General features: G+C 49.9%; 2 protein-coding genes and 1 pseudogene across 3 annotated transcripts; 1 reads left to right on the top strand and 2 right to left on the bottom strand.

The window, feature by feature from the left end:
- Positions 1–11,027: 11,027 nt before the first annotated feature.
- On the bottom strand, positions 11,028–11,954 carry LOC311202191 (olfactory receptor 14A16-like; the record flags this gene model as incomplete). The annotated part of the gene is made up of 1 exon (XM_084276728.1): positions 11,028–11,954. One exon carries the CDS (start codon positions 11,952–11,954, stop codon positions 11,028–11,030), a length of 927 nt encoding a protein of 308 aa, XP_084132854.1.
- A 20,846-nt stretch (positions 11,955–32,800) lies between these two features.
- Positions 32,801–37,760, top strand: LOC311202189 (olfactory receptor 14A16-like; annotated as a pseudogene). The gene is made up of 2 exons: positions 32,801–33,222; positions 37,244–37,760. The product of its transcript is annotated as an olfactory receptor 14A16-like (transcript).
- A 7,798-nt stretch (positions 37,761–45,558) lies between these two features.
- On the bottom strand, positions 45,559–46,485 carry LOC311202265 (olfactory receptor 14C36-like; the record flags this gene model as incomplete). The annotated part of the gene is made up of 1 exon (XM_084276816.1): positions 45,559–46,485. One exon carries the CDS (start codon positions 46,483–46,485, stop codon positions 45,559–45,561), a length of 927 nt encoding a protein of 308 aa, XP_084132942.1.
- Between the last annotated feature and the right edge of the window lie 24,770 nt (positions 46,486–71,255).

Raw genomic sequence — 71,255 nt, 5'->3', positions numbered from 1 at the left:
TCAATGGGCATCAGGCTAACAAGGAGAAGACTCATCTTGAAACCCTGAAACTCTGGCTGCAGAGTCTGTTCTTGGTGGCAGAAACCTGGTGGTTGCTGTGGGAAAGTGTCTGCAGTGTGAGGGATGTCAGGGAGGTCTCAAATCCCCACTGCCAGGGCATTTCTGGGAGCAGTTCCTTCTCCCTCCCTGACAATGTCTCTGCTGCCTGGAGCTGTCCATTCATCTGTTTCTCTTTTCCCATCTCACCTCCTGCTCTGTGCTCACAGAACTCATCCAACCTGCCCTGTGCTCAGCTCTGCTCTGCAGACCCCTCCTGGTATCAGGGCACTGCCCCAGGGAACCTCTGTGTGTGCAGGGTTCAGCCCAGGCTCCAACATCTTCATGAGAATCAAGTTTTCACTGCATATTCTCAAGGGTAGAAATAAGTTCTCATCTACCACACTCAGCACAGCCCACAGGAGAGGAAAAGTCAAAGCAAAGACTCTGCCTTTGGAGAAATATTCTCTTTGGCATTTCTCAAGGATCAGCTCTGGCTGGGAGCAAAGCTGACCCAGGCAGCACTTTCTGACAGCAGAAGGACCTTCCCCTGCCCTTCCCTGGGTCACTGCTTCAACCCAGAGGTGCTGTCTATATCCCTGTGGAAAGTTCACCAGGCAGGCTGAGTGCTGACTCTGGCAGCAGCAGAGTCCCTGCCCCAGCACACAGACCCCGGGTCACAGGGACCCTGCTCACAAGGACAGCCCTGGGCAGCCCTCAGCCATGCCCAGGAGAAGACAGCTGTCCTGCCCTGTCCCTCTCATGGGGCACAAGGGCATCACTTCCATGCAGCACCTTCTGGTCCTATAGAGAATCCATCTTCCTGACAGACCCCACACACTGTCCCATGTCCCAGCTTTAGGAGATCCCTCCAGGAACAGAACCTGCATTGCCCTGCACCCACAGACATATCAGGCTGTGGATTTTTCTCCTCCAGAGAGCTCTCAGCATCCATCAGCTGTCTCAGCCACACAGGTCTCCCCTTGTTGCCTACAGGCAGTGTCCCCAGCCCTGTGTGCTTGGCAGAGGAGCTGGTCCTTGGCAGAGCTGTGTCTCTGCAGTGCTGCTGGGTTGCCATGAGCTCCCTCCATCCCAGGAGCCTGGCCCAGCTCAGCAGGAGAACACCAGTTCTTCTAGGCTCCCTCCTGGTGCCTCAGGCCCCATGGGGATATTTCTTTGATCTCATCTCTGATGTTCCCTCCATCAGCTGGGGAGAAATCCTTCTGTCCAGCAGAGTCCTTTCTCCTGATCAAACACGAGCTAGGCAGGAGAATCACATATCCTTGTCTCCCCATGAGAAAGGACCCCCAGGCCTTGTACAAGCAGGGAGGGATCTCTTTCCCCTTATGAAAGGAAGAGTTTTAGATGAGCATTTGGGCATTTCTTGGTGTTTCACAGGGACAAAATCAGGAAAAACAAATCTACAAAGCTCTGTACTTGGAAGATTAGGAAACAACCAACTAGAAATGATCCTAGATATCAAAAAAGACAGACCTTCTGTTGCAAGGACAAACTGACACCTGAAGAGCTCCCATCAGAGCCCCATACAAACAGCAGGCAATGCACCTCCCAAAAAAAACCCTTTCCCATATCTAATAGAACAGGGAGAGGCAGTCCTTGGGTCTGCAATGAGAACATTTTGCTCAGGGAAGAGTGCCCCAAGTTCTCACTGCCTTGTTCTCCTTGCACAGGGCTTCACGCAAAGAGGCAGAGAATGTGCCATGGCAGCTTCATTCCCCACTTCCTCCTCCTGCCCTTGGCAGACACACGGGAGCTGCAGTGGGTTTCTCCACGCTGTGGTGCTCACAACCAAGACATGTTCCCTCCCCCTCTGCAAGGGCAATGCTGGTGACCAGTTCTGCTGTGAAATCCCCCAGATCCTCAGCCCTGCATGCTCAGATGCCTACCCCAGGGAGATTGGTCTTCTATTCAGTACCTGTTCAGGTTTGTGGTGTTTTGAGGGGTACCCAGGGAGGTTTCAGGCCAGGAACGTCTCTGGGCCTGCGCACCTTTTGTTTGGAGCTATTGTTGGGCATTCAGCAGTTTCCCAGATGGACTTTGGTAGAGCCCGAAAATGACATCAGGCCCCATGGTTATTGGGGCTTCTAGTGAGCTGCCTGGTTAAATTTCAGGTCAGGAACAGCTTTCAATCTTTGCACCCTTTTTTGGGGAGATATGGCTGGACAATGAGTATGTGGTAGATCCGGAACATGACGTCAGGCGCAGTTAGGACCGTTCCCTTGGAATAGACAGTCCTGACCTCCAGGGTTACCAGGGCTGCGTGTGGGCTCCTTGGGGAGGTTTCAGGCCAGGAACATCATTCAGGCTTCATAGATTTTTTAGGGAACCATTGATGTATGTTTAGAATTTCTGAAGGGGGACACTAGTAGAGTCACCAAATGACATCAGGGAAACTTCAGACCGTTGTCTTGGCTGGGAAAGCCCTGAGCCCCAAGGTTACTGGGGCTGCTCATGGGCTACCTAGGAGGGTTTCTGACTAGGAAACGTTCTCAGCCCCTGCAAATTTCTTTTTGTGACCTCCATTAAAGGTGGTAGATTCTCCCTGTACCTCCTTTTCTTAATAATTCTATAAATACATGAATAACAATGTGACTAATATTAATACTAGGTCTATGAATATTAAGTAGTATTAATAATATTAATATTAAATGTTATTGATAATTAACAATACTTATATAAATATATTAATGACAAAAGGAGGGACAGGGAGAATCTCCCAACCTTTTTCAACTCTGGGGGAACCCCTGTGACAGAGTGTGAAGAAAAGGCTGAGGTACTTAATACATGTTTCCCTCAGTCCTTAGCAGTAAGATCAGTTGTCTCCTCCTGATACCCAGACCCCTGAGTGGAAAAATGGAGATGTGAAAGTGACCAATGTCCCCATAATCCTGAGGGAATTGGTTACTGACCTGCTCAGCCGCCTTGATCTGCACAAGTCCATGGGTCCAGATGGGATACACCCGAGGGCACTGAGGGAGCTGGCAGAAGTGCTCCCCAAGCCACTTCCCCTTATTTACCAGCTGTGCTGGCTGACCAGGGTGGTTCCACCTGACTGGAAGCTGGCACATGTGACACCCATCTACAAGAAGGGCCAGAGGGAGGACCCAGGGAACTACAGGCCTGTCAGCCTGACCTCAGTGCTGGGGAAGGGGATGGAACTAATCATCCCGAGTACCATCATGCAGCACATGCAGGACACTCAGGCGATCAGGCCCAGTCAGCATGGGTTTAGGAAAGGCAGAGTGTGCTTCACCAACATGACCTCCTTCTATGACAAGGTGACCTGCTTAGTGGATGAGGGGAAGGCTCTGGATGTCATCTACCTGGACTTCAGTAAAGCCTTCATCAATGTCTCCCACAGCATCCTGCTGGAGAGACTACCTGCTCGTGGATTAGATGGGGATACTCTGTGCTGGGTTAGAAACTGGCTGAAGGTCGGGCCCAAACAGTTGTGAATGGAGTTAAATCCAGCTGGCAGCAGGTCACAAGTGGTGTTCCCCAGGGCTCAGCACTGGGGCCAGTTTCTTTAACAACTTTATTAATGATCTGGATGAGGGGATCAATTGGACCCCCAGTAAAATTGCAGATGACACCGAAGTGTGTGAGTGTTGATCTGCTGGAAGGCAGAAAGGTTCTACAGAGTGACCTGGACAGGCTGAAAAAATGTCCTCCATGGGAAATCCCTTTGAAATCTTCATCACTAAGGACCCAACTAAACTCCGAGTAGTTACAGTCTTGAGTTCTTTAATGAAAATGAGTTAAAGAGCCATGCTTGTAAGGGCTTTCTGGATGTTAATGAACCCCACGGTGTCTTTTCTTCTGAGCCCAGAGACCTCAGGTACCAAGAGGAGAGTGATAAAACCTCTCCAGAAGTTCAAGTCAGGAGTAATGCCCAAAGTACCTTGAAGCACTAACAGGCCCCACTGGGAGCCATTCCTGACAAAGCCTCCCCAGGGGCTCGTTAGAGCAGACAACTGGAGGCCATGAGGACAAACCCAGGCAAAGCACAGGCAGCTCTGATGCTGAGGACACCCTGGCTTGGTCTGATGAAGCAGCAATGCCAAGTGCTGACCCCCAGCCCCTGGGCAGGGAGATCCTGACCCCCACCTGTGTCTCAGGGCTCTTCCTTGGATGTGGGGTGGTAACACAAGGGGACGGACAGGGGTGTGACACATGGTGGCCTCCCCTGGGGCAGGTGCAAGGAGGCAACGATGCTCCATGGCTGTGAGAACAATGTGTCTTCCCTGAGGCCTCTATGGCAGAGACATCAGCAATAGCCAAGGGGGCAAAGACCTCGTTTCTATCAGGCCCTTTCAGCCTGGCTGGCACCTTGGCCATCTGCACCACAGCCCATCCCACACTGCCCCACACCTGTGCCAGTTTCCTTGTAGGCTGCAGGCACCCAACACTCTTCTCCACCTTGTTCCCACCCCATGATGTCCCTGCCTGTTCTGCTGTGTCTCCCTTCTCACCAGCTGTTCCCACAAACACAAAACCACCACCTCATCCACACTTGCTCCCAGTGATTTCTTGCAGCACAGCACTACCCTGAGAGTGACATTTCTTTGTCCTGATGTCCACTCCGACTTTCAGAGATGCCGTTTCATGTGGTGCACCAGAATTCAAGGTGGACAATAAGTGTTATTGTCTGTGCAGCCACACTCCTCCCAGTGCAGCCCAGTGTGCTCATGGCCAGATCCCTGTTCAGCACCTCTGGCTGCTATGGCATCCCCTGCAATGCCCAAATTCTTCTCCTTGTGGCTGGTTCTCCACCCATCATGTCTGAGCTGCCTTGTTGTGCTGGAACCTCTTGTCCTGGTATCAGCCCAGTCGAGAGCCGAGCACCACACAGACGCTCCCTCTCTAAGAGGGGGTATGTGTAGGGGGGGATTGGGGAAGGGGGGAAGGGAGGGAGAAGGAAACCAAAGAAACCCTAAATCTCACAGTCTGGGATAAGGAAGGTTTACTGGGACTGCAGAGAGAGAAACAGGAACAACAGTAGGACTTTGTACACACAACAGGTGATGCACAATGCAGTTTCTCTCTGAACCCCACAGCTCTGGCCGCACAGCTCACAGCCATCCTGAAAACACATGTGTCCTGGAGCTGAGTTCAACTGCCCCCACCAGATTCCCTTTATGCTGATCATGGTGTAACCTGAATGGAATATGCTTCTTGGGCAGTTTGGGTCACTTGTCCTTGCTGTGTCCTCTCCCAACTCCCTGGGTGCCCCCCACCTTCTCAACAGCAGTGGAGTATGAACAGAAAAGTCTTTGATTGCTTGGACACAACTAAAGCCTCCCTGCTACTAGCACTGCTCTCATCCTAACACCCAAACACGGCACCACATGGGCTGCTAGAAAGAAAATCAACTGTATTCCTGCCAAAACCAGGCCACCTTTGTAGACAACAAGGGCAACACAATGGTGGGCTCACTCTCACTCCTGTAGTCATACAGTATGGATACTCCCCTTGGTCAGTTATGGTCAGCTGGGCCTTTCCTGTCCCCTTCCAGGCACTTGTGCACTCCCAGTTGACTCATTTCTGGAGCAGAATTAGAAAAAAGGCTTCGATGCTGTGCAAGCACTGCTCAGCAGGGAACAAAAGTTTATTCAGACTTTTGCTTACAAATACAAACCACTGAACTATGGGGCCGCCAACATGAAAATTAAATCTCAAGAGGAGGAGATCTCTTCTGGTTGGAAATCTTCTTGATGTTCCTGTTCCTCAAATCCCAGAGTTTCTCAAGGTCTGTTTGAAAGAAAGCTCCCTTTTGTTAGCAGTTCATGTGTGCTTGCAGATGGCTCTCCGACTTCTGGTGCCTCTAACAAAATGGAAGCAGTAAAAAGGTTAGAAATAAGACATAAACTCTATTAAAGAAGGTTAGGAATAAGAAATAAAGCCAATAGATCCTTTCTAAATGACATTGCAGTGGGCCACTGGAAGAAGCCTCATGTTCTCACAGCCTGCTCCCACTAATCTGGGAAAAGATCCGCAGTTGTAGCTGCCTGAGGGCGAAAACAGGAGGGCTCAACCACTCTAGAAGTCTTCTGGAGGACAGTGATGATATTAATAGAATCTCACAGTCATGGACTACCAGGTAGGAAGGGAACTCAAGGATCATTTGGTCCAACCATTTCTGGCAAGTGCTCAGTCTCCAGAAAAGCACCACACAGACCAGCTGGCCCTGCACCCTATCCCACTGAATCTTATAAACCTCTGATGTTGGGGAATCCATCACTTCCCATGGGAGATTATGCCAATGGATGCTTGTTCTCAGGGTAAAAGATTTTCCCTGTGTCCCATGGGAATGTCTCCAGGAGGAACTTGCACTTGTTATTCCTCAGCTATTTCATGTGACTTCTAAAACCAGGAGTCTCTCCCTTCTTTGTAGACAGCCTTTCAGGACTGGGACCTGTGGATGAGGTCTCCTTCTTTTTGAAGGCTGAACAAAACCATCTCCCTCAGCCTTTCCTCAGATGGCAGGCTGCCCAGGCCTTGGGTCATCTTTCTGGCTCCTCTCTGGACCTTCTCCAGATTGGCCAGGAACTTTTTTTAGAGCAGTGACCAAAACTACACCCAGTATCCCAGGCGTGGCCTGACAAGTGCTGAGTAGAGTGGGACAGCGACTTCTTTATCTCTGCTGGTCATACCCATGCTGATGCACCTCGTTTGCCTCAGCATTTCTCTGTTTATTGCTAGTGAGCTGCTGATTCATAAGAAGCCCCAGGTCCCTTTCCACAGAGCTCTTCTCCAGCCAGGTGGATCCCAGTCGGTGCTGTGCTCCTGGATTATACTTTCCCAGCTCCTAGAGCCTACACTTCACCTTACCCATTCATCCAGCTATTCCATGTCTTCCCACCGGGTGGCAGCCCCTTCCCAAGTGTCTAATTTCCCCACTGAGTTCAGTATAACCCACAAACTTCATCAGGGTTACCTTCATTTGCATCAAACTTCAGGAAGCTTCTTCCAGCTCCCCAGTGCACGACAGCAGGGCTGGATTGTGGTTGCCTCACGACTCTTTTGTAGGTTTGGAGTTGTTCTTGGTATTACTACTTGTGGGGAGAAGTTTACTGAGATTTAACAAGGGGAAGTGTAGGGTCTTGCATCCGGAGAAGAACAAGCCCAGGTACCAGTATAGGTTGGGGACTGGCCTGTTGAGGAGCAGCTGAGGTGAGAGGGACATGGGGGCAGCATGACCATGAGCCAACAAGGTGCCCTCCCAGCTACAAGGGCCAATGGCATCCTGGGGTGCCATTACAAGGGACCAGCAAGTGTGTGATTTGTAGGTCAAGAGAGGTCCTTTACCCCCTCTCCCATGCCCTGGTGAGACTGTACCTGGAATGTTGTGTCCAGTTCTGGGCCCCTCAGTTCAAGGACAGGGAACTCTCTGAAAGAGTCCAGCACAGGGCCAGCAAGAGGGTTAAGGGAGTGGGACACCTTCCTTATGAGGAAAGGCTGAGGGAGCTGGGCCTCTTTAGCTTGGAGAAGAGGAGACTGAGGGGTGACCTTATTCATATTTATAATCATGCAAAGGGTGAGAGTCAGGAGGACAGAGCCAGGCTCTTCTCAGTGATGGCCAGCGATAGGACAAGGGGCAACAGGCACAAGCTGGAGCAGGGGAAGTTCCATGTGAATGTGAGGAGAAACTTTCTCACTGTGAGGGTGATGGAGCACTGGGACAGATGGTCCTAGAGACATTCCAACCTGCCTGGATTTGTTCCTGTGTGATTTAATCTAGGTGATCCTGCTCTGGCAGGGGAGGTTGGACTAGGTGATCTTTTGAGGTCCCTTCCAACTCCTAATGTTCTGTCATTCTATGGTTCTGTGATTCTTACCCAAGGAAACGATCCCAAAAGCTCCTGACACCATTTCCAGGCTCTACCAGCGTCCACCTTAGAAACTGCTCAATGTCCTGGTACAGCTCCAAAGCAAAAGCTTTGAGTGCTGACAGATGTTCCTGGCCTGAAACCTCCCCAGGAGGCCACTAGCGGCTGCAGTAACCTTTGTGCTCAGGGCTTTCCTTGCCTAGGGAATGGTCCTAACTATGCCTGATGTCCATATTTAAAACTGATAAAGGTCCAGCAATAGCTCCTAAAGAAGAGGTTTGAGGGTAGAAAGATGTTCCTGTCCTGAAACCCCCCAGGTAGCCCACTAGCACCCCCAGGAACCTTGGGACTCAAGACTGTCCTTACAAAGATAAGTCCTTGTCCTGGTTTGGGTAGGGATAGAGTTAACTTCATTTGTAGCAGCGGATGGAATGCTGTGTTTGGGTGTTAAAATGAAAGCAGTGCTGATAACACCCTGATGGTTTTAGTTGCTGTCAGACAGTCAAGGACTTTCTCAGCTCTTTGTATTTCTCTATTCATGAGAAAGGAGGGGCGAAGCCAGGACAGGTGACCCAAACTGGCCAAAGAGAGTATTCCAGGCCAATTACGTCCTGCCCAGGATATCGGGGGCTGATGGGAGGAAGAACAGGGGCGGCTCCAGGACGCGCGGTTCTTGGGGGACGGTCGGGTTCCGGGACGGCTCTGGGTGGCACAGCCTGAGCTGTGGGTTCGGTGAGAAACTGCATTGGGTATCAACAGCTTCATATATTTTTGCTCTAAAGTCCTGTTAGAATTGTTATATTTTATCTTTCTCTTATCTTAGTAAACTGTCCTTATCCCAACCCACGGGCCTCTTAGTTTCTTGGTTTTGGGGTTGTTATTTGCCCCTTCCTTTCCCCTTCCCTTGCCTCTCACCCCACCTCTTCCCCTGCTTTCTTCCTTTCAGGAGCAGGCAGCTGCGTGTATCTCGGCTCTCAGCCGGGGTGAAACCACAACAGTCCTAAGAGTGCCTGTTGTAATTTTCAGGCTCTACCAGCGTCCAACTTCCAAACTGCTAAACGTTCAGCAACATCTCCCAAACAAAAATTGAGAGAGCTGAAAAAAGTTCCTTGAAATGAAACCTCCCCAGGTAGCCAACTAGCTACCCCAGTAACCTTGGAGATCAGGGATTTGCTTGCTAGGAGAACAGTCCTAACAGTGCCTGATGTCATTTTCAGACTCTGCCAGCATCCACATTTGACTCAGCTCAACATCCAGCAATAGCACCCAAACAAGAATTGTGAGGGCCTAGTAATCTTCCTGGCCTGAAACCTCCCCAGGTAGCCCACTAGCAGACCCAGTAGCCTTGGGGCTCATGTCTTTCGAAGACAACACAATGGTCCTAATAGTTCCTGACATCATTTCCTAACATTAACAGCATCCAGATTCAAAACTGCTAAACCTCCAGCAGTAAATATCCCCCCTGCCCTCCCTGTACTGAAAAATTAGAGGGCTGAAAGACGTTCCTGCCCTCAAACCCCAGTAGGTAGCCCGACAGATTCGCCAGTAACCTTGAGACTCAGGTCTGTCCTTACCAAGGTAATGGTCTTAACATTGTCTATTGTTATTTTCAGGCTCTAACAGCCTCCCTCTTTGAAACTGCTAAATGTCCAGTAATGGCTTACAAATGAAAGGCTCAAAGGATGACTGATGTTCCTGGCCTGACACCTGCCTAGGTAGCCCACTAGGAGTCCCAGCACCCTTGGGGATCAGGGCTTTCCTTGCCTAAGTGAACGGCCGTAACAAGACCTGATGATATTTTCTGGCTCTAACAGCATCCACCTTCAGCAATGCTAAGCATCTAGCTATAGCTCCCAGTCAAAAGGTGCAAGGGCCTAAAGATCTTCTTCCTGGAAACCTCCCCAGAGAGGCCAAAAGATGCCCCAGTAATGCTGGGGCTTAGGGCTTTTATAGACAATGGAATGGTGATAACAGTGCTAGACATCAGTTTTCGGCTCTACCAGCTTCTAGTTTTGAAACTGCTACACATACACCACTAGCTCCCAAACAGAAGTTACGAGGGACTAGTAATCTTCCTGGCCTGAAACGTCCCAGGGTAGCCCACTAGCAGACCCAGAAACCTTAGGACCCAATAATCTTGCGTCTCAGGGCTGTCATAGGCGATGAAATCATCCTAACGGTGCCTGATGTCATTTTCAGGCTGTACTATTGACCAACTTTGACCTTGCTACACGTACAGCAACACATCCCAAACAAAAGGTGCGAGGGATGAAAGATGTTCCTGGCGTGAACCCTTCCCAAGTACTGCACTAGGAGCAACAGTAATCTTGGACCTCAGGTATTCCTAGCCACAAGAATGGTCCTAAAAATACCTGATGTCATTTTTCGCTCTACCTTCATTGACCTTCAAACATGCTGAACGTCCAGCAATAGAGTCCCAGGTTCTTTAAGACCTAGTGCTGTCATTTTTTGTTAGAGGCACTAGCAGTTGGAGAGCCATCTGCAAGCACACATGAACTATGAACAAAGTGGAGTTTCCTGCAAACATACCTTGAGAAACTCTGGGATTTGATGAACAGAAACATTTCCATCAGAAAAGATCTTCTCCTGACATTATTTTGGCTGGGGTGGAATTAATTTTCATGTTGGCGGTTCTGTGGTTTGGAACTGTAAAGCAAAAATGTCTCGGTTTTGATTGACTTTTCTCTCTATTCACGCCCACTTCTCCCCTCGAGCATAAACAAACAAGTAAAAAACTCAAGACTTCTACAACTAATTGGATTATTGTTAGGTGCTTAGTGATGAAGATGTCAAAAGAATTTGCCATGGAGGACCTTCTTTCCAGTCACAGGTATTTTCTGTCTTGGCTCAGTTGATACAAGAAGTGACAGCAGCATTCTGTGATGGGTATCTGTGTGATAAGGAGATCTGGACAGGGAGGAAAAGCAGTGTCTTGAGATCCAACCCTGTATGGAGAACCTTGCTCTTCCCCAAGCCCAGCAGTTACCTCACAGGCGTCAGATGTTATTATAGCTCAAGCAAACTGAGAGTAAAAAATCCCCAAACACTAATAAACCCACTAGATACAGACTGATCCTAACATGAGTTACCATGGCCAGCAATGTGCAGAAGATGAGCAGCTTAGAAACGCCCAGTCCTGAATTTCCACATGGCATCCTTGAGCTCCTGGTTCCTCATGCTGTAGATGAGGGGGTTCACTGCTGGTGGAAACACTGAGTAAAGAAACGTCGCTACCATGTCCAGAAATAGGGAGGAGATGGAGGGGGGCTTCAGGTGGGCAAATACAACAGTGCTGACAAAGAGGGAGACCACGGCCAGGTGAGGGAGGCAGGTGGAAAAGGCTTTGTGCTGTCCCTGCTGCGAGGGGATCCTCAGCACAGCCCTGAAGATCTGCGCATAAGACACCACAATGAACACAAAACACAGAAAGGCTAAACAGACACTGACCACAATGACTGCAATCTCCCTGAGGTAGGCATCTGAGCAGGAGAGCTTGAGGATCTGGGGGATTTCACAGAAGAACTGGTCAAGGGCATTGCCATGGCAGAGGGGGAGTGAAAATGTATTGGCTGTGTGCAGCACAGAAAGGAGAAACCCACTGCCCCAGGCAGCTGCTGCCATGTGGACACAAGCTCTGCTGCCCAGGAGGGTCCCGTAGTGCAGGGGGTGGCAGATGGCAACATAGCGGTCATAGGCCATGACAGTCAGAATATAGTACTCTGTTGCAATCAAAAAGTCAAAGAAAAGGAGTTGAGCCACACATCCTGTGTAGGAAATGGCCCTGGTGTCCCACAAGGAATTGGCCATGGCTTTGGGAACAGTGGTGGAGATGTAGGCAAGGTCAGTAAGAGAGAGGTTGAGGAGGAAGAAGTACATGGGGGTGTGGAGGTGGTGGTCACAGGCTATGGTGATGATGATGAGGCTGTTGCCTAGGAGGGCAGCCAGGTAGATGCCCAGGAAGAGCCAAAAGTGCAGGAGCTGCAGCTCCCGAGTGTCTGCAAAGGCCAGGAGGAGGAACTGGCTGGTGGAGCTGCTGCTGTTGAACATCTGCTCCTGTCAAGTGTGGAGACCTGTCCAAGGAGGATAAGGGACAGTGAGAAGTTAGGGAACCCTTCTCAAAGGAAAACCACATAATGAACACCCTCAGATTGACTCTCTGGATTCAGGAAGACATTTGTCAGGTCCCTTTCATGAGTCTGTTTTGTGCTGGCTTGAGTGTGCCACTGCTGGGAGGAGGGTTGGCTGTGGGCTCTGGAGAACTCAGTCCTGCCTTGCAGCAGTCAGTAAATAGAAGGATGGCCTGATCTCAGACTAAAGCCCCTGTGTATAGGAAGGAGCTGAGGAGTGTTTCTTCTGTCAGAACTCCCTGACATTGCTGCTGCAGTGCCAGTGAAACCTTCCCCTGAGTGCAGAGTGGGGAGAGCTGCTCTGTCCATCAGTCCTGCTCTCAGCTGCCCTGTGCTGGACGCTCTGTGATCACACCCTGCTGTTCCCCATAGAAGAAACTGGACCCCACAGAGAGCTGAGGAATCCAGTCTCACAGGGCAGAGCTCCAAAGCCCTCCTGCAGTCTCATCCTACCCAAGGAGGATCTCAGCTCCCCGCTCCCAGCCAGGGACACACAGGGCTCAGTGCAGCTGCCCACACACAGGTGATGAGTGGCATTGCCACGGCCTCTGTGCCGAGATGTCTCCTGCATGGGGCTCCTCTCTGGGGCACAAGAGTCCCTGGGAGAGTGGTGCCATTGTGGGAGGCAGCCTGCAGCCCAACAGGAGCCCCTGGAAAGTCTTTAGTCCTCAGATGTGTGTCCTGGGTCAGCTCGGTGACAGCCACACCAATGGAGATTCCCAGAACCCCAGGTGATGTTGGGACAAAGGCAGCAAGGACAGGAGGTGAAACAGCAAGAAGTGTTAGAGCCAGGGCTGGAAGGAAAGGGACAGACAGAGAGGCACACGTGTTTCTCCTCAATGGGCATCAGGCTAACAAGGAGAAGACTCATCTTGAAACCCTGAAACTCTGGCTGCAGAGTCTGTTCTTGGTGGCAGAAACCTGGTGGTTGCTGTGGGAAAGTGTCTGCAGTGTGAGGGATGTCAGGGAGGTCTCAAATCCCCACTGCATTTCTGGGAGCAGCTCCTTCTCCCTCCCTGACAATGTCTCTGCTGCCTGGAGCTGTCCATTCATCTGTTTCTCTTTTCCCATCTCACCTCCTGCTCTGTGCTCACAGAACTCATCCAACCTGCCCTATGCTCAGCTCTGCTCTGCAGACCCCTCCTGGTATCAGGGCACTGCCCTGGGAACCTCTGTGTGTGCAGGGCTCAGCCCAGGCTCCAACATCTTCATGACAATAAGGTTTTCACTGCATATTCTCAAGGGGAGGAATAAGTTCTCATCTACCACACTCAGCACAGCCCACAGGAGAGGAAAAGTCAAAGCAAAGACTCTCCTTTGGAGAAATATTCTCTTTGGCATTTCTCAAGGATCAGCTCTGGCTGGGAGCAAAGCTGACCCAGGCAGCACTTTCTGACAGCAGAAGGACCTTCCCCTGCCCTTCCCTGGGTCACTGCTTCAACCCAGAGGTGCTGTCTATATCCCTGTGGAAAGTTCACCAGGCAGGCTGAGTGCTGACCCTGGCAGCAGCAGAGTCCCTGCCCCAGCACACAGACCCCGGGTCACAGGGATCCTGCTCTCAAGGACAGCCCTGGGCACCCCTCAACCATGCCCAGGAGAAGATAGCTGTCCTGCCTTGTCCCTCTGATGGGGCAGAAGGGCATCCCTTCCAGGCAGCACCTTCTGGTCCTATACAGAACCTGTCCTCCTGACAGACCCCACACACTGTCCCATGTCCCAGCTTTAGGAGATCCCTCCAGGAAGAGAACCTGCATTGCCCTGCACCCACAGACATACCAGGGAGAGGCTGTGGATTTTTCTTCTCCAGTGAGCTCTCAGCATCCATCAGCTCTCTCAGCCTCACAGGTCTCCCCTCGGTGCCTACAGGCAGTGTGCCCAGCCCTGTGTGCTTGGCAGAGGAGCTGCTCCTGGGCAGAGCTGTCTCTCTGTAGCTCTGTCGGGTTGCCATGAGCTCCTACTGTCCCAGGAGCCTGGCCCAGCTCATCAGGAGAAGATCTATTCTTCTAGGCTCCCTCCTCTCCTCATGGGGATCATTCTGTGATCTCATCTCTGACTTGATGTCCCACGCTGTGCTGCTCACAACCAAGACATGTTCCCTCCCCCTCTGCAAGGGCAATGCTGGTGACCAGTTCTGCTGTGAAATCCCCCAGATCCTCAGCCCTGCATGCTCAGATGCCTACCCCAGGGAGACTGGTCTTCTTGTACTCAGTACCTCTTTAGTTTTGGGGTGTTTTGTGAGGTACCTGGGGAGGTTTAACGCCAGGAATATTTTTTACCCTCGCCCCTTTTGTTTGGGAGCTATTGTTGGATGTTTAGCATAGTTGAATTTTGATGCTTTTACAGCCTGAAAATAAGTCAGGCACTGTTTGTTCTGTTCCCTTGGAAGCTCTTAGCTCCAAAATTCATGGTCTTGTTTTAGTCTACATGGGGAGGTTTCAGGCCAGGAACTCTTTTCCTCCCTTGCACATTTTGTTTTGGAACTGTTAGTGCAGTTTAGCAGTTTTGAAGGTGGAGGACTGTAGAGTCATGCAATGACATCAGGCAGTATTTGGGTTGTTCCATTGGCTAGGAATGTGCTGAGTCTTAAGGTTCCTCATGCTGCTAGTGGGTTACCTAGGGAGGTTTCAGGTCAGGATTGTCTTTGGCCATCAACCCTTTTTGTATGGCAACTATTGCTGGACGTTGAGAAGTTTCAAAGTTGGAGGATTGGAGAGCTCATAAATGATGTCAGGCACTCTTAGGACATTACCTTGGTAAGGAGAAAGCTGAGCCCCAAGATTACTGGGGCGGCTAGAGTGCTAACAAGGGAGGTTTCAAGCCAGGAACCTCTTTCAGCCCTCACCCCTTTTCTTTAGGAACTATTGCTGGACATTTAGAAGTTTCAAATCTGGACGCTGGTGGAGCCTGAAAACAACATCAGGCACTGTTAGGACCATTCCCCCCACTAGGAATGCCCTGATCCTAACTGTTGCTGGGGCTGCTAGTCGACCCCTGGAGCAGGTTTCAGGGCAGAAACATCTCTAAGCTCTCACACTTTTGTTTGGGAGCTGTTGCTGGATGATTAGAGGTTTCGAAGATGGGCGCTGGTAGAGCCTGAAAATGACAACAGGCACTGTTAGGATGACACCCTTGAGCATAAAAGCCCTGAGATGAAGTGTTAATGGGGCTGTTAGTGTCTTACCTGGGTAGGTTTCAAGCCAGGAATGCTTTCAGCCCTCGCGTATTTAGTTTAGAGCTATTACTGGACATTTACCAGTTTCAAACTTGGATGCTTTTGGTTCGAGAATATTATCTCTGGTAGAGTTTGGACCAGTTCCTTGGAAGAAATGCCCTGAGCCCAATGGTATACAGGGGCTGCTAGTGGGATGTTTGAAGGGAAGCTCCATTTTCTTAACACTTCCTGTGTGCTTGCAGATGGCTGCCCAACTTGTCATCCCCCTTGTCATCCCACCTACATACACACTTGTTATACCCCCAACACTCCACAAGGGAAAGACACCCCTTCCCATCACTGCCTGGGGGTCCTGCCTCCTCAAGGAAAGGTGATTCTCCTGACCAGCTCTGCTCTGATCAGGAGAAAGAACTCTGAAAGACAGAAGGATTTCTCCCCAGCCAAGGGAGGGACTCAGTGTCTTTCCCTCTTTTCCAGAATATCCCAGGAAGATATTAGGAAAAAGAGGGGGAAATATGAGCTTTGGAAGAAGGGGCAGGATGACTATAGGAATTTGGTGAGATCATGTAGGGAGAAAGTCAGAAGGGCTAAAGCTGAACTGCAACTCAGACTGGCCAATTCTGTAAAAGAGAATAAAAAGTCCTTCTATAGGTATATTAACAGTAAAAGGAGGGGAAAGGAGAATCTCCAGCCCTTATTGGCCATAGAGGGAACATTAGTGACAAGGGATGAGGACAAGGCTGTGGTCCTTAATTCCTTCTTTACCTCAGTCTTTAATAGTCAAGATGGATATTCCTGAGTACTCATCCTCAGGAACTGGCTGACGGGGAGAAGAAGAATAACAAACTTCCCATGGTTCAGGAGGAAATGATGAGTGACCTACTTGGCCAGTTAGACACTAACAAGTCAATGGGACCTGATGGGATTCATCCCAGGGTGCTGAGGGAGCTGGCAGATGTGCTTGCCAAACCCCTTTCCACGATCTACCAGCAATCCTGGCAGACTGGGGAAGTTGCACTCGACTGGAGGCTGCAGATGTGACACACATAGACAAGAAGGGGTGGAAGGAGGACCCAGGGAACTACAGGCCTGTCAGTCTGACCTCACTCCCGGGGAAGACCATGGAGAGGGTCATCATGGAGAGGGGATCAGGCCCAGTCAACATGGGTTTAGGAAAGGCAGATCATACTTGAAGAAGCTGATCTCTTTCTATGACAAGGTGACCTGCTTAATGGACGAGGGGAATTCTGTGGATGTGTCTACCTGGACTTCAGTAAAGCCTTTGACACGGTTTCTCACGGCATTCTGACTGAGAAACTGACTGCCACTGGCCTGGACAGGGGGACCCTCAGCTGCGTTAAAAACTGGCTGGGCAGACAGAGCTAAAGGGTGGTGGTAAATGGAATTAAATCCAGCTGGAGGCCGGTCACGAGTGGCGTCCCCCAAGGCTCAGTCCTGGGTCCAGTTCTGTCCAACATCTTTATCCATGACCTGGATGAAGGCATTGAATGCTCCCTCAGTAAGTTTGCAGATGACATTAAGCTGGGAGGAAGTGTTGATCTGCCTGAGGGTGGGGAGGCTCTTCAGAGAGATCTGAACAGACTGGACTGATGGGCTGAGACCAATGGGATGAAGTTTAACAAGGCCAAGTGCAGAGTGCTGCACATGGGACATAACAACCCCCTGCAGCGCTACAGGCTGGAGGGAGACTGGCTGGAGAGCTGTCAGGCAGAGAAGGACTTGGGGGTGTTGGGTGACTGCAGGCTGAGTATGAGTCAACAGTGTGCCCAGGCAGCCAGGAAAGTCAATGGCATCTTGGCTTGTATCAGAAATAGTGTGGCCAGTACCCACCTCTGGGGAGGTGATTGTGCCCCTGAACTCGGCATTGGTGAGGCCACAACTTTAGTGCTGGGTCCAGTTCTGGGTTCCTCACCATAGGGACATTGAGGTCCTGGAGCAAGTCAGGAGAAGGGCAACCAGGCTGGGGAAGGGGCTGGAGGGCAAATCCTGTGAGGAGCGGCTGAGGGAGCTGGGGCTGTACAGCCTGGAGAAGAGAAGGCTGAAAGAGACCTTATCACCACCTACAAATACCTGAAGGGAAATTGTAGAGGAAATTTTACTGACAGAGTTGTTGGGGCCTGGAACAGGCTGCCCAGGGATGTGGTTGTGTCACCTTCCCTGGAAGTGTTTAAAAAAAGGGTTGATGAGGTACTTAGGGATCTGGTTTAGATTAGGATGGGAATGGTTGGACTTGATGATCTTCAAAGGTCTTTTAGAAATTTGTGATTCTGTGATTGAGAGGCAAGGGGACTGCAAGGCAGGGGGATGGCGTCATGGATGGACTGTGAGGCAAGGGGACTGTGTCATAGATGGACACTGAGGCCAGGGGAATGTGAGGTTAGGGGATTGTGTGGCCAGGTGATTGTGTTATAGAGGGATTGTTAGTCCAGGGGATTGCGTCATAGAGGGATTGTGAGTCCAGGGGATTGTGTGGTTAGGGGATTGTGTCATAGAGGGATTGTGGGGCCAGGGGATTGTGAGGTCAGTGTGTTTTGAGGCAATGGTATTTTGTCATAGATGGATTGAGAGTCCAGAGGATTGTGTCACAGAGTGATTGTGAGGCCAGGGGGATTGTGTCATAGAGGGATTGTGAGGGCAGGGGATAGTGAGGCCAGGGGATTGTGAGGTTAGGGGATTGTGTCATAGATGGATTATGAGGCCAGCGGAATATGTCATAGAGAGATTAATTGGCTAGGGGATTTTGTCATATAGGGATTTTGAGACCAGGGGATTGTAAGGTCAGGGTATTGTCTGGCCAGGGTTTTGTGTCCCAGATGGATTGTGAGTCCAGGGAATTGTGTCACAGAGGGATTGTGACACCAGGGGCTTGTGTCATAGATGGATTGTGATGCCAGGGGATTGTGTCATAGATGGATTGTGACGCCAGGGGATTGTGAGGCCAGAGGATTTTGTCATCGAGGGATTGTGAGGCCAGGGGATTGTGTCATAGAGGGATGTTGCGAGTTCCCATGTCCAAAATCCAGATCTTGGGCAATAATTTATATCCAGGGGCTTTGGAAATGCAGAGTGGGGCTAGGAACAGACTGCACTCCCATATGGTTAAAAGTAATCAGTTCACTTTATTCAAGCTTGTAGCTGCTTATATACATCTGAGAGTTACAGCAGTAGGGGCCAGGATAGGGGGGGGAAGGTCATCCGCACCGTACCAGGTTTCTCTCACCACAATGGAATTTCAAAGTACCATGAGATCTCGTTACAGGTTCTCATTCCCAGGCTTTTCAGCCCCTTGTTAGTGAATTCTTCAGGCTGGTTTGCAAGCGCAAGGGCTTTGTCAATCAGTTGTTTAAGTATTTGAATCAAACAAGGTACTATAATGACCATAGACAATATTATTAGTAGGATGACATATCCAGCATTAATAACATCTCTGAACCAGCCAGCAATTCCCAGGGTGTTAAACCATCTATCCAGCCAGCTACTCTCATACTTCAGCTTCACCATTTGTTGCCCCAATAAATCAGTGCTCTTGTGAATCGATTCCGAGTGGTCTGATACCCCCAAAGTCCTCACACCCATGACCGTGTGCCAAAAGGAAGAGATCAATAGCAGCTCTGTTTTGCAAAGCAGCATGTCTCACACTATCCACATCAGTAGGGAGTCCACTGAGAGCAAGAGATGTGGCATTTGTCTGTTTGCTCAACCAGCATCCCAACTTTTTTTCAGAGCAGCTGCAGAAGTGACTCCTGGGGCGAGTATTGATGCAGCAGTGATCTCTCCGGGCCCCCAAAAGGTTACCTGATCATCACATTCACTCGTCAATCGATGGACGCTCCAACAGATACGTCGTTTTGAGTGGATCATAGTGAGGTTGGGTGTGAGGACTGTGAGGTGTCCTAAGCTGCAAGGTCACCATTAAGGCGTGAGGGGATACGTCCCCAAGCACGGTCCCCACATATTCACAATACACCTGCAGGAAGGGTTACTGGAATAGAGATAGAACGTGAGATATTAGGAGAAACATAATTACACCATGCAGTGGCATTTAACAGAACAGAACAGAATCTTAGGGGTTGGAAGGGACCTTGAGAGATCATCAGGTCCAACCCCCCTGCCAAAGCAGGCTCCCTATCTCACATTACACAGATAGGCATCCAGACGAGACTTGAATATCTCCAGAGAAGGAGACTCAACCACCTCCCTGGGCAGCCTATTCCACTGCTCCATCACCCTTACTGTGAAAAAGTTCTTCCGCATGTTGGTGCGGAACTTCCTATGCTCCAGCTTACAGCCATTGCCCCTAGTCCTGTCCCCACAGACCACTGAAAACGGGCTGGCCAATTCCCCCTGCATCCCAAGTCTAAGATATTTATAAACACTAATTAGGTCCCCCCTAAGCCTTCTTTTCTCCAGGCTGAACAGACCCAGCTCACTCAGCCTTTCCTCATAGGGGAGATGTTCCAGGCCCCTAATCATCTTCGTTGCCCTTCTCTGGACTCTCTCCAGAAGGTCCCTGTCTTTTTTATACCAGGGAGCCCAGAACTGGACACAGTACTCCAGGTGGGGCCTGATCAGGGCAGAGTAGAGGGGGAGGATCACCTCCATTGACCTGCTGGCTACACTCCTCCGGATGCCCCCCAGGATCCCATTGGTTCTCTTAGCCACCAGGGCACACTGCTGGCTCATTCAACCAGGACCCCAGGTCCTTCTCCACAGAGCTCCTTTCCAGCAGGTCATCCCCCAGCCTGTACTGATACAGTCGGTTGTTCCTCCCCAGGTGCAAGACTTTACACTTGCTCTTGTTGAACTTCATTAGATTTCTCCCAGCCCAGCTCTCCAGCCTGTCCAGGTCTCGCTGGATGGCAACGCAGTGTTCCTGCGTGTCAGCCAATCCTCCCAGCTCTGTATCATCGGGTACTTGCTGAGGGTGGATGCTATTCCCTCATCAAGGTCATCAATGAAGATATTAAACAGGACTGGACCCAACACCGAGCCCTGGGGAACACCGCTAGTCACAGGCCTCCAGTCAGATTCTACTCCACTGATCACGACCCTCTGAGCCCGGTCCGACAGCCAGTTCTCAACCCACCTCACTGTCCACTCATCTATCCCTTGTTCCCTCAGCTTCTCTATCAGGATGTCGTGGGAGACAGTATCGAAAGCTTTGCTAAAGTCAAGGTAGATGACATCCACTGCTCTCCCTCCATCCACCCAGTTGGTGATGACATCATAGAAGGCTATGAGATTGGTCGAGCACGATCTCCCCTTGGTGAATCCATGCTGACTAGACTACTCCTCATGACCTTCTTCTCTTCCAGTTGTTTGGAGATGGCATCCAAAACAAGCTGTTCCATCACCTTTCCAGGGACAGAAGTGAGGCTGACTGGCCTATAGTTACTGGGATCCTCCTTCTTGCCTTTTTTAAAGACTGGAGTGACATTGGCTATCCTCCAGTCTTCAGGCACTTCTCCTGTAGTCCAGGATTTATCGAAGATGATAGGGAGCGGCTCCGCAATCACCTCCACCAGCTCTCTCAGCACACGTGGGTGTATCCCATCTGGGCCCATGGATTTGTGTGCATCCAATCCTTTGAGTCACTCCTGGACCACCCCTACCTCAACTAGAGGTGAGCCATTCGTTCCCCAACCACTCCTACTTTCGTCTGGTATCTGTGGGTCCCGAGAAGCCTTCGGAGTAAAGACCGAAGCAAAGGCAGCACTCAGTATCTCCACCTTCTCATCATCTCCCGTTACCAAGACACCCGCCTCATTCAACAAGGGACCTACATTATCCCTGGTCATCCTTTTACTATTCACATACCTGAAAAAACTCTTTTTATTATCCTTTATGTCCCTTGCCAACTTAATTTCTAAGCAGGCCTTAGCCCTCCTAGTTGCATCCCTGCAGGCCCTGGCAACATCCTTATATTCATCCCATGATCTCAGACCCTATTTCCACAGTTTATAGGTCTTCTGCTTCCCTTTGAGTTTACTCAAAAGCTCCCTGCTTATCCACGCAGGTCTTCTACCTCTCCTTCCCAATTTCTTACTCAGAGGGATGCACCTATTCTGTGCTTGGAAGAAGTGCTGTTTGAATGTTAGCCAGCTCTCGCAGGCTCCCATTCCTTCAAACAGAGCAGCCCAAGGGATAGCCCCTATTTGATTTTGGAGGAGATCAAAGTTAGCTCTTCCAAAATTCAGGGTAGCTATCCTACTTTTTGGCTTGCCTCTTCCACTCAGGATCTTGAACTCGATCATTTCATGGTGGCTTTGTCCTAAGCTGCCCCCGACCTTCACTTCCCTAACGAGCCCATCCTTGTTAGTAAAAACAAGGTCAAGCACCCGCCCTCTCCTCGTAGGTTCCTGCACCATCTCTATCAGGAAGTTGTCTTCCATATGCCACAGAAATTGCCTGGACTGCATACGACTGGCCGTATTGCTTGCCCAGCAAAGATCTGGGTAATTGAAGTCCCCCATAATGACCAGCGCCTGCGATCTTGAGGCTACTTCCAATTGCTTATAAAATGCGCTATCAATCCACTCCTCTTGATCAGGGGGCCTGTAGTACACGCCCACGACTACATCACACATACTGGCCTGCCTTTTAATTCTTACCCACAAGCTCTCGACAAGTGGTTCATCCCTACCCAGGTGGAGGTCAATACATTCTAGGTGCTCTCTAACATAAAGAGCAACTCCTCCACCTCGTCTCCCTAGCCTGTCTTTCCTAAAAATCACGTAGCCATCCATGACAGCGTGCCAGTCGTCCAGGCTGTCCCACCACGTCTCTGTGATTGCAATGAGATCGTGGCCCTGCGACCACACAAAGATCTCTAATTCTTCTTGTTTGTTCCCCATGCTACATGCATTTGTATAAAGGCATTTTAGTGGGGCAGCAGATGTAGGTAATCTCAACAGCCCACAGCGAGATTTCTGACAGGGGACTGCCAAAAGTGGCTCCACTGAGGAGTACTCAGGGCAATCCACAGAATTTTCCCTACTCTCACGTGGAAAAACGTCCCCAAGTCCACCACTGTGCTTTTGGTATTTACCTTTTTCCACCATCAACTCCCGTTGTGACTCCCGAAGCACTTGCCTAACCCCAGCAGCCTTCTTAATATCCCCTTCCCCCTTCCTAACTAGTTTAAAGCCCAATCGATGAGCCCTGCTATCTCCTGGGCAAGGATCCACTTTCCTTTATAGGACAGGTGAGTCCCATCAGCGGTCATTATGCCAGGAGCAGAATACACCATCCCTTGGTCAAAAAGCCCAAAGTTCTTGTGCCGGCACCAGCCTTTCAACCACACGTTCAACTCGAGGGTTCTCCTGTCCTGCTCTGAGCACCTCCTCCCACAAGTGGGGGATAGAGGAAAATATTATTTGGGCTCCCCGCACCCTCAACAGAGCGCCCCAGGTCCCAGAATTCCCTTTTGATAGCTCGCAGGCTACACTTTGTGATTGCTTCCCTGCCTGCTTGAACTATCAGTAATGGATAATAGTGGATCTTACCAGCCCTGGGAGCCTTCTGGTGATGTCCCTGACCCGGGCTCCAGGGAGGCAGCACATCTCCCTGCGTGTAGGGTCTGGTCTACATATAGGGCCTTCTGTCCCTCTGAGAAGGGAATCCCCTACTACAACTACCTTTCTCTCTTGCCTAACAGAGGCAGTGTTGAGGCGTGTGGATGATCGCCTCACTCTAGGCTTCCGCTTCCTCTGGGGCAGAGGGGAAAAAGCATCTAGAAGCTCTCTGCAGGCCCCAGACAGTAAACATTGCTTGATTCAAGGCCAAAGTTGCTGCTGACCAGGGCTGAGCCAATCAGCGATGGTCACAGCACATCTGTGAATCACTTATAGGAGACAGAAAAGTGCAGCCAGGTGCATTTTGCCACCGGACAACGGAGTGAGAAGATGTAACAAGCTGCATGACACCAAGACCAGGCCCAGAGGAGAAGGGGGGAAGAATGAGGCACTCCGGGTGCCGGAAAGAGAGATTCCCCTGCAGCCCGTGGAGAAGACCATGGTGGAGCGGGTGTCCCCTCACAGCCCATGGATATGGATGGGGAGCAGAGACATCTACAGCCTTTATGATTAAAGTCTGCGAAGAAGGGAGGGGTGGGGGGGGGAAGTAGAAGTGTTAAGATCTGGGCAAGGAAAGCAGCTTGTGAGGAACCGCCAGAACCCCACTCCCCATTCCCTGCCACGTTTGCAGTGGGGAAGAATGGAGTAAAATCATGAATGAAGTTTAAGTCTGCTAAGAAGGGAGGGGTGTGTGTGGGGGGAAGGTGCTTTAAGACCTGGACATGCTTCTCATTACCCAACTCTGGTTCACTTGGTGTGTAGTTGTAGTAGTAATAAATCCCTTTTCTTTCCTTTATTCTGTGTTGAGTCTGTTTTGCCCATTGCACTAATTGGAAAGTGATCCCTCTGTCCTTATCTTGAATCCTAAGCCTCCCGAGATATATGTTTTCTGCCTTTTTTTGGCTGAAAAGGGGAGTGAGTGAGTGGCTTGGTGGGCATTTGGCCTTTAAGCAGAGTCAAACCACCACAGTCCTTTTTGGCACCCAACATGGGGCTTGAGGAATTTGAGATAAGGACACTAATTGGCTGAGGGAATGGGCAGAACAGGCTGAACAGAGCTGGGTAGTGTAACAATTGTAGAGAATTTCTGTTGGGATGGGGATTTAAAGAACAATTCTCATCTATGTGTTTCGCAGAGGCCAGGGGTGGAGTGTCACAGTTTTGTGTAGCTGGGTTCTGGGAGAGAATGGGGGCTGCAGAAAATGGCTGCTGTAAGAAGCAGCCTGAAGATCTCTGCAGGCCCTGAAGAATAAACATTGGGTGATTCAAGGCCAGAGCTGCTGCTGACCAAGGCTGAGCCAATTGGCGATGGTCACAGCGTCTCTGGGAATCACATATAAGAGAAAGAAACCCACAAGCAGCTGCATTTGCCACTGGACAAGGGAGCAAAATCCTGACTAAAGTGAAGTCTGCTAGAAGGGAGGGGTGGGGAAAAGTGCTTTAAGACCTGGTCACACTTCTCATTACCCAACTCTGGTGTCACTGTGTGTGTAGTGCAGTGTCATCAATCAGAGTTTTCCTTCCTTCACTCTGTGTTGAGTCTGTTTTGCCGTGTCGTTGATTACAGGATGATCTCTCCCTGTGCTTATCTTGACTCCTGAGCCTCTCAATATATGTTTTGTACCCTGTCCAACTAAAAAGGGGAGTGATAGACCGATTTTGGTGGGCATCTGGCCTCCAGCCAGGCATAAACCACCACACATACTAATCCCACAGAACTGGGGTCTCACTGCTTCCTTGCACCCCCTCAGGATGCTGGGAGCTCTGCTACACTTGTACCACACTCTGCATCACACACCCCATGTGACAATGGCCCAGGAAGAGCCCCAAGGCAGTGCAGGGGGCAGAATCCCACTTCTGTGGGTCTGGCTCTTCTGCTTGATAAAATACATCAAGGCTTTACTCAGCATCAGATCCACCTGCACAGTGCCTTAGTCTACCTTAAATCACAGCCTCCAATTTTCTGCTCTAACCCATTCATGAGGAGAGAGGCTTTCTCAGTAATGGGCCTCAGTGGGGCCAATTAACACTCTACGGCAGTTCAGGTTTTTCTTCTGACCTTAACTCTTGGAGAGACTGCTTCAATCTCCTCACAGGATCTGCAGTTCATGGAATCAGCACCAAATACCCCATGGGGCTCATTAAAATTGAAAAAGCCCTAACGAGCTGTGTCTTTTCTTCAGGTTTTCAAGACTTGTACAGTTAATTGGAGACGTTTCAGGACTCTAATTAAAGTGGAAGATTTCAATGAGCACTTAATTTAAAAAAAAAAGAAGAGGTTTCAATATTTTCAGGCTTTTTAGTCTTTCAATTTACAGAAGTGACAGCAGCTTTCTCCAATTGATACTGAACCAGAGGATCTCCTAAGGAGGTGTGGAAAGCTCACAACAGCTGTCTCCTGAGTTCTCACACTGCTTAGATACCTTTCCTCTACACCTCCCCAACCCAACCATGTCTCCAAGGGATGCTTGGGAGTTGCTCTCTTTTCCTCCATCTGGCTTCTGCACTGAGTCTGCAGCTGAATGTTGCAGCCTCTTTGCCACAATTCCCACCCCATTTACCCTGAGGACTGGCTGGGAATAGAAACAGAATTCTTCCTCATTTTGAAAAAATTATAAAGAAAAATAAAACACATTCCCCAACTATGAGTAAAAAACTGTAAGGGGGTGGAGTAAATCCCAAAAGCAAAGGACAGGGCACATGGCCAGAGAGTCTGCTGAAAAGGGGCCTTGAGACACAGTCCATTTCCTCAGGGCAGGTGGAAATACCCAAAAGGCAAGTTTCAGTGCACAGTGTGACAGTGTTCTGACACCCCAAGGACTCAGGAGGATGTTTATTTCTTCTCCTACTTTTAATGCATATCCCCAGAGCTCCTAACTTAGTCTGATTTGGGGAAAACAAAAGTTGTTTGCTTGGAAATACTCAGTCAGTGAAAATGTGCTTGTATCTTTTTAATGTGAAGAAATTTCTCAGTCTTTTCTGGCAGAGCTCCAGCACCCACTTTGGCCTTATTCCTGGCCAAATTTCCTGCCCAGAGCCTTGTCACCAACTCATGACCCTAGTGAACTCCCTGCCCAGCCTCCTATGGTCACTTCTACTTGTGTCCCCTGACCCCAGGACCATCTTTAGAAAATGAAATTGGAGTTTTTTGGGGCAACATTTTACAGTCAAATGAAAATGTTTGTTGATGCTGAAAATATTAGTGAGTTAGGACTGAGAAAGAAATGGGGTTGTGCTGTATCCTGTGTTAGCTGACATCATCACATTAGTAAAATTCTTTCTAGAAGACAATGTCTCCTTAAAGTCCCCCTGCAACTGTACAGAAGTTGAGAGGCAAGAACAAACTGATGATAGCGGCTGCACACTGACAAGCTTCCAGGGGAAAGTCACTGAGTGTGGAGGCCCGTGGCAGGAATGAAGATTCCTGAAGGTTTAGTAGAAGCTGCTAAGGGCTGTGGGTGATGAAACTCCTTCAGAACATTGACACGTGCCTCCCTGAATGATGATTGGAGCAGGAAATCAGAGGGAACAATTTCAGGATGACAAAGTGAAAAGATACAGACGTCCCGTGTCATTGACCCCCTTGGATGTGTCCTGTCACCCCACAGGGCCCAGTGGTTGTCCAGTGCCCAGTGACATGGGGAGGCTTTTGGTCATCACTTCTCCCCCTCCTCTTTTCCTTTAAAGAGCAGGCAGCTGCTTGGATCTCGGCTCTCAGCCGGGGTAAAACCATGACACTCAGGGCTTTCCTTGGCAAGGGAATGGTCCTAACGATGCCTCTGTCATTCCGTGTGCTAACAGTGTCCATATTTCAAACTGATAAATGTCCAGCGGTAACTCCCAAACAAGAAGATTGAGGGCAGAAATATGTTCCTGTCCTGAAACCATACCAGGTAGCCCAGTAGCAGCCCCAGTAACCTTGGGACTCATGTTTGTCCCTACCAAGGGATCATTCCTAACAGTGCCTGACATCATCACCTGGGAAGGAATAACTGCTGGAATCAGCACAGGCTGGGGGTTGACTTGTTGGAGAGGAGCTCTGCAGAGAAGGACCTGGGGGTCCTGGTGGGTGACAAGTTGGCCATGAGCCAGTAGTGTGCCCTGGTGGCTAAGAGAGCCAATGGGATCCTGGGGTGCATCCGGAGGAGTATAGCCAGCAGTTCAAAGAAGGTGATTCTCCCCCTCTACTCTGCCCTGGTCAGGCCCCACCTGGAGTGTTGTGTCCAGTTCTAGGCTCCCCAGGACGAAAAAGCCAGGGATCTCCTGGAGAGAGTCCAGGAAAGGGCTAAAAAGATGATTAAAGGCCTGGAGCATCTCCCCTGTGAGGAAAGGCTGAGTGAGCTGGGACTATTCAGCCTTGAGAAAAAAAGGTTAAGAGGGGATCTTATTAATGTTTATAAGTATCTGAAGTGTTGGACACAGGGTGAAATGGCCAGCCTCTTATCAATGGTCTACGGGGACAGAACAAGGGGCAATGGTTTCAGGTTGGAGCACAGGAAGTTCCGTACCAACATGCAGAAAGACTTTTTCACAGTGAGGGTGACAGAGCCCTGGGACAGGCTGCCCAGGGGGGTTGTGAAGTGTCCCTCTCTGGAGATATTCAAGACCCCTCTGGAAACTGACCTGTGCGACCTGTCCTAGGGAACCTATTTTGGCTGGGGGTTGGACCCTATGGTCTCTTGAGGTCCCTTCCAACCCCTATGATTCTGTGACTCTGTGACTGATAGAGAGATTGTGAGGCAAGGGGATTGGCTGATACATTGAAAGATGAGGTAAGGGGATTGACTGATAGATAGATGTGAGGTAAAGAGATTGACTGATAGATGTGAGGTAAAGATTATTACTGATAGATTGTGAGGTAAGGGGATTGACTGATATATAGATTGTGAGGTAAGGGGATTGATAGAGAGATTGTGACATAAAGGGATTGTGAGGTAAGGAGATTGTGATGTAAGGTGATTGACTGATAGATTGTGAGGTAAGAACATGGACTGATAGACAGATGTGAGGTAATGAGATTGATTGATAGATTATGAGGTAAGGGGATTGTGTGGTAAAGGGATTGTGAGGTATGATGATTGTGAGTTAAGGGGATTACGAAGTAACAGAATTGATTGACAGATAGATTGTGAGGTAAGGGGATTGACTGAGGTAGATATTGTGGTAAGGAGAGTAACTAATAGATTGTGAGGTAAAGGGATTGTGAGGTAAGGGGATTGTGAGGTAAGGGGATTGTGAAGTAAAGGGATTTTGAGGTAAAGGGATTGTGAGGTAAGGGGATTGTGAGGTAAAGGGATTGTGAGGTAAAAAGATTGTGAGGTAATGGGATTGACTGATAGAGAGATATAAGGTACGTAGATTGATGGATATATTGGCTGTGAGGTAAGGAGATTGATACATAGATTATGAGGTAAGGGGATTGTGAGGAAAGCGGATTTTGAGGTAAGGAGTTTGTGAGGTAAGGAGATGGATTCATAGACAGACTGTCAGGTAAAGAGATTGACTGAGAAACAGATTGTGAGGTAAAGAGATTGACTGATAGATAGTTTGTGAGGTAAGGAATTTGACAGATTGTGAGTTAAGTGGATTGTGAGTTAAGGATTTTGTGAGTGTCGCGGTTTTGTGTAGCTGGGTGCTGGGAGAGAACTGGGGCTGGAGCAAATGTCTGGTGTAAGGAACAGCTAGAGCTCTCTGCAGGTCCTGAAGAGTAAACATCAGCCAATTCAAGGCCATAGGTGCTGCTGACCAGGGCCAAGCGAATCGGCAATGGTCATAGAGCCTCTGGGAATCACATATAGGAGAAAAAAACCACAAGCAGCTGCAACGCCCATCCTGAAGAGTGGCCAGAGGGAGGTCCCAGGGAACTGCAGACCTGTCAGCCTGACCTCGGTGCTGGGGAATGTGATAGACCAAATCATCGTGAGTCCCATCATGCAGCACACTCAGGTGATCAGGCCCAGTCAGCATGGGTTTAGGAAAGGCAGATGGTTCTTGACCAATCCAATCTCCTTCTATGACAAGGTGACCTGCTGCTTAGTAGATGAGGGGAAGGCTGTAGATGTGGTCTATCTAGATTTCAGTGAAGGCTTCATCACTGTCTCCCAAAGCATTTCCCCCGCTGGAAACTCAGTTCACTACAGCCCAAAGGGTTGTAGTGAACTGAGTTAAATCCAGCTGGCGGCAGGTCACAAGGTATATTCTCCAGGACTCAGTGCTGGGACCTGTCCTCTTTAACATCTTTATTCATGATCTGGACACCCTCAGTAAGTTTGCAGATGACACCAAATTGTGTGGGAGTATTAATTTTCTGGACGACATGTAGGCTCTGAAGAGTGATCTGGACAGGGTGGATCGATGGGCAGAGGCCAATTGTATGAGGTTCTTGGGTTATTGTGGCCAAGTGCCAGGCCCTGCATTTTGATCAGAATAACCCCAGGCAGCACTACAGGCCTGGGTCAGAGTGGTTGGAGAGCTCCCCGGAGGAAAAGGATCTGGGGGTGTCCATGGATACTTTGGCTGGACATGAGCCAGCGCTGTGCCCAGGAGGCCAAGAAGGCCAACAGCATCCTGGCCTGGATCAGGAATAGTGTGACTGCCAGGAGTAGGGAAGTGATTGTTCCATTATCCTCAGCTCTGATGAGGCTGCACCTCGAGTACTGTGTCCGGTTTTGGGCCCCTCACTACAAGAAGGACACTGAGATGCTGGAGTGTGTCCAGAAAAGGGCAACAAAGCTGATGGATTTGAAGCACAGGTCCTGTGAGGAGCAGCTGAGGCAACTGGGGCATTTTAGCCTTGAGAAAAGGAGGCTGAGGGGGAGACCTTGGTGCTCTCTACAGCTACCTGCAAGGAGGAATGTAGAGAGGCGAGAGCCAGTGTCTTCTCTCAGGTAACATGTGATAAGACGAGAGGGAATGGTTTTAAATTGCACCAGAGGAGATTTAGGTTGGATATCAGGAAGAATCTCATTACTGAAACATTAGTCAAGTATTGGAACAGGCTGCCCAGGAAAGTGGTGGAGTCACCATCCCTGGAGGGATTTAAAAGGTTCCTATAGATGTTGTGCTTGAGGACATGGCTTAGTGGTGGACAAGGCAGGGGTAGGCTTTGCTTGGACTCAATGATCGTAAAGGCCTCTTCCAATCTAAGTGATTCTATGATTCTGTGGTTCAGTTCCAGGAAATTCCTGTTCTGTCATGGTGGGAAAGCATTGTCATTCAGAAACATAGTTGAGTGGTTCTGCTGTTGGAAATGTGCTTGTAAAATTTTTATAAATGTCAGAGGGGAAAACAAGGAAGAAAAAGTTGTGCCCCTTTCCAGGCAGACCTGATGGAAAGAGAGCCCAACCCATCATTACGCAGTGTCTGGGTCACACAAGACCAGGAGATACTGCATTAGCAATGGGATGAAGCTGGTCCGTGTTATTAAAGCTGAGACAAACTAGGAGGGGAAAAAAAACCCCAAACCCAACAGCTAAAAACCCTACTAAATACAGACTGGTCCTAACATGAGTTACATGGCCAGTGATACGCAGAGTGAGCAGTTTGTTGCTGCTTAGAGACATCCAGTCATCACTTTCCAAACGGCATCATTGAGCTCCTGGTTCCTCATGCTGTAGATGAGGAATTTCACTTCTGAAGGAACCACTGAACAAAAATTGTCACTACCAGGTGCAAATGATGGAGGGGAGCTTCAGGCAGGTGAACACAGCAGTGATGAGGAACAGGGAGACCATGGCCAGGTGAGGGAGGCAGGTGGAAAAGGCTTTGTGCTGTCCCTGCTGCGTAGGGATCCTCAGCACAGCCCTGAAGATCTGCACATAGGACACCACAATGAACACAAAACACCCAAAAGCTAGACATGCTCTGATTACAATTTCACTGAGGTAGGACCATGAGAGAGAGAGCTTGAGGATCTGGGAGATTTCTCAGAAGAACTGGTCACAGGCATTGCCCTTGCAGAGGGGCAGTGACAGTGTATTCACCGTGGGGAGCAGAGCACTGTGAACCACAACGCTGTGACAGTATTTTTAAGAAGGGAAATAAAAACCATCAGCTCGTTTTTGCCACCAGAGAAAGGAGTGAGAAAGTATAAGGGACTTTGCAGAGAACAAGGTCCGTGAAGTTGGGGGAGAAGATCCTCCAAGCCTCATTGCAGAGATTCCCCTGCAACCCGTGGAGAAGCCCATGGTGAATGAGGCTGTTCCCACACAGCCCATGCTGGATGATGTGGAACAGTGATTCTACCTGCAGCCTGTAGAAGTCCCCAATGTTGAGCATGTGAGGACACTGAAGGAGGCTGTGACCTCATAGGAAGCCTCTGCTGGAGCAGGTTTGCTGAGAGGGCGATGGAGGACCCATGCTGGGGCAGTCTGTTGCTGAAGGACAGCACCCCACTAAAGTGACCCACCCTGGAGCAGCTGGTGATGATATGAAGTTATGTGGGAAGGACTCACGTTGGAGGGGTTCATGGAGGACTGTGGGTGGGACCCAATGCTGGAGCAAGGGAAGACAGTGAGAAGCCCTCCCCATGACCAGGAAGGAGCAGCTGAGACCATGTGTGATAAACTGACCCCAACCTCCATTCCCTGTCCCCCAGTGCCACTCAGTCGGAGACAGTAGAGAGTTAGAGTGTGAAGTGGCCCCTGGGATAAGAAGGGAGGGTCATAGGTGGGTGTTTAAAATTTCATTTCTTTAGGTTTTGTTCTCATTCCTCTGCTCTCTTTGGATTCAGTAATGAATTAGATTGATTTTATTGTTGGTGTCAAGTCTGTATTGCCAGTGAGAGCAACAGCTGCATGACCTCCCCCTGTGCTTTCTCCCTGCATGATTTCTTCCTGTCCTGATCATTCTGCTCCCAGGCAGAATGATCTGAGAGATGAGATCATAGAAAGATCCCCATGAGGCCTGAGGCACCAGGACGGAGCCTAGAAGAACTGGTCTTCTGCTGAGCTGGGCCAGGCTCCAGGGATGGAAAGAGCTCATGGCAACCCAGCGGTGCTTCAGAGAGACAGCTCTGCCCAGGAGCAGCTCCTCTGCCAAGCACACAGGGCTGGGGACACTGCCTGTAGGCACCGAGGGGAGACCTGTGAGGCTGAGAGAGCTGATGGATGCTGAGAGTTCACTGGAGGAGAAAGGTAAAGAGAGTTTGCTTTGAGTTTTCTGCTCCTGGTGACTGGGCGGGAAGTGGGAGCTGAGCTTTTCTCGATAACTTTGCAGCAGGCAGTGCAAACTCATTAGGACTTGTCAGAGCATCTCCTGAGCCCTGCACACACAGAGGTTCCCAGGGCAGTGCCCTGATGCCAGGAGGGGTCTGCAAAGCGGAGCAGAGCACAGGGCAGGTTGGATGAGGTCTGTGAGCACAGAGCAGGAGGTGAGATGTGCAAAGAGACGCAGCTGCAGGGACAGCTCCAGGCAGCAGAGACATTGTCAGGGAGGGAGAAGGAGCTGCTCCCACCAATGCCTTGACAGTGGGGGTTTGGTACCTCCCTGACATCCCCCACAGTGCAGACCCTTTCCTTCACCAACCCCCTGGTTTCTGCCACCCAGCACAGACTCTGCACACAGAGTTCCAGGGTTTCAGGCTGAGTCTTCTCCTTGGCAGCCCAACCCACAGAGAGGAAAAAACCCTGAGTGCCTGTCTGTCTGTCCCTGTACTTCCTGCCTGGGCTGGAGCATTTCTCCGTGTTTCCTCTCCTGTCCTTGCTGCCTTTGTCTCCTGGTTACCTGGGGCTCTGGGCACATCCATTGGTGGGGCTGACCTTGAGATGACCCTCACTTCAGGACCCCATTCTCTAGGACATCCCTCTTTCCAGCAGTGGTAGACTCAAGCCAGCACAAAGCAGACCTCCCAAAACAGACCTGCCAAAATTCTCCCTGAATACAGAGAGTCAACCTCAGGGCATTCCATAAGTAGTGGAAGAGATTTTCCTCAAGGAATGATTCCCTAATTTCTCACTGCCTTTTCCTCCTTGGACAGGTCTCCACACTTGACAGGAGCAGATGTCCAACAGCAGCTCCATCAGCCAGTTCCTCCTCCTGGCCTTTGCAGACACACGGGAGCTGCAGCTCCTGCACTTCTGCCTCTTCCTGGGCGTCTACCTGGCTGCTCTCCTGGGCAATGGCCTCATCATCATCACCATAGCCTGTGACCACCGCCTCCACACCCCCATGTACTTCTTCCTCCTTAACCTCTCTGTTATTGACCTTGCCTACATCTCTACCACAGTTCCCAAATCCATGGCCAATTCCTTGTGGGACACCAGGGCCATTTCCTATACAGGATGTGTGGCTCAACAATTTTTCTTTTTATTTTTGGTCTCCACAGAGCTCTGTCTTCTCACTGTCATGGCCTATGACCGCTACGTTGCCATCTGCCACCCCCTGCACTACGGGACCCTCCTGGGCACAAACACAGGAATCTAGTAAACGTGTCCAATGCCATGTACCCCGTGGAATCAAAATGGACAACAGCCCAGGATGTATAGCACAAACAATACAAACCTCTTTCCAATTGTGGGACATTACCTATGTTACAGGGACACCACATTGGCCTGCAGGTCAGGCCATGGTGGAATGTATGAATCAAACTCTCAAGTGCTTTTGCTTCACAAACAAAAAGGGGGAGAGAAGGACATCTCTCCAGCTGATCGATTAAACAAAGCTCTGTATGTTTTGAATTGTTTATGTCTGCCACAGAACAGCTTGGTAACTCCAATGGTGAAATATGCAGGAGGTTTAAAAGGAGGTTTGAAAAAAGAAAAAAAAAATGAAAAGAAAAAAAGTCAATGTCAAGTGTTAGTAAAAAATTAAATTACAGGTCCTAACTTGGGGAAAGGAGATCTGGCTGTGTCATTACAGATGCCATGGATCCAGAAAAAAGCAAGCCTGTGTGAACCAGGTGGAGATCCTGATCCCAGTAACTTATGTCAAGTGTTCCAACTGCAGCCACAATGGACTATGAGTTTTGCTGCGGGACATATTGAACTAACTAACAGTCTTTGAAATATGGATGTATTTGTGGTAAATGAAAATTAGGGAAATGGTGATTTCTGCACAGCCTAAGAACACAGACTGCAATGGGTGGTGCCTGCACGAAAACGTGAGGCTGATGTTACCTGACTCCTGAAACTGTCAAGAGACTCAGCTACAGGTGTGGATTGTGTAAGACTACAGAATCAAGCAGCACTGATTTTTGTTGCTGGCTCACAGACATGGTTGTGAAAATTTTGAAAGGCATGTGCTGCATGAATGTGTCCACTCTCAGTCGATTCCTGCGAGCATTCAGAAATTAATAGATCAAACACAAAAGATACAAGAAAATGGATTCTTTGGACTGGACAATTGGTTTCATGAGTGGGGAATTTCAGGATGGGTATTGTCAATGGTCAAATTTGGATTACATAGTCCCTGACAACATCCTTGAATTTCCTATGAAACAGCAAAGTTATTCATACTGAGAAGTATTTGGTGATCACATCTTCAAAACACTACGGCCTTGAAGGCAGAGGTATGGACTGCCTTAAACCAAGGAGGAGTTGTAGGAAGGTATTTGGAAGGTAGTGAACATGTCACTATTATCCATAATAAATGGTCAACACAGAAGGTGTGCAGATAACTTTTAGACATGAAAGATAAATTAACAATGCAAACAGTGTGTGTAGCCAATTAGTAGATATTAGCTTGCTACATTTTACAGTGTGGTTTTTCGTTTATGGGATGTTTTTTAGATTTAGTTAAATAAGGACTTAGGGGTTTTTTGTAGTTATTTTTGCCTTAGTGTTATTTTTGACAAGTCTTGCAAAAGAAAATATCACGCTCAGTGAAGGAGGTTCTTTTTGCTAAACAGGAAGGGGGAGATGTGGCATGGGGCTTGAGAAACAAAGCCTCAAGCACTGCCAGGTTAACAGATAATGGGATGGAGCCTTTAGGCCATGAACCTCGGGGAAACTAAACAAGGTGGCAGCATCGTTGCCGGCCCCCTGCTGGGACAGGCTCCAGGAAAGAGTGTCCTCTATTGTTAAGGTCTATCTGCTGTCTGACCAGGTTTTAGAAGTTCTATTAGCATGATAAGATAGAGATGCTGTTTTGACAGCAAAATGTTGACCAATCAGATGTAGCCCAGGAACAGGGTGTGTTTGAAAGAAAGCAGCTGTCTGCAGAGCACATAAACAGGAATGGTTCTTTGCAATAAACCGACTCTTGCTGCATCAAGCTGTCCCCCGTCTCTCTCCGTCGCGTCACTTTCTGGATGTTAATGAGCCTCATGGTGTCTTTTCTTCTGAATCCCCAGACTTCAGATACCAAGACGAGAGTGAAGAAACCTCTCAAGAAGTTCAAGCCAGGAGTAATGCCCAAAGTACCTTGAAGCACTAACAGGCCCCACTGGGAGCCATTACTGACAAAGCCTCCCCATGGGCTCGTTAGAGCAGACAACTGGAGGCCATGAGGACAAACCCAGGCAAAGCACAGGCAGCTCTGATGCTGAGGACACCCTGGCTTGGTCTGATGAAGCAGCAATGCCAGTGCTGACCCCCAGCCCCTGGGCAGGGAGATCCTGAGAATGTCAGAGATGAGATCATGGAACAATCCCCATGAAATCTGAGACACCAGGAGGGAGCCTAGAAGAGCTGGTCTTCAGCTGAGCTGGGCTCCTGTGGTGGAGGGAGCTCATGGCAACCCGGCAGCACTGCAGAGAGACATCTGTGCCCATGAGCAGCTCCTCTGCCAAGCACACAGGGCTGGGGACACTGCCTGTACGCAACAAGGAGAGACCTGTGAGGCTGAGAGAGCTGATGGATGCTGAGAGCTCACTGGAAGAGAAATCTGCACAGCCTCTCCCTGGTATATCTGTGGGTGCAGGGCAATGCAGGTTCTGTTCCTGGAGGGATCTCCTAAAGCTGGGATATGGGGCATTGTGTGGGGTCTGTCAGGAAGATAGATTCTCTCTAGGACCAGAAGGTGCTGCCTGGAAGGGATGCCCTTCTGCCCCATCAGAGGGACAGGGCAGGACAGCTGTCTTCTCCTGGGCATGGCTGCATTGGCACTGTGGAAAGAAGCGGTGGATGTAAAGTCTGACAACATAGAAGTATGGTGCAGGGTCCTTCTCTCAGAGAGGAGAAACCTCTGAGTGCCTGTCCTTCCAGCCTTCTGGGGAATGTTTCTTGCTGTTTCCCCTCCTGTTCTTGTTGCCTTTGTCCCACCATTACCTGGGGCTTTGAGCACGTCCATTGGTGGGGCTGGCACTGAGTGACACTCACTTCAGGACCCCCATCTTTAGGACTGAGGTTTTCCAGGCAGCTCCTGCTGGGCTTTAGCTGCCTCCCACAATGGCACCACTCTCCCAGGGACTCTTGTGCCCAGAGAGGAGCCCCATGCAGGAGACATCTCGGCACTGAGACCATGGCAATGCCACTCACCACCTGTGTGTGGGCAGCTGCACTGAGCCCTGTGTGTCCCTGGCTGGGAGTGGGGATCTGAGAACCTCCTTGGGTAGGATGAGACTGCAGGAGGGCTTTGGAGCTCTGCCCTGTGAGACTGGATTCCTCAGCTCTCTGTGGGGTCCAGTTTCTTCTGTGGGGAACAGCAGGGTGTCATCACAGAGCGTCCAGCACAGGGCAGCTGAGAGCAGGGCTGATGGACAGAGCAGCTGTCACCACTCTGCACTCAGGGGAAGGTTTCACTGGCACTGCAGCAGCAATGTCAGGGAGTCCTGACAGAAGACACACTCCTTAGCTCATTGCTATCCACGAGGTTTTATTCTGAGATCACACCATCCTTCTATTTACTGACTGCTGCCAGGCAAGACTGAGTTCTCCAGAGCCCACAGCCAACCCTTCTCTCAGCAGTGGGACACTCAAGCCAGCACAAAGCAGACCTCCCAAAAAAGGGACCTGCCAAAAGGCTTCCTGAATACAAAGAGTCAATCTGAGTGTGTTCCATTAGAATTGGAAGAGGTTTTTGTCAAAAAAGAGTTCCCTAACTTCTCGCTTTGCCTTTTCATCCTTGGACAGGTCTCCACACTTGACAGCAGCAGATGTTCAACAGCAGCAGCTCCATCAGCCAGTTCCTCCTTCTGGCCTTTGCCAACACACGGGAGCTGCACCTTCTGCACTTCTGCATCTTCCTGGGCATCTACCTGGCTGGTCTCCTGGGCAACAGCCTCATCATCATCACCATAGCCTGTGACCACCACCTCCACACCCCCATGTACTTCTTCCTCCTCAATCTCTCTATTCTAGACCTTGGCTACATCTCCACCACAGTTCCCAAATCCATGGTCAATTCCTTGTGGGACACCAGGGCCATTTCCTACACAGGATGTGTGGCTCAACTCTTTTTCTTTTCCTTTTTTATCTCCACAGAGTTCTGTCTTCTCACTATCATGGCCTATGACCGCTACGTTGCCATCTGCCACCCCCTGCACTACGGGACCCTCCTGGGCAGCAGAGCTTGTGTCCACATGGCAGCAGCTGCCTGAGGCAGTGGGTTTCTCAATGCTGTGCTGCACACAGCCAACACATTTTCCCTTTCCCTCTGCCATGGCAATGCCCTTGACCAGTTCTTCTGTGAAATCCCCCAGATCCTCAAGCTCTCCTGCTCAGATGACTACCTCAAGGAAACTGGAGTCCTTGTGGTCAGTGTCTGTTTAGGTTTTGGGTGTTTTGTGTTCATTGTGGTGTCCTATGTGCAGATCTTCAGGGCTGTGCTGAGGATGCCCTCGCAGCAGGGACGGCACAAAGCCTTTTCCACCTGCCTCCCTCACCTGGCTGTGGTCTCCCTGTTTGTCAGCACTTCCTTCTTTGCCTACCTGAAGCCCCCCTCCATCTCCTCCCCATTTCTGGATGTTCTAGTGGCATTTCTTTACTCGGTGTTTCCACCAGCAGTGAACCCCCTCATCTACAGCATGAGGAACCAGGAGCTCAAGGATGCCATGTGGAAACTGAGGACTGGATGTTTCTAAGCAACAACGAACTGCTCATCTTCTGCTTATCACTGACCTGTCTCTATTTAGTATGGGGTTTAGTTCCTGTTCCTTTGTTTGCCTCTAGTTTATTTAAACTGGAATATGATGGTCCACAGTCATCCCATTGCTGATACAGTGTGACCCACACGCTGGGTAAGGATGGGCTGTGCTCTCTTTGCATCACCTCTGCCTGAAAAGGTGCACAAATTTTTCTTTCTTAAAGTTTCTCCTGACATTTATTAAATATTTATAAGAACATTTTCATCAACTGAATCACTTGACTACTTGTCTGAAAAGGCAATGCTTTCCCACCATGACTGAACAGTAATTTCCTTGAAGTGTAACAAACATAAAGTCACAGAATCTTTCACAAAGTCCAACCACAGCCTAACCCCGCCTAGTCCACCTCCAGACCATGTCATCAAGCACAACATCTGCACACCTTTGTAATACTTCCAGGGATGGCTACTCCACCACGTCCCTGGGCAGCCTGTTCCAATAGCTGAATACCCTTTCCATTAAGAAATTCTTCCTGATGTCTAACCTAAATCTCCCCTAGTATAATTTCAAGCCATTCCCTGTCATCCTATCGCTTGTTATCTGAGATAAGAGGCCAAACTGCACCTCTCTATATCCTTCTTGCAGGTACTTGTAGAGGGTGATAAGGTCTCCCTCAGCATCCTGAAGACTAAAACGCCCCAGTTCCCTCAGTTGATCCTCACAGGACTTGTGCTGCAAACCTTTCACTGTCTACTCTGCCATTCTCTGGACACAATCCAGCATCTCAATATCCTTCTTTTAGCAAGGGGCTCAAAACTGGACACAGTACTCAAGGTGTGGCCTCACCAGAGCTGAGTGTAATGGAACAATCTCTTCCCTACTCCTGGCAGTCACACTATTCCTGATCCAGGCCTGGATGCCGCTGGCCTTCTTGGCCACCTGGGCACAGCGCTGGCTCATGTCCAGCTAACACCCCCGTATCCTGTACTTCTAGGGAGCTCTCCAGCCACTCTACTCCAGGACTGAAACCCTGCCTGTTTTTACTGTGAGCAAAGCTCATGACCAAGCCCCATATAGCCTCTGCCAATTGATCCAGCCTGTCCAGGTCGCTCTGCAGAGCCTTCCTGCCTGCCACAATTTGGTGTCATGAACTTATTGAGGCTGCACTCAATCCCCTCGTTCAGATCATTAATAAAGATGTTAGAGAGGATGGGCCCCAGCACTGAGCCCTGGAGAACACCACATGTGATGTGCTGCCAGCTGGATTTAACTCCATTCACCACAGCTGTTTGGGCCCAGCCTTCAGCCAGTTTCTGACCCAGCAAAGAGTATACCCATCTAATCCATGAACAGAGGCTTCAGCAGGGTGCCCTGGGGGAAACTGATGAAGGCTTCACTGAAGTCCATGTAGATCACATCCACAGCCTTCCCCTCATCCACTAAGCAGGTCACCTTGTCATAGAAGGAGATCAGCAGCTTGAAGCACAATCTGCCTTTCCTAAACCCATACTGACAGGGCCTGACGGCCTGAGTGTCCTGCATGTGCTGCATGATGGTACTCAAGATAATTTGTTCCATCACCTACCCTAGCACCAAGGTCAGGCTGACAGGCCTGTAATTCCCCAGGACCTCCCTCTGTCCCTTCCTGTAGATGGGTGTCACATGTGCCAGCTTCCAGTCAGGTGGAAACACCCTTGTCAGCCAGGACTCCTGGTAACTAAGGGAAAGTGGCTTGGGGAGGAAATCCACCAGCTCCCTCAGTACCTTGGGGTGTTTGCCATCCAGACCCATCAACTCGTATGGATCTAAGCAGCTGAACAGGTCAGTAACCAGTTCCCCGTGGATGATGGGGACTTCAGTCCACTTCCCATCCCCATCTTTCCACTCAGGGGTCTGGGTATCAGGGGACCAATGGCGTTACTACTAAGGACTTAGGCAAAGTACATCAGCCTTTTCTTCATCCTCCATCACAGTGGTTCCCCCCGATCCAGTGAAGGTGGGAGATTCTCCCTGGCCCTCCTTTTGTTATTAATGAATTTATAGAATTAATAACAAAAGGATTACCAGGGAGAATCTCCCACCGTTATTGTAGGTAGCAAACAAAAGTTGCAAGGGTTGAAAAAATTTCCTTTCTAGAAACCTCCCCAGGTAGCCCACTAGTAGCCCCAGTGTCTTTGGGGTCAGGGCTTTCCTAGCCAGGGGAACAGTCCTACGATTGCCCCACAAAATTTTTGTGGATCTACTAGGTTCTGCCTTTGAAAATTCTAAACATCAATAGCTCCCAAATAAATCTGTGAAGGCTGAAAGATGTTCCTGGGCTGAAACCTTACCAGTCAGCCAACAAGCAGCTCTTGTAAACTGTGGGCAAAGGGCATTCCTGGCTATGGGAATTGTCCTATAACACCAGACATCATTTTCCAGCTCTACCAGCGTCCACATTCAAAGACACTAAATGCCCAGCAATAGCTCCACAACAAAAGGTTTGAGGGCTGAAGTATCTTGGGAGTCTGAAAACTCCCCAGGATGCCCAAAAGCACCCCCAGTAACCTTGAGGCTCAGAGCTTTTGTAGCTGAGGGAACGATCTTAATAGTGCCTGATGTCATTTTCAGTCTCTACCAGCATCCAACTCCAAATGTGCTGAATGTCCACCAATAGCACCAAAACAAAAGGAGTGAGTGATTAAAGCTGTTCCTGGCCTGAAACCTGCTCAGACATCCCATTAGCAGCCCCAGTAATCTTGGAGCTCAGGACTGTCCTTGTCAAAGGGAACAGTCCTTACAAGTGCCTGACATCGTCTTCCTGCTCCAGCAGCGTCAAGTTTCAAAAATGCAAAATATCCAGCAAGAGCACCTAAGCCTGCCCAGGTTGTGCACTGGGAGCACCAGTAAAGCTGACCCCCTTCACACGCTGCTTGGCCGTAGCAGCGGCTGAGGAGAGAGACTTCATGGTTATGAAACTGGATCATGTTGAACTGCTGTTTGTTGTCAGAGAAATCTGTCTGTGCCTGTGAGCACAGATGATGCCAGGAAAAGTTTTGGGAGTCCCAGGAGGCCAGTGAGGGAACTGCTGGGCTTGGGGAAGAGCAAGGTTCTCCAGACAGGGCTGGATGTCAAGAGACTGCTTTTCCTGCCTGTCTAGATCTCCTTAGCAGACCCAGAGCCCTGGGACAGGCTGCCCAGGGAGGTGGTGGAGTCTCCTTCACTGGAGATATTCAAGACCCGCCTGGACTCCTATCTGAGTGATATGTCCTAGGGAGCTGCTTTGGCAGGGGGTTGGACCTGATGATCTCTCAATGTCCCTTCCAACCCCTACAATTCTATGATTCTATGTCCATCCCAGAATGCTGCTGTCACTTCTTCTGACAACTGAGCCATGACAGAAAATACCTGTGACTGGAAAAAGGTCCTCCATGGGAAATCCCTTTGAAACCTGTATCACTAAGGATCCAACTAAAATCCAAGTAGTTGGTGGCCTCCCCTTTAGTAGATGCAAGAAGGCAACCATGCTCCATGGCCTTAAGGACAATGTGTCTTCCCTGAGGCCTCTTTGGCAGGGACATCAGCCACAGCCAAGGGGGAAAAGATCTCATTTCTATCAGGCCCTTTCCACCTGTCTGGCACCCTTGGCCATCTGCACCACAGCCCATCCCACACGGCATCACCCCTGTACCTGGTTCTTTGTAGGCTGCAGGGATGCAACACGCTTTCCCACCTCATTGTCACCTAACAATGTCCCTGCCTGTACTGCTGTCTCTCCCTCCTCGCCAGCTGTTCCCACAAGCACAAAGCCACCAGCTCATCCACACTTCCTCCCAGTGACTTCTTGCACCACAGCACTACCCTCAGAATGACATTTCTTTATCCTCATGTCCACCCTGGCCTTCAGAGCCATCAGTTCACATGGACTTCCTTTCTTATGTTCTTTTCACATAGCACAAAGAGGGCTTCCCTCAGCCTCCCCTTCCCCAGGCTAAAGCAGCCCCGGTCTCTTGGCAGCCTTTCCCTGACCACATACGTGTTCCTCCTCATTCCTCCAGATCAGGGACCCCCACACTGGGACTGACTGCTCCAGAGGTGGCATCATCATTGCTGAGTCCAGATGGACCAGAAGGACCCTTGTCTGTGCAGCCACACTCCTCCCAGAGGAGCCCAATGTGCTCATGGCCACATCCCTGTTCAACACCTCTGACTGCTAGGGCAGCCCCTGCAAGACCAAAATTCTTCTCCTTGTGGCTGGTTCTCCACCCATCATGTCTGAGCTGCCTTGATGTGTGGGTGTTGTGCTGGAACCTTTTCTCGTGGTTTCACCCCAGCCCAGAGCCGAGCATCACGCAGCCGCTCTCTCTCTAAGAGGGGGTGTGTGTGTAGGGGGAGGACAGGGGGAGGGAGGAAGGGAGAGAAAAGGAAACCAAAAAGCCCTAAACCTTGTGGGCTGGGATAAGGACAGTTTACTGGAACAGCAGAGAGACAGAAACAACAAAAACAACAACAACAACAGGACTTTGTGGTAAAATACACACAGCTGGTGATTCACAGTGCAGTTTGTCACTGAACCCCACAGCTCTGGCCGCACAGCTCACAGCCATCCCGAAAACACGTGTGTCCTGGAGCTGAGTTCTCCTGCCCTCACCACACTCCTTTATGCTGATCATGGTGTAATTTGAATGGAATATGCTTTTTTGGGCAGTTTGGGTCACCTGTCTTGGCTGTGCTCCCTCCCAGCTCCCAGGGTGCTCCCCACCTTCCCATTAGTAGTAGAGAATGAACAACAGAAAAGTCTTTGATTGCTTGGACACAACTAAAGCCTCCCTGTTATCAGCACTGCTCTCATCCTAACAACCAAATGTGGCACCACACTGGCTGCTAGAAGGAAAATCAACTGTATTCCTCCTGAAACCAGCCCACCTTTGTAGACAACAAGTGCACCACAACAGTGGGCTCACTCCTGTAGTCATACAGTGTGGATAATCCCCTTGGTCAGTTATGGTCAGCTGGGCCTGTTCTGTCCCTTTCTGGGCACTTGTGCACTCCCAGTTGACTCATTTCTGGAACAGAATTAGAATAAAGACCTTAATGCTGTGCAAGCACTGCTCAGCAAGGAACACACATATTTATTTAGACTTTATGGCTTACAAATCCAAACACCAGAACTATGGGGGCCACCAACATGAGAATTAATTCCAGAAGCAGAGAAAATATGGGCAGGAGGAGGAGATCTCTTCTGCTTGGAAATCTTCCTGATGTTCCTGGTCATCAAATCCCAAAATTTCTCAAGGTCTCTCTGAAGGGAATCTCCATTTCACTAAAGGTTCACATGTGCGCGCAGATGGCTCTCTAACTTTCTGTACTTTTAACCAAATGACAGCAATAGGTGCTAAAGAACCTGGGCCTCTATTGCTGGACATCTAGCATGTTTGAGAATGGATGATGGTACAGCCTGAAAATGACATTTTTAGGACTGTTCCAATGGCTTGGAATGCCCTGAGCCCCAAGGTTAACGGGTCTGTTAGTGGGCGACCTGGGGAGGTTTCAGGCCAGAAACCTTTTTCCACCCTCGCACCTTTTGCCATGGAGCTGGTGCTGGACATTGAGCAGTGTCACAGGTGGACACTGTTGAAGCTGGAAAATTATGTTGGGCAGAGTTACATCCACTCCCATGGCTACAAAAGCCCTGACCCCCATGTTCCTGGAGCTGTTAGTGGGATACCAGGGGATATGTAAGGCCATGAACACCTTTCATCCCTCACACCTTTAGTTTGGGATGTATTGCTGGGCATTTAGCAGGTTCAAAGGTGGACACTGGTATAGCCAGAAATGACATCAAGCAATGTTAGGACCCTTCTTTTGTCTCTGAACACTCTGAGCTGTAAGGTACTGGAGCTGCCAGTGATCTACCTAGGCAGGCTTCATGCCAGGAGAATCTTTCATCCCTGACACTTTTGTTAGGGATCTCTTGCTGTTCATTTAGCAGTTTGTAGGTGTATGCTGGTAGAGCCCCAAATGCCTGTCTTCCAATACCCCGAGCAGCTGGAGAATCTATCCCAAGGGGAATTCTGACAATGAACCTGACTACTGTAGAAAGCAGAAATGAAACTGCCCATTGAGAACAGGAGCCAATACCAGGGTGGCAAGAAAGAAGAGAGTATATTAGAAAGTAATGGAAATCCCCAGGGAGCAGAGTCCTGGCTGAGCAGGGTGGTTCCACTGGACTGGAAACTGGCAAATGTGACAGAAAGAAAGACCAGAAGGAGGATTAAGGGAACTACAGGCCTGTCAGCCTGACCTCAGTGCTGGGGAAGGGGATGGAACTAATCATCTTGAGTACCATCATGCAGCACATGCAGGACACTCAGGGGTGAGGCCGTGTAAGCATGGCTTTAGGAAAGGCAGATTGTGCTTGAGTAAGCTGATCTCCCTCTATGACAAGGTGACCTACTTAGTGGAGGAGGGGAAGGCTGTGGATGTGATCTACCTGACTTCAGTAAATCCTTCATCACTGTCTCCCACAGCATCCTGCAGGAGAAACTAGCCACTCATGGATTAGATGGGTATACTCTTTGCTGGGTTAGAAGTTGGATGAAGGCCAGAGAGTTGTGGTGAACAGAGTTAAATCCAGCATGTGGCAGGTCACCCTGCTGGAAGGCAGGAAGGCTCTGCAGAGAGACCTGGATAGGCTGGATCCATGGGCAGAGGCCAGTTTTAAGGAGTTCAACAAGGCCAGGTGCACTTTGGTCACAATCCCCCCAGGCAATGCTACAGGCCTGTGGCAGAGAGGCTGGAGAGCTGCCTGGAGGAAAAGGATCTGGGGGTGTTAGTGGACAGGCAGATGAACATGAGCCAGCACTGTGCCCAGGTGGCCAAGAAGGCCAACGGCATCTTGCCTTGTATAAGGAGTAGTGTAACCAGCAGTAGTAGGAAAGTGATTGTTCTGTTGTACTCAGCTCTGGTGAGGATGCACCTCGAGTACCGTGTCCAGTTTTTTACCCCTCACTAAAAGAAGGACGTTGAGATGCTGGAGCGTGTCCAGAGAAGGGCAACCAAGCTGGAGAAGGGTGTGGAGAACAAGTCCTGTGAGGAGTGGCTGAGGGAACTGGGGCTTTTTAATCTTAAGAAAAGGAGACTGAGCAGAGACCTTATCCTTCTTTACAACTACCTGCAAGGAGGGTGCAGAGAGGTGGTATTCAGTTTCTTGTCTCAGTAGACAGGGATGGGATAAGAAAAAATGGTGTCAAATTGCACCAGGGGAGATTTTGGTTAGATATAAGGAAGAATTTCTTTACTGAGGTAAAGAAGGTGTGTAGATGTTGTGCTTGAGGACATGGTCTAGAGGTGCACTAGACAGGGTTAGGCTGTGGCTGTGGACTCGATATTAAAAACCTCTTCCAACCTAAGTGATTCCATGATTCTATGGTACACAGAAACCAGTAACTTCCCGTTCTGTCATGGTGGGAAAGCATTGCCATTTCAGACAAGTAGTCAAGTGATTCAGGCAATGAAAATGTGCTTGTAAATTTTTTATAAATGCCAGGAAAAAAATAAATAAGGAAAAACTGTGCACCCTTCCAGACAGGCATGATGCAAAGAGAGCACAGCTCATCATTACGCAGTGTCTGGGTCACAAAAAAACAGGTGATTCTGCATTAGCAATGGGATGAACGTGCAACATATTGTTACAGATTAGACCAAAAAGAAGGAAAAAAACCCCAAAACTAATAACTCTACTAAATACAAACGTATCCTAACTTTACTTATATGGCCAGCCATATGCAGAAGAAGATGAGCAGTTTGTTGCTGCTTAGAAACATCCAGTCATCAGTTTCCACATGGCATTCTTGAGCTCCTGGTTCCTCATGCTGTAGATGAGGGGATTCACTGCTGGTGGAAAAATTGAGTAAAGAAACGCTGGTATCAGGTCATGAAATAGGGAGGAGATGGATGGGGGCTTCAGGTAGGCAAAGAGAACAGTACTGACAAACAAGGAGACCACAGCCAGGTGAGGGAGGCAGGTGGAAAAGGCTTTGTGCCGTCCCTGCTGCGAGGGGATCCTCAGCACAGCCCTGAAGATCTGCACATAGGACACCACAATGAACACAAAACACCCAAAACCTAAACAGGCAGTGACCACAATGAGTCCAGTTTCCCTGAGGTAGGCATCTGAGCAGGAGAGCTTGAGGATCTGGGGGATTTCACAGAAGAACTGGTCAAGGGCATTGCCTTTGCAGAGGGGCAGTGAAAATGTATTGGCTGTGTGCAGCACAGCATGGAGAAACCCACTGCCCCAGGCAGCTGCTGCCATGTGGACACAAGCTCTGCTGCCCAGGAGGGTCCCGTAGTGCAGGGGGTGGCAGATGGCAATGTAGCGGTCATAGGCCATGACAGTGAGAAGACAGTGCTCTGTTGCAAGCAAAAATAAAAAGAAAAAGAGTTGAGCCACACATCCTGTGTAGGAAATGGCCCTGGTGTCCCACAGTGAATTGGCCATGGATTTGGGAACAGTGGTGGAGATGTAGCCAAGGTCAACAATAGAGAGGTTGAGGAGGAAGAAGTACATGGGGGTGTGGAGGTGGTGGTCACAGGCTATGGTGATGATGATGAGACCATTTCCAAGAAAAGCAGCCAGGTAGATGCCCAGGAAGAGGCAGAAGTGCAGGAGCTTCAGCTCCCATGTGTCTGCAAAGGCCAGGAGGAGAAACTGGCTGATGGAGCTGCTGCTGTTGGACATCTGCTGCTGTCAAGTGGGGGGACCTGTCCAAGGAGGAAAAGCCACAGTGAGAAGTTAGGGAACACTTCTCGGTCAAAAACATCTTCCAACTCTTAGGGAACACCCTCAGATTGACTCTTGTATTCAGGAAGACTTTTGTCAGGTCCCTTTTGGGAGGTCTGCTTTGTGCTGGCTTGAGTGTGCCACTGCTGGGAGGAGGGTTGGCTGTGGTGTCAGAAGAACTCAGTCCTGCCTGGCAGCAGTCAGTAAATAGAAGTATGGCCTGATCTCAGACAAAATCCCCTGTGGAGTGGAATGAGCTTTTCAGCACAGCCACTCTAATCTGACCTGAGGGCAGAGCAGAGCTTTGGAGCTTTGGTTTTCTCCTGCCTGTACCTGAGGAGTGTTTCTTCTCTCAGAACTCCCTGACATTGCTGCAGCAGTGCCAGTGAAACCTTCCCCTGAGTGCAGAGTGGGGAGAGCTGCTCTGTCCATCAGCCCTGCTCTCAGCTGCCCTGTGCTGGACACTCTGTGGTCACACCCTGCTGTTCCCCACAGAAGAAACTGGACCCCACAGAGAGCTGAGGAATCCAGTCTCACAGGGCAGAGCTCCAAAGCCCTCCTGCGGTCTCATCCTACCCAAGGAGGATCTCAGCTCCTCACTCCCAGCCAGGGACACACAGGGCTCAGTGCAGCTGCCCACACACAGGTGATGAGTGGCATTGCCACGGCCTCTGTGCCGAGATGTCTCCTGCATGGGGCTCCTCTCTGGGGCACAAGAGTCCCTGGGAGAGCAGTGCCATTGTGGGAGGCAACTACAGCCCAACAGGAGCTGCCTGGAAAACCTCAGTCCTAAAGATGGGGGTCCTGAAGTGAGGGTCAGCTCAGTGCCAGCCCCACGAATGGACATGCCCAGGGGCCCAGGTAATGGTGGGACAAAGGGAGCAAAGTAATGAGGGGAAAGAGTGAGAAATTTTCCACCCAAGGCTGGAAGGACAGGGACAGGCAGCCAGGCACTCGAGTTTCTCCTCCATGGGCATCAGGCTAACAAGGAGAAGACTCAGACTGAAACTCTTGAAATCTGGGTACAGAGTTTGTTCTGGGTGGCAGAAACCTTGTGGTTGCTGTGGGAAAGCTTCAGCACTGCTGGGGATGTCAGAGAGGTCTCAAATCCCCACTGCCAGGGCATTTCTGGGAGCAGCTCCTTCTCCCTCCCTGACAATGTCTCTGCAGCCTGGAGCTGTCCCTGCACCTGCTGCTCTTTGCCCATGTCACCTCCTGCTCTGTGCTCACAGACCTCATCCAACCTGCCCTGTGCTCAGCTCTGCTCTGCAGACCCCTCCTGGCATCAGGGCGCTGCCCCGGGGAACCTCTGTGTGTGCAGGGCTCAGCCCAGGCTCCAACATCTTCATGAGAATCAAGTTTTCACTGTATATTCTCAAGGGGAGAAATAAGTTCTCATCTACCACACTCAGCACAGCCCCCAGGAGAGGAAAAGTCAAAGCAAAGACTCTGCCTTTGGAGAAATATTCTCTTTGGCATTTCTCAAGGATCAGCTCTGGCTGGGAGCAAAGCTGACCCATGCAGCACTTTCTTACAGCAGAGGGACCTTACGTTGCCCTTCCCTGGGTCACTGCTTCAACCCAGAGGTGCTGACTATATCCCTGTGGAAAGCCCAGCAGGCAGGCTGAGTGCTGACCCTGGCAGCAGCAGAGTCCCTGCCCCAGCACACAGACCCCAGGTCACAGAATCACAGAATCACAGAATCACAGAATCTTAGGGGTTGGAAGGGACCTCAAGAGATCATCGGGTCCAACCCCCCTGCCAAAGCAGGCTCCCTATCTCATATTACACAGATAGGCATCCAGACGAGACTTGAATATCTCCAGAGAAGGAGACTCAACCACCTCCCTGGGCAGCCTATTCCACTGCTCCGTCACCCTCACTGTGAAAAAGTTCTTCCGCATGTTGGTGCGGAACTTCCTATGCTCCAGCTTACAGCCATTGCCCCTAGTCCTGTCCCCACAGACCACTGAAAAGGGGCTGGCCAAATCCCCCTGCTCACAAGGACAGCCCTGGGCAGCCCTCAGCCATGCCCAGGAGAAGACAGCTGTCCTGCCCTGTCCCTCTGATGGGGCACAAGGGCATCCCTTCCAGGCAGCACCTTCTGGTCCTAGAGAGAACCTGTCCTCCTGACAGACCCCACACACTGTCCCATGTCCCAGCTTTAGGAGATCCCTCCAGGAAGAGAACCTGCATTGCCCTGCACCCACAGACATACCAGGGAGAGGCTGTGGAGATTTCTCCTCCAATGAGCTCTCAGCATCCATCAGCTCTCTCAGCCTCACAGGTCTCCCCTCGGTGCCTACAGGCAGTGTCCACAGCCCTGTGTGCTTGGCAGAGGAGCTGCTCCTGGGCAGAGCTGTCTCTCTGCAGTGCTGCTGGGTTGCCATGAGCTCCCCCCATCCCAGCAGCCTGTCCCAGCTCAGCAGGAGAAGACCAGTTCTTCTAGGCTCCCTCTTGTGCCTCAGGCCTCATGAGGATCGCTCTGTGATCTCATCTCTGATGTTTCCTCCCTCAGCTGGGGAGAAATCCTTCTGTCCATCAGAGCCTTTTCTCCTGATCAAACCAGAGCTGGGCAGGAGAATCACCTTCCCTTGTCTGCACATGAGACAGGACACCCAGGTCTGGGATAGGGAGGGGACTCTTTCCCCCTGTGAAAGGAAGGGGTTTAAGTGAGCATTTGGGCATTTCTCAGGGTTTCCCAAGAACAAAATCAGGAAAAACAAATCTACAAAGCTCTGCTCTGCAGTTGGAAGAATTGGAAACCACCATCCAGAAAAGATGTTAGATATCAAAAAAGATAGACCTGCTGCTGCAAGGATAAACTGATCCCTGGAGAGCTCCCATCAGAGCCCAGTACAGCCAGTGGCACCCTCAGCCAGCAGGAAATGCACCTCCCAAAAAGGACCTTTCCAATGTCTAATAGAACAGGGAGAAGCAGTCCTTGGGTGCTCAATGAGAATGTTTTGCCCAGTGAAGTGTGCCCAAGTTCTCACTGCCTTGTTCTCCTTGCACAGGGCTCCATGCAAAGAGGCAGAGAATGTCCCATGGCAGCTTCATTCCCCACATCCTCCTCCTGCCTTTGGCAGACACACGGGAGCTGCAGTGGGTTTCTCAGTGCTGTGCTGCTCACAACCAAGACATGATCCCTCCCCCTCTGCAAGGGCAATGCTGTTGACCAGTTCTGCTGTGAAATCCCCCAGATCCTCAGCCTCACATGCTCATACACCTACCCCAGGGAGACTGGTCTTCTTGTATCCAGCAGCTGTTTAATTTTGGGGTGTTTTATGGGATACCTGGGGAGATTTACAGTCAGGAACATCTTTTGGCCCTCGCGTGTTTTGCTGTGGAGCTTTTGCTGGACATTTTGCAGTTTCCTAGATGGACACTGGTAGAGCCCCAAAATGACTTCAGGCAATGTTAGGACCCTTCCCTTGGCAAGGAACACCTTGAGCCCCAAGGTTACTGGTGCTTCCTGTCCAGTCCCTGAGGAGGATCATGTGAGGAACATCTTTCAGTCCTCATACCTTTTTTTAAGGTGCAGTTGGTGGATATTTAGCATATTTGAAGGCAGATGCTGGTAGAGCATGAAAATGAAGTCAGGCAATGTTAGGACCTTCCTTGGAAGGGAAAGCCCTGAGCCCCAAAATTAGGTCCTGTTTGTAGTCTACATGGGGACATTTCAGGCCAGGAACTTCTTTCAGCCCTTGAACCTCTTGTTTTGGAGCTATTGGTGCAGTTTGGTGGTTTCAAAGTTGGAGGACTGTAGAGCTGTGCAATGAGTTCAAGCACTATAAGGGTTGTTCCCTTGGCTAGGGATGGGCTGAGCCTTAAGGTTCCTAGTGCTGCTAGTGGGTTACCTGGGGAGGTTTCAGGCCTGGAACTTCTTTAGGCCCTTGGTCCTTTTGTTTGGCAGCTATTGCTGGACATTTAGCAGTGTCAAAAATGGATGCTGGTAGAGCTGGAAAAAGATGTCAGTCAATTTTAGGACCATTCCTGTGGCTAGGAATGCCCTGAGCCCAGCGGTAACCTGGTCTGCTGGTGGGCTACCCTGGGAGGTTTCAGGCCAACAACATCTTTCAGCTCTCACACGTTTTTTTGGGGAGCTATTGCTGGGCATTTATCAGTTTTGAAAGTGGGTGCTGGTAGAGTTTGAAAATGACATCAGGCACTGTGATGACTGTTCCCTTGGCTAGGAAAGCCCTGAGCCCCAAGGTTACTGGCTCTTCTAGTGCACAACCTGGGGAGCTTTCAGGCCAGTGAGATCCTTCATCCCTCACAACTTTTGTTTGGTTGCTGTCGCTGGGTATTTAGCATTTTTGAAACTTGATGCTGATAGAGCTGAAAATGAAGTGAGGCACATCTAAGGACTGTTCCCTTGGCTGTGAAAGCTCTGAGCCCCAAGGTCAGTGGTCCTGTTTGTAGTCTACATGGGGAGGTTTCAGGCCAGGAACTTCTTTCATCCCTTGCACCTTTTGTTTTTAAAGTATTACTGGATTTCAGCAGTTTCGAAGGTGGAGGACTGCAGAGCTGTGCAATCTTGTCAGGCACTATTACGGTCGTTCCCTTGGTTTGGAATGTGCTGAACCTCATGCTGCTAGTCACTTACCTAGAGAGGTTTCAGGCCGGGAAGATCTTTAGTCCCTTGCCCATTTCTTGGGGGAGGTATTGCTGGACATTTAGCATTTTCAGAGCTGGACACTGGGAGAGCCTGAAAATGCTGTCAGGCACTGTTAAGATGATTCCCTTGAGTGGGAAAGCACTGAGCTCCAGTGCTAATGGTGTTGCTTGTAGGCTACCTGGGGAGGTTTTAAGCCAGGAATGTTTTTTTGCCATGACACCATTTGTCTGGGATCTGTTACTGGACATTTAGCATTTTCAGAGTTGGATGCTGGTAGAGCCAAATAAAACATCAGGCCTTGTTAGGACCATTCCCTTGGCTATAAAAGCTCTGAGCTGCAAAGTTACTGGGGCTGCCAGTGGGCTACATAGGGAGGTTTCAATCCCCCCAAGATATTTTGGACCTCAGACCTTTAGTTTGGGAGCTATTGCTGAGCATTTAGCATTTTGGAATGTGGATGCTGAAGAATGATGTCTGGTATTATGGGACCATTCCCTTGGCTAGGAACACCCTTAGCCCCAAGGTTACCAGGGCTGCTTGTGGGCTGCCTGGGGAAGTTCCAGGCCAGGAACATCATTCATCTTTCAGAGATTTATTTGGGAACTATTGCTGTACATTCAGAAATTTTGAAAGACAATGCCTGTAGAGCCACAAAGTGACATCAGGCACTCTTGGGATAGTCCTCTTGCCAAGGATAGTCCTGACCCCCAAGGTTACTGGAGCTTCTAGTGGGCATCCTCAGGAGGTTTCTGGCCAGGAAGCATTTTCAACCCTCACAAATTTTCTTTGTGACCTACAGTAGAGGTGGGAGATTCTCCCTGTCCCTCCTTTTCTTACTTATTCTGTAAATACATTAATAACAAAAGGAGGGACAGGGAAAATCTCACAACTTGATTGGATCTGGGGGAACCATTGTGACAGAGGATGAAGAAAAGGCTGATGTACTGAATGCCTTTTTTGCCTCAGTCTTTAGTGGTAAGACCAGTTGTCTCCTGATACCCAGAGCCCTGAGTGGCAACACAGGGACAGGAAGTAGACTGAAGCCCTGCTTAGATCTGCACATGTCAATGGGTGTGGATGGAAAACACCCGAAAGCACCGAGGGAGCTGGCAGAAGTTCTCCCAAGCCACTTTCCCTTATTTACCAGCAGTCCTGGCTGACTGGGGTGGTTCTGCCTGACTGGAAACTGGCACATGTGACACCCATTTACAAGGAGGGACAGAAGGAGGACCCAGGGAAGTACAGGCCTGTCAGCCTGATCTCAGGGCTTGGGAAGGGGATGGAACTAATCATAGAATCATAGAATGGCATGGGTTGGAAGGGACCTTAAGGATCATAGAGCTCCATCCCCCCTGCCACAGACAGGATCTACACAAGGTTGCCCAGGGCCCCTTCCAACCTGGCCTTGAACACCTCCAGGTATGAGGCATCCACCCCCTCTCTAGGCAGCCTGTTCCAGCACCTCACCACTCTCTCTGGAAAAAACTTCCCCCTAGTATCCAATTTAAACCTTCTTTCATTTAGCTTTAATCCATTCCCCCTTGCCCTGCCATTGTCTGCCCTTTAAAAAAGTTCATTCCCCTTGTCGTGGTTTCACCCCGGCCGAGAGCCGAGATCCACGCATCTGCCTGCTCCTTAAAGGAAAAGAGCAGGGGAAGGGGGAAAGGGGAGGTGGGGGTGTGAGAGGCAAGGGAAGGGAAAAGGAAGGGGCAATAACCCCCAAACCAAGAAACTAAGAGGCCCGTGGGTTGGGATAAGGACAGTTTACTAAGATAACAGAAAGATACAATGTAACAATGTAATAAAAGAGCAAAAATCTATGAAGCTGTTGATACCCAATGCAGTTTCTCACCAAACCCACAGCTCAGGCCGTGGCACCCAGAGCCGTCCCGGAACCCGACCGTCCCCCAATAACCGGACGACCTGGAGCCGCCCCTGCTCCTCCTCCCATCACCCCCCCCCCTTTATACTGGGCAGGACGTAATTGGCCTGGAATACTCTCTTTGGCCAGTTTGGGTCACCTGTCCTGGCTTCACCCCTCCTTTCTCATGAATAGAGAAATATGAAGAGCTGAGAAAGTCCTTGACTGTCTGACAGCAACTAAACCCATCAGGGTGTTACCAGCACTGCTTTCATTTTAACTCCCAAACACAGCATTCCATCTGCTGCTGCAAATGAAATTAACTCCATCCTGACCAAAACCAGGACATCCCTAAAAGCCTTAGTATGCTGTATATTCTCACACCTCCTGTAACTCCTTTAAAATCAACATCGTATTCTAAACTAAACCCAAAATCACCCAGAAGATAAACTATTATATCAGGGTGAATGTGACACTATGAGGATCAGCTGAGGGGACTGGGGCTTTTAAGTCTTAAGAACAGGCGGCTGAGGGGAGACTTTTTCACTCCCTACAACTACCTGCAAGGAACGTGTAGAGAGGTGAGGGTCAGTTTCTTATCTCAGACAGGGGGGGATGGGATAAGAAGAAATGGTGTCAAATGCACCAGGGGAGATTTAGGTTAGATATCAGGAAGAATTTCTTTACTGAAAGGGTGTTCAAGTACTGGAACAGGCTGCCCAGGGAAGTGGTGGACTCACAATCCCTGGAGGTATTTAAAAGGTGTGTACATGTTGTGCTTGAGGACATGGTCTAGAGGTGGACTAGACAGGGTTAGGCTGTGCTTGGGTCATAGAATTATAGAATCACAGAATCACAGACTGGTTTGGGTTGGAAGGGACCCCAAGGATCACAGAGCTCCAACCCTCCTGCCACAGGAAGGGACACCAACCTCCAGCCTGGATCTACACAAGGCTGCCCAGGGCCCCATCCAACTCAACTTTATTGATACACCTTCCCCTGGGGCAAGCCTTGAGGTTTCTGTGATCACAGAGCCACTTTCAGTGCCGGTCCCCAGCCCAAAGCTCCCCAAGAGACAAGGCTCAGGAGGACGAGGCCATCTTGTGGATTTGCTTGAAACAGCAGAATTTTGCCAGCCGTGGAATTGGGGAGCAGTTACCCCAGGAGTAACTTTTTTGCTCCTCTTTCTACCCCAGTCTTAGCTGTTCCCTCACAGGGGTGATGAGTAACGTGATTTGGGAGGAGAGGTGAATAGGATGGACATGTGCCTGTGCCCCTTTATTGGGATTTCATCATCTCTGTGTGTCACCTTTGGCAGCCAAGAGAACCAGTTCCCCTGGGCTGCTCTGCAGCCACCGTCCCCTCGTCTGTCCGGCGGGTCTCAGCGTTGCTCTGCAGTCGCTGTCACTCCCTGCAGCAGCTCTCCAGCACATGGGACGTTTCAAAGATCCAACCAGAGCTCAGGAATTGGGGCAGTTGCCCATCAATGCTGGTTTTCGTCTCCCCCACAGCGCTCTGTCCAGACCTTTGCCCTCAGTTTGTAATTCCTCCCTCCCAGCCTGCAGCCCACCAGGAAATGTCTCTTTCCCTGTCTGTCTCTGCTGCCTGGTCATCTTCTTTCCCTGCTCCCCTTCTGGCCCAGAGACAGTGGCTGATGTTGTCTTTCCCCGACTGCCTGTCTGTCCCTCCTGGTCCCTGTCTGTCTGTCCTGCAGCCTGTTGCTCTGTTTCCCTTTCTCCACACATCTCTCTCCCACTCCTGCCCATCTTTCCCACCATCCCCCTGTCCCTCTTGGGCTGACGCAGCCTGGGGTGAGGCAGACATGGAGCATATGGGAGTGGGGCCAGTCCAGGGGCTGGTGTCCCCACAGGGTCCCACAGCAGGAAGGAGTGTCCCGGGGCACAGTGGGAGCTTTTGGCTCAGGGCCCTGGGGTGCCAGGCTGCCATGGGGGTCTCTAGGCAGGATCAGTCTCTGCTCCAGCTGCGGCCAAGCTGAGGTGAGGGCCGGGGTCCCTGTGAGGCAGCGAGACCCTTGGCTGGGCGCAGGGGCTTCTCCTGCCTGCTGGATGCCCAGGGCTGGCGGGGAGGGAGATCCAAACTGGAGACTGGGCATCCCCAGGGGTGATTCGACAGCTGGCAAGGGCAAGGACATGGAGTCAGAGCCCCCCTGGGACCAGGCACTGGGCACGCCGACTCCCAGAACCACCCTGAGCCATCCCAGCAGGTTTAGTTTGGCAGTTGGTGGAGCAGTGTGTTTTTGATTTCTCTGGCTCTGCTCAGGCCAGCTCAGCAGCTACAGCTGAACCCTGAGAAGAGCTGATGCTGCTGCGTGCTTTCTTCCAATATAAAGGGCAGGCATGAGTTCAAAACCTTTTTATAGAGTTAATATGAAAACAAATTAAGAGTATAAACAACTAAAGTGAAATATCTCTCTGTGTGTTAAAAGCCTTTTGGTGTAGCCAGTTCCATTGCTGAAGGTGTCCACAGCCTGGAGGCAGAAAACATTGACAAAAAGGTACCATGAAACCTGAGGAGATCCATGAACAAAGGCCTCCCCACCAGAGTAAAATCACTTGTGTGTTCCTGTACCCGCTCACAGTCCCACAGTAACTCAACACACAGATGTACAAACACGTCCCACTAAACCCTGATGTCAACGACTGGTAACTCCCAGTACCTGCATTTACAGGACTGGAGTGTGAATCACACTGGATAGTGACACAGTCGTGTCAAACAACAGCGACCCCAGAAAGGCCAGGGGGTCTCTGCAGTGTGGGGAGTTTCTGTCACCACAGAGAACACCTCTGAAAGGTAAACACAGCCTTCTTCAATTTCACTGGGCTGAAGGAGATGCCAGTGAGTGTTCTCTTCCCTTTCAGCTTTTCAGAGTCTTGTCTTACAAGCCGTTGACACCACAGTCCCCACGTTACCTTGCGTGGTGCCTTGTTGGCAACTAAGGTGTCAGGGGAGACGTCCGCCTGGTGACACGTTGGGCACATGTGTGTCTCTGACTGGAGTAACGCTGTTCAAATACCTGTGAATGATCAGCAGAATCACAAGAGGGTTTAGCCAAAGTAAAGACATTTTTAGAGTTGTAATAAGCTGTAAAGAAAAGTAGAATGTGTGAATATGATCTGAATGGAGAGCATGGAGCTATAAAAGTTGTATTGTGTAAAAAATCTATCGTTTGTGGCAAATAACATGAAGGATGCTATTTCAGGACATCCCCAGTCATCATCATTCCACTCCAAAGTACAGGGAGAATCCCCAGCCTCAAGGTTACTGATTAAAAAAAAACACTCTCAAAAGCCATTTGTCTGCTAGTGCACAATTCTGCCCTCCTTTCCAGGGTGTACTGAAATAGGAACCAGAACTGGGACCAAAGTGAATGGGTGATCCCCTCTTTCTGCTTTCAGAAGATGAGATGTGAGGGTTTGGATTGACCAACATGGGAATAAGACTTACATTCATCACAGTAACTGTTTCCACAGCAAGGAGTGATTGCAGCATCTGTCATAGTTTCCTTGCAAAGGGGACAGAAGAACTCACTGGGAATGGGATGGTCTGAGGAGGAGGAGGAGGGCTCGATGGAGCGGAAGGGTTGCTTTTCTTTCCTTCCTCTGGCATACGCTTCCCTGGAGGGGGTGGGGAAGGAGGAGGAAGAAGGGGAAAGATGGGTAAAAGAGAAATTTTCCAGACTTTGGATTCTACCCAAGAAGGAAAATCAGTGGAGTTGTTCAGTCTCTCCATTGGCCATCTGAGACTTCAGCTTTTAGCTGAAACTACTTTTCTGTCGCTGCAACAGCAGAACTGCTCTGGAAAGCCTGGTCCAACAGCTGTTTGTGAAATGTTTTCAGGAGCAATGAAACATCAAACCAAAGCCAAGTGAGCTTGCAAACAGAATGAGTCCAGCTCAATCCTGCCTGCATGTTTTGCAGAAACACAGGTAACGGCATACCACAGGTGTCACCAACTCCCAGGGGCATGACAAGTGAGACCCCCCAGTTGTAACACGAGACAGTGTCACAGATTTTAAGGCCAAGGTCCAGTGACAGTGCTTCCTCCCTGTGACTAGAAATGCCAGCCAAGGTGGCTGCACTGCCACTCAGACATTTCTCCACGCTTCATCTCACTCCCTGTCTTCTCAGTGCAAGTTATTCCACACTTAACACATTAATAATGGGTACTGTGTATGTTCGTGTGCTGGTGAGCAGGGCACCCTGAGTGCTGGGGTCATCCACCTCCACCAGGAAATCCCTGGGAATTACTGTGCTCCTCTTAATTCTGGGAACCGGCTTAAAATCTTTGTCCTGTGAAGAAGAGAAATGCAGAGAGAACTCATGGAATCACAGACTGCTTTGGGTTCCAAGGGACCATAAACAGCAGCAATACTCCACCAAAGACTTGTGTAATTAGAAAAGGCAAATAATCACCACTTGGCATCAACAGAAATCTCTTGGGTTTAGCAAAAATACTAGAAATGTTGAATGGTCATTAAAAAAGGGAAAGCCAGGAAAAAACATCATAACATGCATGAAAGTTCCCAGAGAAAGTTCTATTGGCATGTTTAATGTCAGTGACAAGGAGAAAATGTTCCACGGATAACTGCAGGTTTCCCTGGCATCTGGAAGGGCTGTGACACGTTGCCACATAGCCTCTCTATTTCACCCCACCAGCAATGGGTCTGAATACGAGTAGTCACTCCTCCGTTATCTGACTGGCAAGGGAAACAACCTCACAGCAGAGTGATGCCACCAGTCCCACGCAGACTGACCTTGTTGGTGGGGCAGTCCCTGCGGCAGTGCCCAGGTTTCCCGCAGCGGAAGCACAGGTAGGACGGGGGAGGTGGACCCCAGGGGGTCTTCAAATAGCTAAAGGGCAAAGAAAGACCAAGATACGTCTGTATCTCTCCTGTGGAAGCGAAGAGCTCAGTGACTCTTCAGTGGCCTTCAAAGGACAGGCGGGGCAGTCTCCACACTCACGTGTGTGGGTGGTACTGCTGGCACGACTGTGCCATCACTGCCGCGATCTTCTCTTCCTCGGCAGCGTCGGCACGAGCCAGATCAGCAGTCTGGGCAACAGGTCGTGATGTGACACACACATGAGGAACAGAGGGAAGCCCCCCCAGACAAAGACAAAACACCCCTTCCCATCCTGGACAGAGCAGCACCAGGCTAGCGGGGGTTGAAGGGGAACAGCTGCTGGTACAACAGACAGTTGTCCTGGAGATGCTCTGGGCAGTCCTTACGCCAGGACACGGTGTTTCTGGGCCTGTTACCCCACGTCCAAAGAGCGTTCCCGGGCACTCCGAGCCCCAGGCTCTGCTGTCCCTTCCATCAGCACCTGTGTCACCAGGCCAGGTTGCTCCCAAGTGGGCTGCAGTGGAGAGTGATACACGACAGCATGTGTTGGGGCTGATAAGGTTCTAAACCCCTCCTGTCTTCCCAGGCTGGACACTACTCGTGATAGGATCGTGTCAGACACATAGTTTGGAAAAAACATAATAGATTAAATTATTAACATTTAAATATAATCTTGCTTCACATGGCAACTGTCACCTAGCACAAGGTCTCAGTGTAAGATTTACAAATAGGAAGCAAACACCTTTCCAGGAACAGTTCTAGATAAATATACACTCATACCTTAATAAGCTGGGCCAGGGAAGTGGATGCAGAGGAGCCATCAGCCTGATCAGAAATAATGAAACACAGATTCAAGCTCTACACTCAAAGCACAGCACCCGTTAACCCCTCCTGTAGTCTGGAGGTCTGTCCTACATCCTGAGTGTCCCTGAAAGAGCCATTTCCACTCTCCTCTGATTGGCATTTGCTCAAATCTGAGCCCAAACCCACGACACTTTCTGAGCATCTCTGCACTGAAGGAGAAGAACCTCAAATCCCCAAACCTGCTGGAGGTGGACAAGGCTCTAACCGTGTGCCCAAAGTACAAGTCCTCACCAAGTGAGGGTTGTGGCAAGAAGAAAACAGCACACACGAGCTATACAAACACCCATCTGACTGGCTGCTGGCAGGCAGGTGTAGGACAGGGCACCACGCTCACTTGTCCCAACCTGGAAACACCGTGACCCAAAACCATCCTACAGGATCTGAGCCACCCAGAGTCACTCAGGAAACAATCAAGTGGCTGCAGAGCGAAGCACAGTGCCTGGCTGGGCACAATGCTGATATCCACATCCCAGCTGTGCTTCTGGGGCCACTGTTTCTACTTTGGACTACGCTGAACCTATTAGCATTGTCGTGAAATCACACACTCTGTTTTGCTGCAATATGGGCTAAGTTGGTGTCTGGAAAACACAGCAGGGCCACGCTGGTTAGAATGGAGGGCAGCGTGGAGGAACAAGGGTGAGGTTGTGGTTTTACATATGGCTTTGGATGTCCCTCTGGCTGGCTCCACTCGGCCTCTGGAAGAAGAAAGACAGGATATCAGAACTGAAGCTCAAGCACTTGTGCCCAACAGAAAGCAGAGACAACAGACTGTAAAACCTCAGCATCCCAACGGGATGTCCGGAGAGAACAAAGCGTACATGCTTAAATGAACCCCAAAACAAGGCCGTGGTTAGAAGCACAACACACTGGGAACCAGGCTGAATGGGGACTGCCTGAAGGCACTGCAACAGCACCTGCAGTAGAGAAGCCCATTGTTGCCATGCAAGAGCCACGCAGATGCATGTTTTGGGCTTGCAGATGCTGCCTGGGTACCAGGGTGCTGCTGCACTGCTGGTTCCAGGCACACTGGAACTCATCGTCTTCTTTCTAAGGGCTCAAAATCCAATCCCTCTTTGGGACAGAGATTTGACAACCAAAACTCACAGCAGCTTTAACAAGAAACAGACTCTCTGAATGCCTCTGTAAGCTCCTACCCTGGAACGAGGTAGCCCACTGGCAGCCTGGACAAAGAAGCCCGTGCTCGATGGACACTTACGCAGCGGGTGTTTTCCTCCTGGCTCTTCCTCCTCCAACAGCCACTCTCCTCACAAGGACCGAGGAGTTCTTGGGGATCAGGGCATCATGATCTGTGTATTCTGAAGAGATCAATACAGAAAAAGACACCAGCTTATTGCTACGCATGGATGTTACTGTGCTGTTACAGAGCACTTCAGGGAAGCCCTTTACAGACACAGGAGCAAAAGGTGAGAGGTAACATGGCCCTTTTATCCTCTCCACATGCTATGAGTCCATATGAAGAAATTTTAGGCTACCACTGCAGTGGTGACTCGTCAGAAGGGCAGAGAGACTCCAACAAAATTCCCTCTGGAGAGTGCCTGGAAAAGCCTTTGGCAAACAGGGTGTGCCTGAAGCTGTGCGTGCCGTCCCTGCGCTTGCCCGATGGCAGCCTTCCCAGAGGGATTCCTGGGAACTACAGCTTTGGTAAACGTTACAGGTGGCCCCTCAGCAAGGCATTCTTCCACGCCTTGCTCTGAAATGAAGATGTGACTGACTCACGCTATCCTGAGACAACCCACAGAGAGCAGAGCACGGCTCCCTCCGGGCACAGCTGCCACACAACAGTCTGTGCCACTGCCAGCCGGGTGGTCCCAGAGACCCTGCACCTGCCACCCCCATGTACCTTCGGTGGTCTGGGCATTGGAGATCTGCAGGTCACAGCTGGTGGCCTTCAGCTTCTCCTGGACAAAGATCTGGCGCTTGAGGTCACCCAGGGAAATGTGGAGGCCGTTGAAGGTGACTGTGCCATAGGTGAGCACTGAGGCGAACTTGTAGTGCACACAGGACATGTTTGGGGCCAGGCAATGCCTGCTCTGCGATGGGTCTGCCACAGCAGACTGCCCACCAGCGCTGCCCAGTGCACACAGAAGAGCACGGACCAACCACAGCCCCTTGTGGGCCAGCACATTCTGACAGAAAGCCCAGGTCACCTGGGCTTGGTGGCTCCTCTGCAAGCCCTGGGGAGAGCCGTTCCTGGTTGCTGTCACTGCCCATCAGCCCTGTACCTGGCACCAGCCTGTGCCACTGCTGTGCCTTCTGTTCTCCTGGGCCTGTCACCTCCTGCTGTCCTGTCACCCCTCAAGCCTGTCACTGCTGGCTGTCCTGTCAGCCCCTGGCCATGTGCTGACATTGGAGAGGGTTGGCCCATAGACTGAGGGATCGATAGCTGACGTGTGTGTGTCTGTATGTGTGTGTGTTATATGTGTTCACAAATATCCAAAGACAAGAAGAGTGATGGTGATGAATTGGAAGAGCCATATCTGGGGGTGATGGAGAAGGCATGGATGCTTCTCTTCCCCTCACCAGCTGTCGAATCACCCCTGGGGCTGCCCAGTCTCCAGTTTGGATCTCCCTCCCCGCCAGCCCTGGGCATCCAGTAGGCAGGTGAAGCCCCTGCACCCAGCCAATGGCCTCACTGCCTCACAGGGACCCCGGCCCTCACCTCAGCTTGGCCGCAGCTGGAGCAGAGACTGATCCTGCCTAGAGACCCCCATGGCCGCCTGGCACCCCAGGGCCCTGAGCCAAAAGCTCCCACCGTGCCCTGGGACGCCTCTTCCTGCTGTGGGACCCTGTGGGGACACCAGCCCCTGGACTGGCCCCACTCCCGTAGGTCCCATGGCTGCCTCCCCAGGACTGCTCCGGACAGGCTGGGCATCTGGTGTGGCTGAAGCCTCACTGGGGACTGGTGCCCAGCTGGTGCTGAGCTGCTCAAAGACACCATGAAGGAAACTGGTGCTGAGCTGGCACCAAGTACCATCACTGCTGGACTGCTCCCTGGCATCACCCACCCGGCACAGCCCAGCTGCTGGAGGAGGCTCTGCGGAGGCACCTGGGTGGTTCTGACCCGCTCGCCTCGGCCATCAATTGGCATCTCTGGCCACCTGATGCCCAGATCAGGCAAGCGGACAAAGCGCCCAGCTCATCTGGCACCACCAGGATGCAAGAGAGCTCCCTGAAGAACAACCTGCTTTCCAGGAGGCAGAAGATGGTGTCAAGACACTTTGGACCAATGGTGAGGGTACGCTGTGGTGGTGTAGGCCTGGCTCAAGGCCAGAGCTGGTCAGAAGAGACTCAGCCCTGACCAAGAATTGTGAGTGAGGGTCTCTGGTGGTCCTTGGAAGAAGGCCATGAGTCCTCCTCACCATGTACTTTTCAACTTTCACCTAGAATGTGAGGGTCTTGCAAGCTTGCAGTGTTCTTATCAGTCTGAGCTAATTTGTGTCCTTGTTAGTCAGTTTTTATGTAGCAAGGGGATAAACGATGTATCGGTGGTGGATGCCATCCCGCCCTTGAATCCTTGTTCCCAGAGATAGTGTGAGACTGTCACAAGTAAGTCCTTTGTTATGAAAAAGAAAGAAAAAGAAACAGCCTCTCTTGTCCTTCCCAAGCCGTTAGTTCCCAGAGCTGCTTCCCATAACTACACTGCATAACTACACTACCTATATATCATGATCCTGGACCCTCACATCAATTGCCATTAATAACAGCTCAGTTACAAAGGTTAACATAGTTTAACTGCCTACCGGTTTGATTAACACATTGATTATACGAGGTTTATTACAAAGCCAGCAAACACTTTGCTGCAATTTCTCTCTTTGTTGGATATGACAGAAAATACAGAAAGCCACACAATGATCAAATTGCAGCAAATCTGTACATTTGCACTACCCACTTAACACATGCCATTCATAGGAGTCCTGTTTTATAACACAGAGAATAAATGTGCACTGGATGTTCAAAGTTTTTGCTTTTTCACTTCTACAGAAAATCCCCCCTGAAGATTAAGATTGGAAGGAAGACCCTCAAGAACATGCCCACACAACTCCCAGTATATTCCTACCCATTAGATGAGCAGCAAGCTGCAGATTCGGTGTTTTAGTTGTTGCATTTCAGGGGTCGGATATAAACATCTGTGTTGGCATTCAGTAACAAAGGCATGTGTGTGCCCAGGGGTTGGGTATCACTCATAACAAACCTATGGTTCTGACCTAAAAGCAATGGATATAAAATACACTGTCCCATTGCTCAGGACAAAACCACTATTAACAAGCCAGAAAAATCATCTGACTGGTGCAGTAAATACACAGCAGCTTCTTTTCAGTGTCCTGATCATCAACTGCCTAAGCACAGAGGTGACATGTGATTACGGAGGACTGAGCTAGGAGGACAGCTCAAACTGGTTATTACTGGCATCAAAAAGTGGTAACAGAGCAGAGGAAACACACTATGATTCCCTGATTTTAGATATTTATTCCCTGAGAATCTAGTACACATTTCTCCTAGTTGAAGACTTTTGCACCAAATGGACTTTCCTTCTTATCTAGCCAAGCTCTGCCTGCTCTGGAGGCTCTGTGCTCACCACGAAGGAACAGAAATGCCTGAAACAAATCAGCCTGGATAAAGCAATTTACTGCTGGCAAAGCTTCACCTTGCCCTGAAACCTCTGGGCTGACATTGCAACTTCCCCACAGCTGCTGTGCACGGGCAAATCCCTCCCTGCCCAGCCACACGTGAAAAACACTGTCACTCTGCAACAGAAAGCCCCTCCTGTCAGTCCATACAGAGTGGGAAGGGCAAAGAGCCACCACTCTATTTGTCATAAAAACCCCTCTCCCCCTTTCCCTGGGAACTGAGCAAAGGGAACCACAGCAGCACCTGCACTGAAAGGATCAAGTAACTGTATCGACCCCACTGCTCAGACAGGTCATCACCAGGCAGAGTCATTAACATGTGTCAGCACCACAAATACCTGTCTCCAGCCTTCACTGGGAGATAGATGATCCACACTCTGTTAGGTGGTTTTATTTGCTACAGGAGTGGTACAAACCAGAAAACTTTGGGACAAATGGACCCCTTTAAAACCCCACTTTATCTGTACAATGCTCTGAAGCTTTCTGTGACTGAACTCTTCCAACTGTTATCTACCTACACCATAAGTCACCATCCTTGGTATTGCCTCTGTACTGGGCAGGGAAGAAAGATCATCAGAAAAGCAGAAGAAAAAAGCTAGAGCAGGGAAAGCAGCAGTGCCACTGCGTTCAAATGGCTTTTCCTTCCTGGATTCCATACCAGTCAACTTGACCTTGGTTTCCAGAGCTATGGAATATTAAGGCTTGAGACAACAACTTCATGTAACTGGACCCAATGGGATTTTTGCCACACACACAAATCTGATTTAGTGCAAGTAACTGGGAAAAGATTCTTGCCAAAACACGTGGGAGAAAACTACTACCCAAACCTCCTCTCACCCCAAATGACGTGGGCCTTTCCACCCTGGCAAACTGAGATTATTATTGGAGATGTTAAATGTTAAGACAATGTGGGGGCTTATTGCTTCCAACGTGCCCGGATCTGTCACTCTTTCTCCTAACGAGCAACCACACCCCAGAAAGGCTGATCAGGTGTTTGACTGCAGAATCTATAGTGCAGATCTGCAAGACTGAGACCTTCTGACCACTGCACAGTGTCACCTAAGAAAAATACATCCACATGATGTTTCAGGTTTTAATCCTCCAGATTCTCATCTTCAAAAGGTAATTTACTTGTAATGAAACCAAACATCCTGGAACAGGAAGGCAAAGTCTGAGACAGAGAACTACTGACCCTGCACACGCTGAGCAAACACGTCCCAGTATCAGGGGAGGAAAATCAGTGAAAGCTCCCTGTACACATCTTTCAGAACACTAAATAATATGGTATCTACACAAACACTCAGAGGTGCAGAGTCCAGTTGGTAGCAGGGGGAAAAATGTCCTGCACAATCCACTATTTATTAATGGACTAAAGCTACTGAATCCCATCAGCAGGAGCTCATTTTGTCCTCGATATTAAATCTCTCTCTGTGCTCCATCTGCCCCAGTCTGCAGCTCTGGCCTCACTGCTGGAGCTCTACATGCAAATGATTTTATGGGTATGAACTGTTGCCCTAAGCTCAGAAAGATTATTCACAGCTACAAAGTCAAGCATGCAGATACACACACACAGGTATTTTCAAACCAGACTGGAAGTTCCAGGACAGGATTCTCATTGCCCTGGTTGCTGGTATGGTTGGTACTTAACAGCAATCATGCCTAAGAACACAGCTGTATTCAGTATCACCCTTTCTGGAACAATCAACAGTCTGAAGCCAAACACAACTGTTATATTGCCTACTTTATCCTTTTCTTAGAAACAGGAATATTCTTTCACTCAGAACAGCTGCTTTCATGTGAGCAAAATAGCCCATATACAAAAAAAGCCAATCTAGCTCTAAAGACACCAAAAGGTACAAGAATCCTTCTTTTCCAAAGTAATTTGCTCTGATGTTTCAGTGTCCTCACTCTTCAAATAGTGCTTCAGGGAACATGTGAATTTGCAGGCGTTCATTTGCCAGTTTTTTACTCTGATGCTCCCTTTCATGTTTCACCATTCACATACTCTGAGAGCTGCAATTTTATACCCACTCAATAAAGCAGGTGGTGACTGGGGCTGAATCCAGCACTGCCACCTGAAATAACGTCGGTAGGAAACCCGCCCTTCAGTGATGACTCTTCACTGACAGACAATACTTGTGAAGATCTATCAGTCAGCTTCCCTAGATTTATAATCCACGTGATGAACTACGATCCTATGGCCCTGCTTTTACAGTGAGTTCCATGGAGTGCCACACAGGATGTGCCATAACATTCTCTGCTGCTGCCTTTACAAAATACACCTATTATTCCTTCCAAAGAGTAAAAATATCCAAAAGCTTCATGACAGAGAGATGTGTTCTTTGGAAAAAATTCTGACTGGCACTAATGACAGTCCTTCCTCTAAATCCTGTGGAAAACTGTCATCCCTCTCCTTTCCTTATCTGGGATATTATCCAAATTAATCAATCTGCAGTTACACAGGTCGCTGCACTTCTCCTTTGTGTCACCAATTCAGCTTTAGCACTTTGAGCTTCTGGGACACACTCAGTCAAGTAAAACCTGACCCAAAATTCTGCTGCCCCTTTCAACTGCTTTCTTTTAGAATACTACTAATCTGAGACTGCCCTTTTTAGGAGCCACAGGAGGAGAAACAGCCACAACAGGAGGAGGAACAGCAGCAACAGGAGGAGGAACAGCAACAACAGGAGGAGGAAGACCTCCCCCAAAACCAGAACAGAGCAGGAGGAAGCAGCAAAAGGGGAAAAGAAACAACCTAAACCACGAGAAGAGTAGAGAAGGCAATGACAAGAGGGGAAGGAAAAAGAACCCAAACGGAGGAAAAAGCAGAAAGAAGCAATGAGAGAGGGTAAAAAAGCCTCAAAACAAGAAGAGAGCAGAACAAAGAGATGGGGGGGGGGGAAAGACACCACGTAATGAATTAAAGACTTCAGAAGGAAGTGATGAAATGGGAAAACACAACCAAAGGAACCAGAAAAGAAGGAAGCCACCAAAGGGGAAAGAACAACCCAAAAAAAGAGAAGACAGCAGAAGACAAGAAAAGGGGAAATAATAAGGAAGTTACTTAGGAAGTGACTAAAGGGGGAAAATCCCCAAAAATCTGGAAGAGAGCAGAAGGAAGAAACAAAAGGGGAAAAAATCCCAAAGAAACTGAGAGTGGAGACAAACAATTGAAAGGGGAACATTCCCTCCCCCCAAAAAAAGCCAGGAGAGAGCAGAAAGAAGCAACAAAAATGGGGAAAAAAAAACCCCAAAAGAACCCCCCAGCAGAGAGGAACAATGAAATAGGAAAAAAACACCAAACAAGATGACAACAGAATGAAGCAACAAAATGGGGAAAATAAAAAACCCCCAAAAAAAGAGAAGAATGAAGCCATGAAAGGGCAAAAATTAAAAAAGCAAACAATGAAAACAGAGAGAAGGAAGTGACCACAGGAGAAACAAAAGCCCAGGAGACAGCAGAAAGAAAGGATGAACAAGGAAACACATCCAGCTAAAATCTAGAGTGTCAGGACATCAAAGCCATCGCATGGCACAGTCAGGAATGCCTGCTTTCTACAGTTCAGTCTTTAGCTTTAAGTCACAAGAGAGTTTTTTAAGCGACTCTTCTGGTAACATTCGCACCCATGTCAAAGAGAGGGACAGATCTATTCCTAAGGCAGCTCAGCCCAACTCACCTTCCTTTGAACAACACTGTGCAGCTCCAAGGAAGAAACCTGCCTGTGGCACTGGGATGCACACGTAGGTCAGAGCTGGGATCTGCAACAGCAGCACAGCCTTGACACGGCTCCTTTTTGCTTTCCTGGACCCCGTGTGTGTGCTGGGACGTCCTCGTTTCCCTCAAGTCCTCCCAGACAGACAGGGAAGTGGCTCCTGTCCGGTCCACGGGCCATGAAGAGAAGTTCACAAGGTTGAGGATTTGCTCTCCCAAACCAGGCACTCAAAATACACCCCTACCAGGCTCAGCCCAGTGTCAGCAATGACTGAGGCATCACACCAGTGTCCCTTCCACAGCGCACCACGCCGCATCAAGTGACCTGGGACCATTCCAAAGTTTCTCTTGCCCAGCCAAGGGGCTGGCTGCCTCACAGGGTCCCCGGCCCCCACCTCCCCTTGCCGTGTCCCCAGCGGTCACTGCCGCTGTGGGGAAGCTGCTGGCATCTTTTCCCAGAAACCACCTCTGCAGCAGCCCCACTAGCAAAACCCTGCCATGCCAATCCAAAACGCACTGAAACTCACACCCATTAGTGTCATTCCACACCCCCAAAGATGTGCTGCTCTCCTATGGTTACCACAACCAAAGCACCAAAGTGGAAAAAGCTCTGTCCAGAAAACAGCCCTGTGTGGATTGCCAAACTCTTCAGTTTCCATACCAGACTTCAACGTGCAAAATTTCAGAGCCATCAGGCGTTAAGAACTTTCCTGGGCTTTTGCTGCCTCCTGCAGAGCTGTGGGCTGTGAGCAGGCCAAAGTTTGCAGCCCCTTCCCGACTGCTGCCTGCTCTCCCACAAAGTTAAGAGCCAAAAAGCCACACAGCCCTAGGGAAACCCTTGTCTTTTCCAGCACCTGGGATCTTCCTGTCACTCTTCCTTAAGCAGGAGAAATGACCCTGTATTTGGAAGTGCCCCTGCATTCACAAGTACCCTCAGTCCTCTGGCAGATGCTCCCTATGGGCCAAAAGCCCTCTCACCCTTCACAAGCTGGCTGTCGCTCACCTGGCAGTTACTCCATCCAGGAGCCTTGCCATTTCCCTGAGTTGGCCTACCAACTCAAGCCATTCCTGGAGGTGCAAAGATCTGGCACAGAAGGAGAATGGAGCATCTGACCTTCCTTCCCAGTGGCTACAAGGAAAAGATAGGCCTTGTTTCTTAGGAAGAAGAAGAAGAAACTCTTTGGAAGCTCGCTCCAGGCTAAACTCCAAAACTTTTACAAGACTCAGAAGCAAGAAAGCTCACAGACAGTAAGCACAACTGACACCAGCTGCATCAAAGCAACCCAGAAACAGCAACGGGGAGGAGTACGGATTCCACAGCATCCTTCTGTACAGGCAGAGAAGACCCGTTTTGCCACAAAACAGTTAAAGAATCAAAACCCCCTTCTAGCCAAGGACAGAACTGCTGACTGCTCAGCCAGTCATCTGGGCTCTTAGGTACCATTAATCTCTTTAGCTGCTCTAGTCTGCCCTTTGGAGGAAGAAAAGGCAGCTTCAGAACCTGCAAAAAGAAATGAAACAAAGTGGAGGAGATATTTTGGCATTCAAGAGTTCCAGCAGCTTCTCCAGGTGCAAAGTTTTCTTGTCTGGTTCACTGGAAGCACTTGAAGTTACCTATTTAGCCTATAGACCTAGACTGGGAACAAAGGCAGAGGATTCATCTGCACTTGCCTGGGTGCCTTTTGCATCGATTCCTACAACAAAATCAACCTCTGCTTCCCAAAAGGCAGGAAACAAGTCATAACCAAGCCTTGACAAGCAAATCCAACGCTGTCTCCACATACACAACTAGGAACAAAAAGCTGTCCTGGTTCTGCTCCAGCCGAGCACCACGCAGCTGCCTCTCTGAGGGGGTGTGAGGGGGGAATTTGCCAGGGCTGGGGGGTGAAATGGAAAAGAAAACCAAAACCACCCCAAACCTCCTGTGTTGGGATAAGGACAGTTTACTGGACAGCAGGAGATAAGAAGAACAGACTTTACAGCAAAATATCCCTCACTGGCACAGAATGCCCTATTGGGCCAGTTTCAGGCACCTGCCCTGGCTGTGTCCCCTCCAAGCTTTCTGGGTGTCCCCCAGCCGCCTTCTCCTTAGCAGGTCAGAGTGAACATCAGAAAGGGGTCAGCCCTTCCTAGAGTCCTTTCAGCTAGAAATGGCCTTATCCCCACTCAGCTCCTTGGGGGAATAAAACCACCTTGCCAGGCAGGAGTTACATCCTGCTGCGTCGGCTGTCAAGTATTCCTGCTGAACGAGACAGCCAGCAGACTGGGGTACAAAAGACAACGCTCCCAGGGAAAGACAGCTTCACAGACAGATGCACAAGACAGCTGGATGGACCACGACCTTGCCCAGACACGTGGCTCTCTTGGAGGAAGAACCCCGCCGAGAGGCACCTTCATGGCTGGCAACAGAAAGGGGGTCAGCTCATGTGTACCTCGGCTTTGTTCTTTCCTTCCAAGCAAGCACCAAAAAGCCACAGAGCAGGAGAAATGACCCTGGCTCTGGAAGCGCACGGACATTCCCAGCTACACTGAGTCCTCTGGCCATTGCCACCCATGGGCCAGAAGCCCTCTCACCCCTCCCGGACCCAGCTCTGGCTCACCTGGCACTCATTCTCCATGGACCACAAGTGCACCAGACCTGCTGACTGCCCAGAAAGGAGTCACACTGTGCCACAAGGGACACTGCCCAGCCTGCAGCAGACATATTACACTCTGGGGGGGAGGACTTTGTTCATGCAGCTCCTCAAGTGTCACGGTACCTTTGTGTCAATGTTTTCTGCCTCCAGGCTGTGAACAACTTCAGCAACGGAACCAGCTACACCAAAAGGCTACAGAAAAATGCAGAAGCATCTGCAGTAGCTTGTTTTAGTCACCATAAATAATTCTAGGTTTTGGTTGTAGCTTAGAAGATGATTTTGATGTTAAAGGAGTTACAGCAGCTCTGAGAGTATAAAGCACGTTCAGGCCACTAGCAATAGGTAACTAGGACGGTGTGTGCCTTGATCTCTGGGGGAAGCTTTATGGGCTCTGTATTAAAACAGTGGGTACTGGCTATGGACCTGGACTCAAAAAAACATGATAAGGACTTTCAGGAAAGAACATAAATACGCTGAGCATTACCCTCCCTTCTTTATATTCAAAGGAATCAATAAAGTTAACCAATGATTTCTGTAGAATAAGGATATAGGTGAGACAACTGAAAGCCAATCTGTACTTCAAGAAAGAAAGCCTGAGCCTCATAGTAAACCCCTACACCACTGTCAATTTGGTCCCATTATCTCCCCCCCAAAATGACCTTCATCACCTGAGGAGGAAGTTGTGGTCCCATAAATACAGTCAGCTCACTAGTAGCCACCCGCTGACCGAGGAAGGAACAGGGATCAGACAGTGCTGGGAACTAAGGAGCACGTTCTCCAGGTCTCCAATCACAGCACCTTGGGAAAAGGGCTGTGATCTTGGTTTGGAGTTTTCCCTTCAGCCAACTCTTGGATTAAACCCCATGGTACAATTCTCTGGGAAGAGGTGACATGGCACAAAGACACATTCGGAGACTTCACCAAGACTACTGACCGGACACCAGGTAAGGGTCTTCCTACAGTGACTGTCCTCTTCACAGCAGGAACTCATCCTCCCACCATCGATGGCTCCTCCCAGGTTCTCAGACAGCCAGATGCAGAGAGCAGACAATTAGCAGCAGCTGAAGGCCAAGCACTGAAAGGGAATAAATGACACTGAGACTGTCAGGTTTCACAGCACTGAATCACCCCAACAGCAACCTGCTCCTAGGACAAAAGGAAAACACTTGGCAAGAAGGGAGATGTGAAGACTGGAAAGGAAATATATTCTAAACACATCTGGTATTTGTTCTTCCCTGATCGAATACAGTACCTGAGCTCGCTGACTGGGAGCTGTTTGGATATCAGAGAAGTGAACTGAGGCATCGTTCATTTTATAGCAAAGTTCATTAGTGCCTGTTGTAGTTTTGCGTGGCTGGATTCAGGTGGAGCAGGGGGGCTGCAGGGGGGGCTGCTGCAAGAAGCAGCCAGAAGCTCTCTGCAGGCTCCACAGAGCAAACACCACCCAGCTCAAGGCTGGAGTCAATGCTGACGGAGGCTGAGCCCATCAGTGACGGTCAGGGTTCCTCTGGGAATCACACTTA

This window comes from Gallinula chloropus (genome assembly GCF_964237585.1).
Source record: "Gallinula chloropus genome assembly, chromosome: 29".
NCBI lineage: Eukaryota > Metazoa > Chordata > Aves > Gruiformes > Rallidae > Gallinula > Gallinula chloropus.
This window is presented reverse-complemented; position numbering and strand designations above follow the sequence as displayed.